Source organism: Hippoglossus hippoglossus, chromosome 22 (genome assembly GCF_009819705.1).
Source record: "Hippoglossus hippoglossus isolate fHipHip1 chromosome 22, fHipHip1.pri, whole genome shotgun sequence".
In the NCBI taxonomy this organism is placed as follows: Eukaryota; Metazoa; Chordata; class Actinopteri; order Pleuronectiformes; family Pleuronectidae; genus Hippoglossus; species Hippoglossus hippoglossus.
The window spans coordinates 3,485,700-3,550,269 of NC_047172.1; the positions used below are offsets into that span (position 1 = coordinate 3,485,700).

The window sequence follows — 64,570 nt, forward strand, 5'->3', positions numbered from 1 at the left end:
TCTGAGATGGTCTGTGAGTCTGAGTTTAATCCACATCATGGAGTCAGGACACAGAGGCACCGCTGAGTTGGACCCTGGGAGGAAGTACATTTAAAGAACCAGCATTTAAGTCTCATTTTAAATGGATCATTGCCCAATAATGTATCATATACTGTGTAAACTGTGGTAAATAATAACCATGTTCCATAAATATCTCATTGAGCTATTTTAAGTTCAGAAATGTCTTCTGTTGCAATGAGAAATGATTTTCTGGGAGGTTTTGTTATTAACCAAATAAAATAGAAATGCTGAGATGCTTTCAGGTAATTTAGAGGAAGATCTGCTTTTTCATTTCTGCAGCGCTTCATTTGAATTTACAGCTCGGTTGTAGTATTTTGATGAGTTTGACCGTGGGGTCGATGCCCGACTGGAGAAGATTCTGCCTGAACATGAGTGAATATATATATATTTATTTCTTTATTTATGCAGAAACGTTCTTGTTATTAATGTGCTGTAATGGCCATTGAGCAAAACTTTGAATCATATTGGTTTTTATTAAATTTAACATTGGTTTTTGGTATTTGTTATTTTAGTGTGTTTGAAGGTGTCCGATGTTAATAATAAAACAATAATAACCTGAACTTATAAAGCGACTTTCAGGGACCGGGTTCCTCACCATCGATGTTCCAGTATCATAGAACATGTGGATATGACAGTGAAAGATGAAAGTTTCTTAATGTTCCATCTGTACAAAAGGACAGTTTTTTTTTTTAGGGTTTCAGGGTTTAACGGTTGTGTTTGGACTCTAGAAGTTTGTTGTAAATTTTCTAACAACATCTAATCAGTGAAATAATGAAGTCTGAATCTCTCTCCTCCCTCATCGCACCAGGGGCCTTGATGGAAACAGAAACCACAGAGGGCAAAGTTTCCCATTGACCTCCACAGCAAAAAAAGCCTCTGAACACGTTCCAGCTCAGTGCAGCCGCTAGGTGGCAGCATTGGCATAGACACAGCACGAGTGTGAATTATGATTCTGTGGAGTTTTGTCTCTTTTACAGGATGAAACCACAGAAATGATTTATTTCACTTTCTAACACCTTGACTCTACTGTTGCACACAGTTTGATCCCGGTTCAGTGTTCGCACAGCAGGTGTTGAAAGAGTTTCTTGCACAGTCACATGCAGGGAACAATATTCACATCATCTGCATCTCATCTCAAACCTGTAACACTTTGCTCAGACAACAACTCCTGATCTCAGCAAAATATTAACACCCACCACGTCAGGAGATTTAACGTATCACAGGGGACGTTAAGGTCATATCGTCCATTGAGTTTAAAATATAAGAGCCTGCATTGTTGTTAAATTAGAGCAATTAGGGCTTCGACTATATTTGTATTCATCAGTCAACACGCCACCACAGGGACACACCGAGGCCACTAGAGGGCAGCACACTGGTCCCTCTGTCGAACATGGAGTCTGTGGAGGTTGGACGGGTTTTATAAACAAAACATCTGTTGGAATATTTTCTTTGGATTGGAGTTATTTTAAATAAAGCCGATTAAAATAAAGTGATCTCTGCTGGACCAGCTCCCCGCAGCTGTTCACAACAAACAGAGACCTGCTCATATATGTATTTGTACATATATATAGTTTTGTATTATATCTGGACCCTGTGTCTGAAATATAAATGTAATTATGATATATTTACTAGAGTAATGTCTGGATATATTTTCACTGTGGCTGAACAGTTTGGCCAAAGTTGACTTTATTCACGTTTGTCAGGAAGTTTGGTTAAAACTTGTGCATGAGCTCAGTTCACGTTGTTTTTTAAAAAGAGACCATGTGCTGACTGAGTTTTAAACTTCTCTACTGCTTCATTTACATTTAGATAATAAAATGTATTTATACATTACTTTTCTTGACAAAGTTACACAGTGTTAGAAAGATGGGGAACTTGGACTCGCCGGAAGGTCAAATAAAGTAAATAAACATCTTATATAAGTGAAAACTTAACATGTTCAGTTTGTTGCTCCTGCTTCATTCGTCAAGTTTAATGACTGGTTTGGTTTTCTGACATATTGCAAATCCTCAGCAGTTTGCTGGAGTTACTGGTTTGAAACGAGTTAAAACTACAAGCTTTTAAAATATATTCGTCATATAGAAAGAGCAGCTCTCTACTGCTATTGTGAAACTACTCAGGGAAGTTTTCCCTCTGCTGCACCTTAAGCCTCATTCCTGTTAAATATTGAATATTCTCTCCTTCAGTTGACTTGATTGGACAATGTGTAACCCGCGTGACCAGTGAACCCAGAATCCCTGATTGAAGCAAAGCTACAATTATAAAATCTGATTACATCTGTGATGTGAACATACAGGAAATAAAATCACCAGAAACCACATTCAAACAACGTCTATTTTACTTCTGTGTCACATCTGTAATTGTCCAACACGAGCAGGACGAAGGTCACAGCTCCAGCTCCGCGTCCCAGTGTAATTAAAATAATAGTTTCACAATAAAAGTGATTTCCTCCGCAGACTATGACGCACGGTTGAGTTCCTCTGCGCTCAGACTCTCCTCCGCAGCCGCGGGGGTAAAAAAAAACAACAGTCGGTTCAGCGGAACAGCGACAAAGCGACTGTGTCCTGCTTTGTTTGTGTTAATGCGCAGCGGTTGGATCATCTATTAACCAGCAGCGATCAGGGTCAGTGCGCACAGGCCCGCACGGTTTCATCATTAAACCCAAAGCAGCAGCACAGTTCCTCTCTGCTGCTGCTAAACTGAGAGGGGGCGTCAGAAAAACAATATGAAACAAGGTTTAGACATGAAATCACAAAATAAAGAAGTGTGTGACAAGAGTCCAGGAAGAGGCGGCCGGGTTAATCCTGGTTTTACGCACGAAAGTGTTAGTTGGTTATTCCCCCGATTTCATGTCTAAACTTCGTAACTGTTGTTCGTAAATGGTCTTTATTTCAGTTAAAACATCTTCATTTCAAACTGAATGTGTAGTTTAAATAAAGAGACGAAATACAGTCAAAGAGCCATATTCAATCCTCCGTGGGTCCACTCGACACAAACAAGGATTCAATAGGAGTGAAATTATTTATTGGCCTGTTAAACTCAACGTGTTGCGTTTTTATGAGCCAAACAGAAGCAAAAAGAAATATTTCCAGGTAAACAGTGTTGAGGAATTCAGTTCTCAGGTCCACCCAGAAAACAAATGTAGATATGTATCTGATCACTCACACACACACACACACACACACACACACACACACACACACACACACACACACACACACACACACACACACACACACACACACACACACACACACACACACACACACACACACACACACACACACACACACACGGTCCATGATGTTGAAAGAGATTCAACTGGATAAGAAATAAATCTGTATAAATGCTCTTTTTGGGGATATAAAGCTACTCACAGGAAGCTACCGCCGTCTTTAGGAGCCTTTAGCTCTAAACGACTAATCAACAACTTGTTTTACCTCATAATTTCCATCGGTAATGATTTTCTAATGCAACCGGCGAGCAAACGAGGGTATTAGGAGGTAAATGATTCACCGGCTGCAGCCGCAGAGGGACGAAGTCAACGTGCACGTTCACACCAGGAGGTTTCCTGCTGCAACGGGCAGATTAAACTCAACTAACTTTATTAGAAAAGAGTCAAATCGGGAGTTTTTTAAACCAATGGTCTTCTTCAGTTAGTCTGTTTATAATGAGTCTTTATCCAGAAACGACAGAAATTTACTCTTTGGGTGAAACATTATCTTTGTTTTGCTCAATTCGTGGGGGAAATAAAACACATTTTGAATAAATAAACTTGACAAAATGATAAGTAAACATGGAAACTGACAGATTCTTATTCAAATTAATTAGATTATATGGGATTCGTTGCAGAATGTATTTTAAATTGCAACGTTAAATAATTAGGGCATATTTATCATTATTATTATTATTATTATCAGTAGTATTAGTAGTATGCTAATATTGGTATTATTATAAGTAGTAGCCTGTTATTATTATGATGATAACATATTAATTCTTATTTGAGGTGCAGGTTACAGACTCCTAAATTAAACACCAAGACAAATTATTGAAAATTGTTTTTTTTTTTCTACGTTTCCCTTTAAACCAAACTATCACTGTATAAAAGTGTGAGAAATATAAAAAATCAAAAATAAGAATTCTACTGTTCTAAAGGCCCAAAATAGGTCCTGCTGCAGTTCTAGATCTGATTCAGCAGAAATAAGGAGGTTGCTCAGATATGTCGGAAACATCTACAAAGACATAAATAACACCAAACACTGGATTTTGGCTGAAATACAAACAAATGGATAGAAAAACTAATCAAGTTTCAGGTCAAATCCATCTGTACCTTTCCTCCACTTCAAGTTTCAATGCACGATTCAAGTAAATAAAGGCTTTATTCATTATTGGCGAAAAGAAGCAGCTGTATACTTGTATAATGGGGGGGAACGGGGGCCTAAGTGTTACACGGCCACTACAGGGTGAACAAGAAGAATCCCATTTCTCTCCACGAGTCATTTTCTTGCGCAAGATTAATTTGTTGTGGCTCCAAACATCGACACCGCAGCAGAAAACGCCTCCGACACAATAAGTGGAACTTTCTCACCCCCAGCGGCGGATTGTTCCCCCTCAGAAACCCAAACATTAGGGCCGAGCGCGGACTCGCAATGAGCCATTAATTGGAGCACACATGTTTTCCCAGCGTGCCCCAGTAACTAAGCTGCCCTTTCTGCGTGTGATCCGAGGAGCGCGCACTTGCGGAGACCTATTGGCAGCTGCTCTGCTCCAATCAGCTCTCCGCCTGCGCTGCGTCAGGATCCATGGAAGCTCCCGGGCGCGTTTCCTCGGTGCGCACTTGTGCACAGAAACGCTCCGAGTGCGCACAGCCTCCATGGATCAGGGCAATTTGCAGCACTGTTGAGTTCTGCAGCAGCTTCTCCACCGGAGCAGCACCTCCACACACCGGCCGTGCGCATCATGCATCACTGACACCGGAGCCACAAGAGGAAGGAGCACCGATTATCTCTCTTTTCTAGTTTCCATTTCTCTCGAGACATGATGTTTTCTTCTGCGGGGAAGCGCTGCTTCACGATAGAGTCTCTGGTGGCCAAGGAGCATCCTCTCGCGGCCGAGGAGCCCATCCGTCCCACGGCTTTGAGTTACTCCAACCCGGCGACAGACGCCCTAATGAACGGGTACCAGGCTCCTCCACCGGCGGCCAGGTCCCTGTACCACAGCCCGGACCTGGTGTTCCCGGATGCGGTGAACCACCCCTCCCTCACCGTGTCCCCCCACCAGCTCGGGGGCCCCCACCTCCAGCATCCGCACTTCTTCGGGACGCAACACCGAGACCCGCTCAACTTCTACCCCTGGGTCCTACGGAACAGGTTCTTCGGACACAGGTTTCAGGGTAAGCGTGGTGGACATTTAAATATAATTCACTAAAAGACGAGACTCCTGGAAAACTGAATTTATCCCTGAAAGGTCACCTTAAAAAGTGTAAGTGTGTGGATTCATAATAATAATAAAACTTTATTTACAGAAGTGCTTCACAAACATAGATATCTAGTTAAAAGCCATATTAACTTTTCATAATTCATAAAGTAAGCCCAAGTCTTTGTATTTTCAAAATAAGAACTTTTAGATAACGTTTAAAATATTTCTTGGTTGAACAGTAAATTGCAGCCACAGATAATATAGAATAGGCGGTTTATATATATGTAAATGATAAGTAAATATAAAGGCTAAGTATACATATACATATATATATATACAGTATAAATAAAGGATATAAGGTCTGGCTGCAGGATGCTCTCACATTTCCACTCTCAGCTCCTCAGGAAACCTCAGCAGCACAAGATAAGCGCGGATGTTGATTTTCTTTTTTTCGTCCCTCACACATGAAAACTCGCCTCAGGTCAAACCACAGTTTCTTTGCCGTGTTATCGCAGAACAACATCCACACAGATAAAACGCACGAGGATCGTCTCAACAGAACGAGAATAAGAAAGGATGGAGAGAAACTAATATCAGGAATCGAATCTGCAGTGATTAACACCAGAACAACCTCAGCGCCATTATTAACCAGTAGAAACATCTCATACAAACTGCACTTTATTTCCAGAAAATGCATTTTTTTAATAATAAAGACGATGCCAACGATGTGAATCTATAACGTTTCCGTAAATTATCAGAATAAACCATTAAACTATATTTACAAATTTGAAGTTGGATGTAATTACAATATTAGTTTACTGATTAACATCCCAAGATGATTCGCAATAATTATAAATTATATTTAAAAAATAATATTTTAATAATATAATAAACGTGGCGTTCTCGAATCTTCACCTTCTCTCTAATATAAAAAGGTTTGAAATGGTATTAAATTACATTTAATATGAAATGTGTTTGATAGATTTTCAAATTAATTACAGAGAATATTTGAGATGATTTGTTCAATATTTTCACAAAAACATTTTCGTCCTAAACTGAACTCAATGTCTCCGAATGCGTTAAAACGTGCGGGTCAGCTCGTTGTGCGTGAAAGGCTTTGAAATACGCGGGTTTACATGAAAAGATGAAAGGTGGAAAATATGTCAGTATTTTTTCGGACATTTTCACCATTTCTATAGCTTTTCATAATCTGTGTGAAATGGGAAGTTAATTATTTATTAATTTTGGTAATTTCGGTAGAGATATTTCGCTGCTGCACGTTGTTTAATATAGGAGACATTTTAGGAACATATCAAAAGACCCACTTTAATATTCATGTACATATTATTATGATTATGATTAATAATGTAAATTATGATTAATGTTATTATTACCTGGTTTATCTTTAATATTGTGCACATAACTGCATGTCAAGTTTCCCACCTGCAGGATAATAAACGTCTGAACAGTACAAATATTTTATGTCTGATAAAGGGCATCATTATGTACTACAATACCATGTCATTTTACTTGTACAAATATAATATTATAACCATACTATTACTACTACGACTAATTTGTTTAATTTGCCTTGGAATTAGAAACGACAGAACAGAACAAATATAAATGCCATCATTATTTACAACTATACCAGGTCATTTTACTAATGCTACTTATAATAATAATAACAATTATTATAATTATTATTATGACCTTTTCTTTCCATTATCCTGGTATAATAACAGCTTCATTCATTTATTAGTTTTTAAACTCAGAGTAGAACTATTAAAAGTCTGATTAAGTCCATAAGAGACAAAGTGCACAGTGTCCACCCTGATTCATGTTTGATGTTTGATTATTGTTTGATTATTGTTTGATTCATGTTTGATTCATGTTTGATTCATGTCTGATTCATGCTGTTGTTGGTGCTGTGTTGTCACCTCCTCCCCCTGATGTGGCTGTTCCGTCCTCCAGGTAACGAGGTGTCCCAGGACAGTCTCCTGCTCCACGGTCCCTTCGCCCGGAAGCCCAAACGCATCCGCACGGCCTTCTCCCCGTCCCAGCTGCTGCGGCTGGAAAGAGCCTTCGAGAAGAACCACTATGTGGTGGGAGCCGAGAGGAAGCAGCTGGCCAACAGCCTGAGTCTGTCTGAAACACAGGTGAGTCTCTGGACATGTTGTTCTTTAACTCAACAGACCATCACAGGCTCGTGAGGTCCCAGTTCACTCCTGGTGACTGGTGAGGGTCTTACTTGGTTTTATTGATGGTTTCACAAGCTCTAGGTTTTCTGTTATGTGATGTATTCCTGTTATTTAAAGTTTGTAGCTTTTTTCTTCTTTCTTTTTTGCGAGGCTGCAAAACAGGGACAACAAAGGTGAAGTTGGAGGCTAGTTAGCATCTTCTCACTTCAACGTCAAATCTCACTGGCTCTTACTAACTGTTAAGAGTTTAAAAGTTGTCTCGCGGCTCCATTACTGACAAGTTCTGTCTTTAACTCAGTTATTTCAGAGAGTTTGTTCCGCTACACTACAGATTGAAAGGTTCGTGTTCACGCTAGTCTCAAATGTCGCAATAACACAACTAAAAGCGTAACTATTAGTCTGATAAAAAAAAAAGTGGCGGGAATATTAACGCTTTGAGAAAAATTAGCTTAATATTTCAACAATTTCCTCATCGTCAAAGGACCATAAGAGTTATGCTGAAAGTAAATAAGGGGTGGAAATGGAAATAATAGATAGTTAATAATTTCAACTTTATTTAGAATTTTTGTCAGTTTAAATATGTCAGAATAGTTTCTGTTGATATTCATCAAGCAAAATGGAAACATCCTTAAAATAATGAAGCTAAAATCTTCTGTAAAAGGATAATAATCATAAAAAATAAAATTATGGTAACTGTGATCATCAAATTACTTCAAAATATAGAAAGCTGATTATTAGTACTGATAACATATGTGTGGCCGGTTTTCAATTCTTACTTAAACGAGAGTGATTTAAATTTATAATATTAAAACAATCATTAATTACAAATAAGGAAACAACTGAATACTTTTGCTCAAATATTAATATTCAGTCTGTTACAATGATAATAAAAGAACATTTTAAATTACCTGTAGAGGTACCTGCATATCTTTTATTATTTATCAGACCCACAGTTTGCAGCACAGTACTTTAAAGATATATTAAATATTCTCTTCCTCTCTCCAAACACAGACGTGGCTGCAGCTCAGTGGGCGAAGTGTCTTGAAGGTGTTCAATCCGTGCTATAGGACGAAGTGTAAATATTATTGATGCTCCAGTTTAATGAGGCCACATTATCTGGGTATCAATTAGGCCTAATGGGCAATAAAACGAGAGGTTTCCCCGACTCAGCAACATGGAGCAATGCAGCTTCAGGTTCTGTGTCAGTCAGTGACGCACAAGCTCAACTGGATATTAACTCGTACAAAGTTATCGCAACAAAACTGCAATGAGTAAAAGAGACCACACAAATATAGATGGTCAGTTATGAGACGATCCCCGTCACACACACAGTCTCCATCAGCTGGTGAAGAAACGGGGAAGAATGCAGCCACGTTAACACAGAGGAGGATCAGTTCAATTCCAAACGGGGATCGAACTCCGCTCCACCTCTGCGGAGGATCGGTTATTAGCCCTCGTGCACTTGGGAAAGTAACTATCAATTTATTTTTCCACAACAAAAAGAACAGCTCCTGGCGTCTGTACATCAGGGCTCTTCAGGAGTAAACATGCTTCTGTCCGGGTGAAGCTTCCCCGAGGCCTGAGAGAGAGAACGGCACCAGCGTGGAAGAAGCTGATCGGACGAAGCCCGGTGCTCGTTGCTATTTAAAAAAAAATAAATCTATCCTGACAAATATAAGTTACTCAGCCGGGGCTCGTGTTCCAAGGTCACAGCGGCAACATGAGCCCGTCAGGACGCTGCTCAGCTCGGTGACCTTTTACCGTAACGCAATTTTCACTCGTGAATTCCACGAGAGGTTAACACTTAAGATTTAAATAGCAGTTTATGAGCTTTTTGCATCCTGCAGGGGAACACGATGAAGAAGGAGAAAATGATAAAAGGCATAAATGAGGGAAGGAGCAGCGAGGGAGGAAAAAGGTTGTGTGGAATTGTTTAAAAGAAAAAAAGATAAATGTTATCAAATGTTCGAGCAAATTATATATACATTCTTCAAATATTTTTGTACAAATGACAATTATCATTTTGTTTAGATTTTAAAGAGTCTGCCATATACCGACAGATATTGTTTAATTTGTCCGAGAAGGAAAATCACAGATAGTTGAAAAAACAAGATAATTCATTGATAAGGTGAATGAAAGAAATGCAGTCGGCAGCTATTTTGATAAAAGATTCATCGTTAATCGTTTTTCAAGAAAAAAATACCAAAGATTTCCTTGTTCCAGGTTCTTGAATATGATGATTCGCTGTTTTTATGTTTAATAACATTGTTTAGAATATTGATCAGAGGGAAAACCTCCCTTTTACATTTGGAGACAACACTTCTTTAGTTTTGTGCTGTTCTGCAATTCTCTTACATGTAGTCAAAGAAATTAAATCAGTTCATTGTCAGACTTTAATTAATTAAATTTAAACTCAATATGCACAGCACCGAATCACAACATGCATCATCTCAAGGCACTTTACATTCTAAAGTCCAGACCTTTAAACCCTGAATGGCATTAGAGTGCATAGCATCATTAAATTCAAATCAAGCTGCACACGCTCACAGATGTCACGACAAATATGATTGATCTCTTTCACCAATCAATCCCTGGGAAAACAGTGATAATGTCAAACAATGCTAAAAAGCTCCTGGATCCTCCCCCTGACCCGTACGACATCGCTCCGTGGGTTTGGGGTAATCCGTCAAGTAGTTTTTGCTTAAACACAAACAAACAAACCAACAAACAAACAAACAAACAAACAGGGGTGTAAACACAAGTGTGAGAAGTCAAAATGTCCCCCTTGTCGGATGATTTTTTTTTTGAGTTGCATCTGGTGAATTAACAGCGTGCGTCGCTCTTCCTCCGTCCAGGTGAAGGTGTGGTTCCAGAACAGACGGACCAAGTACAAGCGACAGAAGCTGGAGGAGGAGGGACCAGACAGCCAGCAGAAGAAGAAGGGAAACCACCACATCAACAGATGGCGCATCGCCACCAAGCAGGCCAGCTCCGAGGACATTGACGTGACCTCAGAGGACTAAAACCCTCTGTCCAACGACGCTGCCCCGAACCCTGCGTCCCCTTCTGACGCACCAGAGGACCAACACTATTTATTATGTAATATTATTAAGTATAATTAGACACATTAGAGAACGACACACACGCACACACACGGACTAAACATCTCTTCTGTGAGATGCTGTAATCTGTGACACTGGGAAAAGCATCATATTTAAAGACTGGACGAGGAGAGATTCTTCCATCGTTTCGAGAAACAACGTCAACCTCTATCATAGTGTTTTGTTTTTTTTGTTTTTTTTTTAAAATTGTACATAGGCCACGTTTAAAAAGGTTGTTTCTGAAAGAGGCTATTTGTTTCATTAAAGCTGTTTCTACCACCTGCTTAGGTCATTAACACCTCATTGCTCACGCCACCTGTGCACCATGTTCATTCAAACATGTTCCCCAAGTGACAAATAACGTGTTGTCGCACACTTCTACTCCACGAGTCGGAGGACAGGCCACGGGAACAAGGAGAGGAAATGAAGCATGTGTCAAAAGAAAAGCACCAACTCTGTCTCTGCGTGATTTGTTTTTGTGACTTGAGAGTCATTCCAGCGATTCACGGCCAGCTGTGCATGACTCTGGGACAGATGAGAAGCCTCTGGAGTCAGGGGGCGAGTCGTGCCATATAATAAAAGCAAGTTCACAGCTATGTGCTTCGTCTGCCGTGCCACATTTGTCACCGACGGATGACATCTCCACGAGTTGAATGTCTGAAGGTTTCATTACTTTTCAAGCAGAACGTGCAACTACAAAAATGATGCTTTAGAAATAAAAAAACATTTCTCTGATGGGAACAAAGGTCTGCAGGTTTTCATTCCAACCAGCTGCAGGTTCCACTCATGAGTTGCTCCTCGCTGGCTGAAGTTGCATGTGCAAATCAGTGTGAAACATGCTGCTGTAGTGTTTGATTGGAAGGACAAACCTGCAGATGCTCCGGGCTACGAACTCCAAGAGGAGGTCAATGAGGGATTTTCCATGTTCAGGGAGTTCGGTGACGCAAAACTAGAGCTGAGCAATCCCTCCATCCAAGAAAATGTGAAAACCAAAAGAGACGTAGGAACAATTTGAAGAGTACGACCCCTCAGGAGGGTTTCTCCTTGTGTTGGGAACCAGTGATTGAGGCTGAGGTGTCAGGAATGCTGCAGGACGGTTGCACAGGTGTCAGGTGTTTTACTTATCAGCCGGTATTTCCTCTGAATTCCTGCAGAAGGGGGGAGGGGGGGGGATTCATGTCCATCCAAAGGGCCCAACTTCGGAAAAAAAAGAGGAGAAGTAGTTGTTGTTGTGTGGCGGCCCTTTCACTAACTGCCTCAGTAATAATCACCTGTCAGGAGGAACGGAAGGAATCTCCTCCTAATGACCCCGAGTCTTTAGAGCTGAGCCCTGACCCTGATGTTTTGAAAGTTAAGAGGCAGAGAGACGATGCTGCAGTGGTCTCACCTGAAGCTGCACACAATACGTCAGACATCTGCAGTTGCAAGAGGGGCCACAGGCCTTGTTTTGAGTTTCCAGGACATCCTATACTCACTGCAGGTGCAAATACACAGCGGAGGGACATTCAGCATTCCTTATTGTGCAAATAAACATCATGAGCAGCTCATTGTGACCCCAAAAGGCCTGAAACCGTCTCCTTGACTTGACGAACACGTGAGGCCAATCGCATCTGGGGCAGTTTAGGTAAAAGGTCCGCACGACTAACGAGAGCTGCGCCCCCTCGGTCGTCTGTTAGGGAAACAGTTAATTGGAAAAATCCTGCCCGTCTCCCTAAACACCGTGTCTCCCGTCGCCTGAGTCAGCAGAGAGGAGGATTCAGGACGAGAGCGGGAATCCGCCGTGAACAACAAGAGTCTCTGTGGAGGGAGCGGCGCGGCGTGAAGGTGGGGGAAGGAGCCGACAGATCCCCGCTGCTGCTGCAGAGGTGTCGGGGAAGTCACGTGAAACACAAAGACTGGTTTCATCTCTGTTGTTTGGTTTGGTTGTTTTTTCTGTAAGAAGACAGAAGCCTTTCGGTTTCCTCAAATAACAGGACAAGTGCGTTTCTGGGCTGGTTATAAAAAAAATAAGCTTGTTGAGTGATAAATCATGCAGTGAGGTCACAGTTGTCACACACACACGTTGCTTCAGTTACTGTAAGGAGGAGTAAACACTCTGAATTACAAATGACACAGACTAATTAGTGACTGACAGACTCGTTTATAATCATTCTGGAAATGACAAAACATGGCTCATTGCTAAAATTAACTAGTTTGAGATATTTACACACAATTCACAGCAATTCAAAGTAGTTTCCTGCAGATCAGGGGAGATTTATTATGCCAAAAGAAAATTAAGTTATACAGAATTAAAAAATGTCTTTAGTGTTGTTTTGTTCAAAGGTTGCAACAAAAAGACACAAATCATCTCCGTTCAACTGTTTAATACTTTTTTGACCTTGAATTAAATTATTCAATAACATGTCTATTACTATTTCAAAACATATCATTGTAAAATTATCACTCTTTGCACAAAAAAACCCCCCTGAGCTAGTTTGAATTATTATTGGAATATGTGAGACTAAACGTTGAAACATAGCGAGGGAACATTTTAAGTTTAAAACTGCTCATAACCGATACCACAGAAAAATATAAAAAAATATTTTTATTGATAATAATGCATCAATAATCACCGGTTTGCTTTGTGAACAGTGTTTAGTTGTTATTTGTCTCACCTGAGTCACGCGCCAGCAGCTTCCAGCCTACATGTGCTTTCTTGTTGAGATCGCAGCCTAGCGTGCTGCGTTCCCCCGGCAACTGTGCAAACATACTAATCACACAGATCCCGACAACAGATACTCCAGGACAAGAACGTTTATATAGACAAAAGTACAGACACACAAAAGGCAGAGCAGCGGGTTTTTTTTTTTTTAAAGACAACGATTTCAAACATTTCTAAAGCAAATCTTCTTTTTGACTTTACGACATCCTCATGATGCATTTGTGTGCACACAGTATTCAAAGGGCAAAGTACTGACCTCTTCAGAACTGCTTTCCATGTGCGACAATAATAACGTTTTAATCTTTAGTGTCTTTTAGTCGTTATTTCAATAAAGTGTCTTTGAGTTCCTCAAAAAGCGCCACATAAATACAATTTATCATCATAATTATCAAGATAAAAATGTGTGTGTAAGTGCACTTTAACACGTTTCACTGCACAAGAGCAACAGAGCCACGTGATTTCAGTTAGAAGAAGCTAAAGCAAATACTGGGATTTGAAGTCACTTAAAAAAAGTCACATTATAATTGGAGGATTTAATACAGTTCCTAAGTTCACAATTTGCTGTATAAACTTTTTTTTTTTGAAATCATAGAACAGTGACAACTATATTGTTACCTGACATCTGACAAAACTAGTTAAACCATTAAAACCGTTTTCCAGCATTTGATTCAGGATCAGTCCTGGAAGTTAAGTTTCTATTCCTGACTTTGCTTTAAGTTTACTTCTTCCTGATGCAACAGTTTTACTTCGCTCAGGCGTCTCAAAATGTTTCCTGTGAAACAATCTGAGAGGTGAAAATCGTTCTCTGACATGTTACATGTAGTCTGACACGTATGAGGTCACAACGAGACCGAGTTTCTTCACGTTAACAGGTCCGGAGCCAAAAAACTGATAAGAAGCCCTGAATTCTAAAGAGTTTCATGTCATTTACCCTTATTTCAGTCACACTGTTTATACACAACCCAAACCACAATTACAATAAATTAGACTTTTCCCATATCCCGTTTTAATCCACCTACTTCCCGTGTTTGTTCAAATGAATCTGTACTTAGTAACGAGAAAGAGAGAAAGACAAAACTGAGCCAGTTCACTGAACTATCCAGCTTCCCTCCAGCTGATCAAACAACACGATGAGCACGCGTCGTCCATAAACATGTTCAGAGCCTCACTTCTATTATTTTCTTTGGCAAGTGTCCATGTTGGAACTTTCTGAGGTGTCATGACTTTCAATAATCACAATTCGCCATCACGTTACTTCTCGGTTAACAAACACTATCTTGCCGTAAATAACACGGGTGAACTTCTGCTCCCGTGGAAACGTGTTTGTTAAAAATCCTCCGTGGCAAACGCAGCCAAATTTTTTACCGTCCTCCGTTCACCGGCAGCTTGAACAATGCTGAGCAGCGGCGGGTTGTCGCGATGTGTCGGGCCGCAGAGATCACTCACAGGCCTTTATTGTATGTCACCATCGGACCATCTGTTGCCATGGCGATCTCCGGCTCTAACCGATTCACGCTGATCTGCGGGAATCAAGCAGAACAAAAAGGTCAACGGCGCAAGAGGAAATGTTTGGCACACGACTGTCAGATATGACAAGTTCACGGTTACGATACGTGCACAGTCGTCTATATGAGCGGCGGCGTAAAGATCTGAAACAGTTTCATTCGTAACTAAAGACTTGAAATGTTCTGTGTTTACTGCTAATGTGCAAAGAGAGACAATTTGGCAGATTACAGTCTAATTTGAGGTTTTGAAGCTCCTAATATTTGAACCAGAGACAGATGGCTGTTGGAGTTGTCGGCAGAATCCTAATCAGACATCTTGGTAGGTGTGAAATGGGGAAGTGGGACAAATTGAGTAGGCGGGGGGTCCAGGGGAGCGGGGCATTCATGCTTTTTGGGGAGTTCATTTTTTCTATCCTCGCGAAAGTGCAAAAAAAGGGACTTGAGAGAAAAACAGGCCCCTCCGTGTTGGTGGCACATATGTCTGAAGTTTTTTGCCATATGGCTGTCTGAGCTATTTCCAGCGGTAATTAAATCCTAAACATTTTAAAGCCAGAGCTGCTTGGCTTGTGTCGGCAAGTGATTTGGCAGAGGGGAGACAAAGAGAGAGAGAGAGAGAGACGGAGGAGAAAAACAATATCGTGCCGCAGCCAGTTAATGAGAAGAGCGACGCAGCCGAGCGAGGCTAAAGTCAGAGCTCAGCCTGGGAGCCTGGACGGCATCGGAAGGCAGGAGAGACGGAGGGCAGATCACAACAGAGCAGGTTACGTCTCAGAGGGCTACGCCTCATTAGGAGGGAGCCGCCGTAAAGCTCGATGGGAAACGTTTAAGAGGTCAGGAGAGTCAATCAGTCACTGAAACCAGAGTCGTGGCAGATCTGAGGCCAAGAATCATCATTTAAAGAGGTAAAGAGAAGAATGAAGAAAAGGAGCGCGGCACACGAGAAGATAAGACGTTAAATAATGATTTAATCCGACTGTTTTTACTCTGAGCATCAGGGAGGTAAAACACACAGGCGGTGTAAATGTGGTGGAAATACAAGACATCTGATATCAGGCCTGTTGTGTTGGTCATGAAACTTGCTGATTGTAAAAGTATCACAGAACAAACTAATTATTTAATATTTAAATAAATGATGAACAATAAATAGAATCCAGACATTTGATTGTTGCCCCGCAGAAGCTCCAAAGGTCCCTTAACACCAAAATATGAATAATAACAATCTCTCCTTATTAAATAATGTTGTGTTGGACCGAAGAGGACAGATGTTTTTGTTAAAGGACGACGTACCTGGGACATCTGCGGGAAGAGGCTGATGGCGAGCGGCAGAGCCAGGCCAAAGGCGGCGAGACACACCAGACTGTGGACGGGCAGGACGAGCCTCCGCTGCCGCTGCAGGAGAGGAAGCCTGGTGGGACACAGACGACGGAGACACACGTTCACTTCACCCACTTTACAGATACACACACATTTCAATACACTGTCCACTCAAACGTCACAGGACCTACAGCGTTAGCAGTTAGCATAGCGCCAGTCATCAGGGAAAATAACCATCTGCAGAGAAAACAACCAATTCAAACAATAATAAAAGAGTGACCGCGGGCAACTCAACCAATTAGGTAGGAATAACAAATATGTGCAAATAAGTTCAGACAAAATGGATGAATGTCAAACCTTCACGACAAATAAAAGTCACGAATGTTTGCAGCTAAAAGTGTTAAACCCACAGTCTGAAATGAGGTAGATAATCGTTTAATAATAAAGATGCAGAGGGACTGATGCATTCCTTGTACATATGTAAGTTCTCAAAATTTGAAAATGCTATAAAACACAAAATGGCTATAACACGACAGATTTAACAGCATCTCTTTATGAACTTTAATTCATAAAGAGCTTTGATTTCCAGATCTTCACCAAATATAACCTGTTCATAAGTATTAACGATCTGCAGGTCTGATATTTTTCCTAAAGATCTCTCAGCGTTATTTCTTGAGAAATTCACCAAAATATCAAAAAACAATGTTAAAGAAAGTGGGGGGAAAAAAATCCTTGGATCTGACCCCTTCATGAAATCGACATAAAAGTGTATTGGTTTCTTCCTTTGCTCGCATCCCATCCTTCCACCAGGTTTCAAGAACACTGGTTCAGTAGTTTTTGCATTATCCCTTTTAACAGACGATTAAAACAACCACACACTGAACTGTTCCCTAAATAACACTGGATGTGTTCCCAGGAAAGAGTTTAGAGAATTTTCACCAATTTTCATTTGGTAAAATAACCCTTTTATCTGTATGGTGCTTCAATCACAAACTCCCTTTCCAAACTGCAAGAAATGTGTTTCCTCTGTTAAGCGACGGGGTTTTAAGGGCGTTTTTTTTTTTTTACGTTTTGCCCGACATCTCCAGAAATACATTTTCTGTTCTCAGCCCGTGTTCCTCCTCCCTCCTCGCTGCCCTTCGTAGGATAATCCCCTCTTCAGTGTGTGGGACAGCGAACGCAGCAGGAGCTTGAGAACGAGCCGCTCCGTCTCTCCTCCACCAGCGACGCCTCTCCCCCTAACGAGGAGAGCTACTGCCTAATGAGGGAGCTCATTAACACATATGGCTGCCATGGTTTAATTAGGCTACACACACACACATTTATACACACACACACACACACACACACACACACGCACACACGCACACGCACACACGCAGATACACATTTTAGGGAACTGGATTAGAGAGAGAAGAGGCAGGTTGTGAGATATGTGAGAAGGTTTGGGCACAAGTGTGAGTTTGAAAAGCTTCAAATCAGGTGAAAATTTTGAGTTGATCTCAAATTAATGATAATTTCATGCAATACTGACTGAATTCACGTGATCTGAATAACATGGGCTGAGGTCTTACTCAGGTTTAACTGTTTACATGCACCAGGAAGAAGCCTGGAGCTTCACCGGTGACGGGTGTTGTCTCAAAGATGGAAACAACAACGTGCCAGTGAATAAAAACCACCATCATGACCTGATAACCGCAGCAGTTGCAGTTCTACTTGCAGAAGTTTGTTTTTTCTGACCAAAACATCTACGAGAAAAACAGAATAGCACCTGTGCCAAGGCCCGAATCAAGAAACCATCTCAGATATCAGTCGCCTGCATATGATCAATGAATTACTTCTTGGGAAATAGGTGAAAATGTAAAAAAACAAAAAAATCCTTTGTCTGGATCTGGAAAACAGGGAAAAAAAGGTGTATTGTGTACATGTGAATTATTTTTAAGAGTCAAGAAACTACACATCCCATAAACCATTGCGGATGATCCATTTCTGACAACTTCCAGCGCTTCTTCGGTAAACGTAACGAAACGCTGAACCATCCGATCGTAGCTGGCGTGATTTTCCGCGATCGTGGCAAACATTTCCATGGTAACAGCGAGCCTCGCCGATCAGAGACGTTACGTGATATCACGCGGACTGTGGAGCAAATATCACCGTTTGGTAGTTTGTGGTGAGTCTGCCTCGGATGGTTATAATATTATGGCTGGTAATCAAAATGTCTGTTCAGGAAACGAATGGGATTTCTAGGCTGTTGAGCTAAATGCTTGTTAATCCACTTGTGGGCCTGCAGCCTCTCACAGCTGCTGAAGCACATAAAGGACAGAACCTGCTCTCAGCGGTGTCATCGATCATTGGGGGGCCGCCCGGGGACCCGGCGCTCTCCCCTTGTTCTCGCTCTATTGAGAGCCAGTGAAGGCGAGCTGACATGGAGGATAACTCAGCACTACTCACCTGCAACCAAAGTCAACCTCACACCCCCCCCATGCTCTCCCTCCCTCCCCAGCCAGGAATCCCAAACACACCTGGGCAGCTGGCCGGAGCCGCCGGAGCCCGCGTACTCGGAGCAGTCGGGACAAGTGCAGTGGGGGGTTCACAAAGATGGCCGCATTCCTCGGCACGGCAAGGCCCTCGATCCCAGGGCGTCCACGTGAACACACGGCATCATTAAGAGATCATTACAGTCGCTTACTTTTTCCACTGTCAATTGTCGTTCAGGACTCATGTGCATGTGGGAATTCATCTGATTGTTATATGAGAACGCCACTTTAATTATGCCATTAAAGCCATTATTAACCTTTTAAAATAAAAAAGCGACTTTATAAAGTTGATAATTACAGACTTCTTGCTGACAAGAAACTGTGGATTAAAGCTAATTTTGCGACACAGGATGGGAAAAGAAATTCATCCGAGCACAGACAACTGCCAAGGCCCAACAGCCCCACAGCAATTAAACAGAACAGCCCAATCAAGCCACATCAAATTACACACGTTCATAGAGATCAGTCCCTTAAATATCAAGATCCATGAATTATTCTCTGGCAATGTTAAAGAAATGTTTCTGTCGACGATTGATGGCCGTGTTCCGGCATGAAATCAAGTTTGCCTGCACAACAACAGGAAAATGTCCTGAAGGTTCAACCGAGAGACCTGACGTTCAAATTCATCTGCAGAAAGCTCAGAGTTTTTCTGAGGCCCCTTATCGTCAAAAACCCTTGAATCTCGTCATCTATTCCAACGTTTGAATGATAAATATCAAGTGATGAAGCGTTTCTTACTTTTCCAGCATTGACATGATCAGTGGAGGGAGCAGCAGGATGGGCATGGGCAGCACCACTCGGGTCAGGGCCGTCTCCATAAGGGCCTGTTGTAAAAAAAAAATCATAAAGCAACATGTTTAAACAAGTCCTACTTAGGTGTGAACTTCATACCTTGTCATTTACACTGTTGTATTTACCAACATGAGAGTGTTAATCACAGGATAATTTTACACCAGATATTTAGAGAGTAAATCAACCCACATGCTTGGCAGCTACTCGGGATGTTCCCACCACGTTCCCCTCGTCGTCGAGCACGCTGATGCCCTCCGACAGCTCCGAGTGCCTCATGAGCACCACGTTACAGACGTTTGCACTCGCTGCAGAGACGTGAGAACGTTTTTTTAAAAAGGGGCAAAGTGAAACGCACGTATTTAGTAGTTTCACCAATGAGCATATTGTCTTTTCACCCTCCAGGCTGGGTGCAACTGGAGATGCGTACTGTGGAGGGTATTTAAAGATTCACCAGACTGACTGAACTGGAGTTTTATGGAAGGATAGAGGATGTAATCTGTGATTTCAATATCATTAAATAACTAGACAAAGATCACAACGATATTTTCAGTTGACAAAATAATCATTTCGTGACAGAACCCATTCAGTTTTTGCCCTGGATCCAAACAAGGGAGCGGATCCAGAAACCTATCATCACACTGAGGAAATATTTTATAACATATTTTCACCAATGTCACAGGAAACAACTCATGGATCTTGATGAAGGGATTCAGGGATATTTCTACTAGCTGATGATTTTCAGCTGCTGTGTGGTAATAAATTTTGTTCTGGGTCCGGCAATTGTTTTATCACTTTCTTTAACATTGTGTCTGTAAAACACTGAACCTGTTTTTCCTCTACTCACAGAAAATGTCTAAATATTGTACATCACAGTGATTTTGTGTCGTTCTTCACAAACCAACTAAGCGTCACGTCGGCTGAGACTCAAATCAGCGACGGACAACGTAACCAAGGTGACTGACGGAGCAACAAACAGCAGCGCCGCTCCCCTGGGATTTATTCACGGGAGCCAAAATGAACACAAATGTATGTTAATATAGATGGTCCTTTCTCCTTGACTCTAATAGGAATAAGAAAAACTCATTTTAGAGTTTAATGTTGGCGCCGCGAGCCTTTTTAATTTAAGACAACAGCGTTCAGACTTATCTTGACTAAGAGCTGCAGGCTGCAGGTCGCTTTGTGAAGCGAATTCAATTGACTGAGCAAATCGCTCTTTTTACCTACAAGGGTTTTTTTTTGTACAATTAATAGAGGGACAGATAGTAGAATTATGGAAAGGAAAAACAAATACCACAATAAACAGGTGAAAAATGTAAAAACCTGTTTGTAATTTAATTATTAAAGCCATCAAAGTAATTATAAAACTGAAGTGATTAAGTCTGTGCAGCTAAATGCTGAAATATGTGGATTTAATTTGTAATTATTTGAAATAATTACATTTCTGTATATTCCAACTGTCACCTAATACCTGGTTGTACACTCACGGAAATCCAAGAACTTTTCACATAATTACTTCCTAAATATCACAAATAATGACGAATAATTTCAGAAGACAAGCAATTAATTGTCCCCATAAATTTATGGCAGCGCGGCTTTTCCTCCCGTTAAGGTCTTCATCATCTAATTGAATGACAGGCCGCTGCTTGATTAGGTTATTACAAATAAATCTAGCCTTAAGTAAGCAAACATAATCAAGCGGGTGAAAATTCAAACAGCACTTTGCTTTCACTCGCTTCAATTAGCCGTTTTAATTACCTTTTATATGGGGCTACCACAACAACGGCAGCAACAACAATGAACAAACAGAAATCAGGTAAATGAGGCCTTGACATAGACGCCACTTTAGGGGTAATTATCCAATTTGTTTGCGGCAGCAGAGTTCTAACAAGCAGCCAATTACCAGGCAAAGGCTGCACTGTAGAAACCTGTTGATTTAATTAGAAGAACCGCCATGGTAAGGAAGGGGGGCAGGCAAACAATTTAATTATGAGCCAGCAGCCTGGGGCATTCTGGGACACGGGTCTATACCCCTGGGTGCGACTGTGTGTTTGCGAGAGAGCGACATGAGGATCAGCTTTGTGGCTCCACACACGTCTGAAAGAGTGAGCTCCCAGAACGAGTCGGAGGAAAAACGGACGGAGGAGCAGAGCGAAACAAGCGGCTCAGCCACAGAGATTAATAAGGATCAGAGCAGGTATAAAAGTACACACTACATTTGTAATATATGAATTTCTTTTAATTTTGTGCATCATGACGAGAATAAGCGCTACGGGAGAAAATAGGTGTCAAAACATCCAATTTAATTAAAATTCAAATCAGTCTCAATACTGTCAATCAAATAACAAACTATACCAAACCTACTGGAGAAATTAACACAAATCTCAGTGTGATAAGAAGTACCTAAAATGACGGAAATCATCTTCGCGAAAATTTGATTTGACGTGTATTTCAACATTTTTGTTTGGTCCATGTCCCATCCCCGAACATGGAGGAGGTGGGGTTTATGACATATACTACAGCCAGCCACCAGGGGTGCTTTGGCTTCACTTTAGGGAGCTGTCATGTCGTCCATCTTTATTTATGAACGATGACACTGACAGTCATCTAGTGCAAACATTAAATTAACATTAAGACTTAAGACTTTTTTTTTTTTTTACACATTACATTACTGACAATATTGCTTAATACATACAAAATGAGACGTTAACACTTAACAGCTCACATGCTAATTTACAAACGAATATTTGCAGCCACTGATCCTCCTACTTTGATCCGTTAGTTCAACACTAGAGCAACTCCACAGGTTTGAACTGACATTATTCAGTGTTGAACTGGTGCAGTGTTTCATGGAGCTTTTTGAACTCACCCACTGCTGGGAAGGGGATGAGCCTCTGCACCAAAAGCCTGGTTGTTGGGCTGAAGCCATTTGCTTTCTGGAGTAGCACGTTCAACCCGACCTTAAAAAAAAAAAAACGCACACAAGTTGCAGACAAATCACAAATTCAAAAACAAAAGGTTTCCCACGTTTGATCATATTTTGAAACCATGAAATCTGTTTTTTTAGCTCAGACGAGCAGGGAAATAAAAGTGTGAGTGTCACAAACGGGAGAAACTGACCATAATGTGTGTTTCTGTGCATAAACAATTAAATGAGTGACTTCCCCCCGTGTATTACCACTAAGGGCTGCGATCGAGGTGCAACGCGTCTTTAATAAAACACCAACTGCAGCCTCCAGCTCTCCGCAGCATGGCAGGGGTCCGTCACCGGAGCGGACGTTTAATTGGAGAGCTCCTGGCCCCCTCCTGGTTTGTCGTTCCGCCCTCCAGACACCCCACGTTTTTTTTTTTCCTCCTTTCTTTCCTCCGGCTATTTCCATTGTCAGGCCTGAGAGCAGCAGCCGGATCAGCCCCCGGCCGGACCAGTAATTGGCTCGGTTTGAGCCCCATGTCAGGCAAGTGTGTGAAGGTGTATTATGCTATTTAAACACGAGTCTTTAATGGAAAAAAGGTCAGAAAATTGTGATATCAACTGGTATTTTCACGACAGGTTGATTCAACGTCTTTAAATTTCTCCCTTTGTCTGTCAAAATAATTGAAGACATTTGATTTTTTTAACCAAGTATTTATAGAAATCCAGATTAATAACATTCAGGAAATGTTGGGAGCAACAATACAATAATAATAATAATAATAATAATAATAACTTAGTTAGACAGGTTAGAAAGTGCAATACAAATGACCATGCATATAAGTACTAATAGATTATACATGCATATAAAAACAGAATATGGCTTAATTTATAATAATAATATTTATAGAGCATTTTTCAACACAAAGTAGAAGTACAAGTATGTAAGTACAATATTATTATTACAAACAATAATAATGTACTTCCCTCTGAATTTAAACATTTGTTTTCTTGTTCAGCATTTTGTACTTAGTGTTAAAAAGTGATCTATAAATGTTATTATTATTATAAATTAACCAATAAGTGTAGATGTAGGTATAATCTATTAGTATTTTTGAATAATAATAATTAGATTATTGATCAATATTACAGAATAATAATAATAAGAACCTGGCAGCCCAAGTTAATTCGGGAATATGCCTTCGGGAAAAACTATGATTTTAGCAGAGACTTAAAAGAAGAATCACTCAATCACTCAATCAATCAATCGATGGATAGATATCGTGTCCATACAGATTTACACGGACACAGATATGACATATTGGTCGACCCCAGCTTTAAAAGATGGACCAGTTGACACAATGGATCAGTAGGTGACTCAGCTGCTGCTGTGTGACGTCACATTGAACTCACAGCGATGGAGACGGCGCTCGTCACGGCTCCCAGGTATCCCTGCACGAACTTGGACGCTGGAGCCGGCTGAAGTGAGAGTGTAAAACAATGTGACAGCAGTTAACGGGGCTCAGCCTCATTCACCCGTTCATACACATGGGATCTGTCCAGGAGTTGTCGTCACCTTGGAGGCGTTGCGGTTGCAGAAGTTGACGCAGGCGTTGTGACTCTGGTTTAACGACTGTGGAAAAGAAGGGAGAGTCAACAGAGGATAAACTTCTCGTGCGCTGATGAAGTTATTAATGTCTATGATGACAGGTGCTACGTCCAGCTTCTTATGTCAGATCACAGGTCGTGTCTTTCGTATAATGAGTTGAACATTCTGGATCTTAGGTAAACACACGTCTTCATTACGAGCTTTAATCGCAAGGATCCCTCGAGGGAGTGGAACCACTGAAAGCTGCAGGAGAAGCTCATAGTTGAGCCTTTTTGTGTTAAACACAAAAATCTAGACAATGACTTCTTCATCTCACACCTGCAGTATAGCTATCAGTTTCTTTACATCAAAACCAGATTTGTGACATTTGATTATCCTTCAAAATGTGTTTAGAGGAAACTGCCAACAAGATATGACATAAACACACCTTTTAACGAATGTGTTAAACTTACAAAATTGTCAAGTGGATCTAACGCGGATGTTATTATTTTATCAAAGCTGACGAATCGCTTCATATTGTGGTACGATATCGTCTGAAAGCTAATTTTGTGGCTTTTGTTTTCACGCTGGCATCTTACTGTCGAATGTTTGTTTTTCTCAAACTGTCACTTCACTGCTTTCAGAGCGTGTTGGCACCGGACGAGTGTTGAAAACTGTCTGGCTGACAAACACTGGAAGATTTACAGGAACATATTGTCCCGATGACTAAATACGTTTAATTCAATCGAGTTAAAGACATTTTCTTTATAATATTACCAGTGCACTGCCCGTTGCAATGCTCAATGCTACCGAGGCTACATTCATCCTACCTGCTTTATCTGCAATGAAGATTTTATAGTCAAGGATTTTGCCTGTTTACTCTAATGTTATTAATATTTAACGTAATGATTTTGCCACAGACAGACAGACGGAGTTTTGTGGAATCAGTAGGTGGACGCTGGTCAAGACCTAAGTGTTTACCTGCCAGAAGATAGTTGATGCCAATGTTTGATTTGGGAGAAGGAGGCCAACAACCTGCACAAAGAAAAAATAGTACACGTAGATTAAAAGAAAAATATACATAATTATATATATATATATATATATTCAGATTCATGTCAGTGTACAACATGTAGCAGTGGGATAAACTTCTTCACAGCCTTATTTTGGTGAAGTTACAATAGATATAAAGATGAACAAAGAAGTCTTACCACTGGGGTGCCAAATGGAATGTAACCTATTAAAAGAGAGCGAGTGTCATCATTGTTTGCTTTTGGGTCACTCTGCTCATTTATGATTTGTAATATTTCTAATCTTTGTAAAGAGATTTTCCTATAAATCACTTTAACATTTAGAAACACATCAGTTCCGTTTCTCTTCGCTAAGTCTGCGATGTTGAGGTCTGACAGATTTTGCGGCCACATACGATCCGTGTTGCACATATAGAACTCCATGTCGGCCGTAACAAGTTAATCGCTCCTGTCTATGACGGTGAGACTTTGAGACCGGACCAAAATGGTCGTGTTTGCTTGCTTATTCAGAACTTCTCCGTCACCGTGGGAGAGAGATTTTAATCAGCGCCCTGCTGAGTTTGACCTTTTACAGGCCAGAGACAACCTGAAGAGCCCCGTGGAGATGTGACAGTTCCCAGGGTGAACGACACCTCCACGTTGGACCATATAACAAGGCCCCGCTTCGCCCAGGGCTTCCACACCGAGCTACTGTACCCGACATCCGAAAGGGCATGAGGATCTTCTCCCCGGTGTCAGGGTGGATGATGGCCTGTAATAAGCACATAATGATCAGAGTCAGACGATAACGAGTGCAGGATGATTTGGGTTAGTTAAGTTCAAACAGACTAAGAAGAAGAGCTTTGATGTTGGGCTAAAAGCTGATGGGAGTTTTTTACGTGTTCTTCAAAACTAAATAATAAGATCTATGTGAAGTTAAAGTGGATTGTTTCAGGTTCCTGAAAATGTGTATGTGCACTGGGACTTTATTTTTTTTTGCTGTGTTGATTTAAGTCAATCATAGACTGAATATAAAGATTCAAAAATTAGGCTACACTTTCTAACTATATCACTAGAGATGTATTTAATACACCATGAGGAGAAAATGATCACTGAGATTTGAGTGTTTTCTAAATGTGAATAAAAAAAAAGTTTAAATTGTTCATCACATGAACATATTAAAGCTGTGGATCAATTCTAGAAAGGCTCAATATCATACAAGTACTAATAATGTTTTTTTTTATCATAAACATCAGATTGATCACGCATGTAATTATGATATTATTGTCTGTCGATATGTTATTGAATAGAATCTTCTGTTGCTTTGACTCCTGCAGTTCATTCACTTGCAGAAATCTTCTCATGCTGCTAATTGGCACTGGAGTCAAATCGACTCTTCTGCTTTACTGTTGGATTTGTTTTTTGTTCTTGCTTCATCGTTTCAGTAATTTTTCAAATCAGCGTCTCCATGTTTCACTCTGCTGCATGTTTGCTGTATAAACAGGTCACCGTTGAGATGAGGTGAAACGAGCGCTGTCAGATTTGTTTGCTCGTTCACTGACACTTCAGATCACTATCTTCACCCTGTCTGCTTGCTGCGGCAGCTTGTGTTTGTCAGTGACTGAGAGGGAAAGTGATCAAACATCTTACCTGCTTTACTTTCTGGGCTTTCCAAAGCTGAAGAGATACAGAAAAACATTGTAAAGAAATTAAAAACATATCTAAAAGCATTTATTGGTCTATTTAAGAAGAAACTTGTAAACTGCTCTGAAGTCATAGAGAGGGTATTTATTTGGTGGAGAGATCCTTTCTTTTCTGACTCGTCAACTAACTTGGACCACAAAGACTCGACTTGTGAGTCTTTACCTGAGCGTCAGTCACTCCGGGAGGCAGAGTTCCTTGTTTGAAACGATCAAGCAGCGCCACACACTCCTGTAGTCGTCTCTGAATTGACCCAAAAAACAAAAGATAGTGTAAAAAATGAAGTCAGGACAGTTTCTCCTTCTGATTTTTTACCGAGCTCAGATGACAACTTCCTGGTATTCTCTGCTGTTTATGCTGCACAGCTCAACTTGCAGTAATTGCGCTTCACTAAAACTTTCATGCTGATTTCCAGTCGACAAATGAGTTTGCTAAAAGGTAATGAGCGGCTTTCTGTGGCGTTATCATTGTCTAATGTTGAGCTGAATACAAGGTCATGTGGCCCAATTTGCTCTAATGAGCTTGTGTGTGTGTGTGTGTGTGAGATCGTTTGCTAAATCACATCCATCCCTGTTCCCCTCTCGTCATTAGGGGCAAGTTGAGGCTACGCCTGGCCCAGTAGGGTGCAAGGTGTGTGTGTGTGTGTCTGTCTGTGTGTGTGTGTGTGTGTGCGCGTACACTCTCTCCACCCATCACAGCTGCCCCACTTGTCCACACCTCATCACATCCTCGGAGCTACTCCCACTATTACTGTCACCAAGGAGCCTGCTAACGGCTTCATTACCCAGAGATCCACAGCGCTGAAGACTCTGTGAGCAAAATTATCACAACACAGCCGAGCCCGGGGGGGGGAGAAATGTCAGGATGTGCAGAGCCGCACAGCGTTTAGAGAGAGAACGGCCTGAAAACCAGACAACATGGGCAGAAAACACAACCCCCTGGGCAGAGGGGATGAATGAGTCTGTGTACCTCGGTCACAAACAGGGTGCTGGGGTCTATCACATCCAGGAAGTGTCTGAAGCGACCAAAAAACGTGTTCTAAAAAGAAACAGAAAGCACACGACGGTGACAAAGAAACCTTGAAACACACATCACCAGCGAGACAGGAGTCACGAGACGCATTAGGTCGTCTTTACAATTTCAATTTCAACGAGTAATCACAGGAATATCTGAGCTGGGACGGAAAAGTTCAGAGAATCTAACAATAATAAGATAAGAAAGTGAATGAGACTGTGGATTGTTGGGTCGGGAGCGAGGCCGAGTTCAGCTGATCCCACAGCTGTTTCCACGCACCAGGTGGAGCCTCCTCATTAATCCTCCGGCTAACTGTTCCTTATCTTCTAAAGGAGCCAAATCGACTCGCACCATTTGCAATTACTTCCTATGATGACTGCACCACAAACACCTTCCCGTCATTTATTCATTACCGAGCATAAGGAATAATTAATAATAATTTGGAAATACAGCAGCGCACCGCTCAGCCTTGAGAGGCCCCCCCCCCCAACTCCAGTTTAATTACACTAACTATTAATTTGGATGAAAATCTGCTCTGTGACTCAAGGCAGCATCTTGTTATTTCCTGAACATATGGATGGAAGGAATAGTTTTACACATCTGTTAAATTATATTTCTCAGTTTGAAAAATGTAAATAAAGATGGACGACGCGCCAGCGCCACAAAAAGTGAAGCCAAAGCTTTTCGACTGCAGTAAAGGTCACGAACCTCATCCATGTTAGTGGATGGAACATGAGAAAAAACTAAAAAGGTTTTTTTCCAAAGATGGTTTCTGTCATTATAGGTAGTTCTTATCACACTCATGTTCGTTCAAGTGTTTGCATTTCTGATAATGATTAGTTATTCGATGATATAAAAACAGGGTGAAACGTAATGATTGACGGCTGACTTCATTTTTGTTCAACAGGAGGAAGTGGAGACGTGTCGTCCCTCCTTATTTAAAGAGGGTCAATTTCTACAGTTTTTATACATTAGTATTGTAGAACATTGGCAGGAGCCAAAAGGTTATTTGAGCCTTTTGTATGAATTACATTCAACAACTTAAACTTTAAACTCATTCACTCAGGTTCATGAACTTTCATGTCCAAACAGATCGAGAAGCTTAAAACACACAGAAAAGCAACATTTCTACAGTTTTAAAATGTGTTATTTACGAACAAAGTATCGTTTGTTTAACTGTAACAATGCATCTTATTATTTTACGTTGGTTTGTTTAATTGTAACAATGTCTCTTGTTCTTTTCTTAACAAACTCTTTCTATGTATAATCATGGAACCAACCATAGTAAAGCTAATGTTGACTTACGGAGTGTAGACTGTTTATAAAAGTTTCTCACCTGAACTACGTTGTTAGACACACACACAGACAGACACACAGTGAGACACACAGACAGACAGTGAGACAGACAGACACACAGACACACAGTGAGACACACAGACAGACAGTGAGACATAGAGACACACAGAGTGAGACAGACAGTGAGACATAGAGACAGAGAGACACACAGAGTGAGACAGATAGATACTTTATTGCTTGTCACTGTTGACAGAAATTCTCCTTTTGAAAGGGTTCAACAATAACTCATTCAAAATGGAGAACACACAGTACATAGTTGAAAACAACATGACATGATTACATTTAAAACCGTAGCACACGTTAAACTCCTGCGGGTGAAACCGTCAGTTTTAGACACATGAGTTCACTTCCTGGTTTGAGACGTGACACGAGTTAGAAACTAAACTGGTACCTGGTTGAAACGAGACTTGCCGAACTGGAAGCTCTGGTGTGCGGACATTTTCTTCAGCGTCTGTGTCTCAAAAGCAAAAACAATACAAAATCCCTCCAACACCTGAGACTGGAGCCCGACGATCAGCTGTTATCCACGACCGCGTTGCATGAAGGGTAATGTCGTTTTCACGTGCTTCTCATGCAGGACGGGAAGTGGTGAAGAGAACTACACTTCCCAGGAGAACACGCGGTGTTTTCAAGCCCTTTTTTAAAGAGGAAACGCGTCCGTGCTGTGCAGCCGAAGCCTGATTTAAAACTAATAAAACAACAAACTGGAAAAAGGCATTTCCTGTTTAAAAAATGCCACGTTAATGCTCAATCAAAGAATGTCAGAGTACAGAATTTGTGATGTCATCACCCTCAAAGCCGCCCATATTCGCCTATTATCAATCCCAAACTATTTATTTACAAAGTATTTCTAAAACCACTAGTCGTTAAAAAAAGGGAAATATGTCCTGAACTCTCTAATTTCTTTTCTTAACTCCTCATACCTTTATAATATTAAAAGCACAAACTGTGGGAGAAACTTCACCTTTTCGCTGATACACCTTCTGCGGTACGTTAATCAGCGATTGTGTGTACCGTAGTTGCCCCAGTAGTTGTCGTTGGTGCTGATGTCATCAAACTCCCGACACCATTTCGGCCTTTGGTAGCGTGTCTTGTCTATTGCTGTATCGTGACCTTTTCCTAGATGGACCAGGCGAGGGTTGTTGAAACGCAGCATCAACAGCTGCGTTCCTAAGTGGACCAGTTCCACCATGGTCAGTATTGATGCTAAGTTCATCAAACTCCCGACACCCTCGTGACTTTTTGTAGCGTGTCTCATCTATTGCTGTATCGTCCTCTCTTGGCCTTTTTCTAGATGGATCAGGAAACACAGCATCAACAGCTGCATCACTGAGTGGACCATTTCCACCATTGTCGGTATTGATGCTGCTGTCATCAAACCCACGACACCGTCTTGACTTTTTGTAGGGTCTCTGTTCTTCTGCTGTGTCAGCCTCTCTTGGCCTTTTTCTAGATGGATCAGGTGGGGGCTCCTCCTCTTCAGGAAACACAGCATCAACAGCTGCGTCACTGAGTGGACCATTTCCACCATTGTCAGTATTGATGCTGCTGTCATCGAACCCACGACACCGTCTTGACTTTTTGTAGGGTCTCTGTTCTTCTGCTGTGTCAGCCTCTCTTGGCCTTTTTCTAGATGGACTGGGCAGGGGCTCCTCCTCTTTGGGAAGCACAGAATCAACAGCTGCATCTCTGAGTGGACCATATTCACAAATGTCAATATTACGGTCACTGGCGTCGCTGTCATAACCGTCAGAGTCGTCACTGTCAGGGTCAGTGTCATCAAATTCATCCCACCATCTGAATTCATTTTCCCGTTCATCCTCCTCTTGTAATCTTCTGCTGGATTCTTCAGGCAGGGGGTATTCAACCTCAACACCAACATCAGGAGCTACAACCTCTACACTGTCATTACCGTCCCCCAGATGTGGAAGGTCTACAGACGGGTGTGGGCTGCCATCAATATAATCCATTCTTATACTGCGGCCATCTAAAGATGATCTTATGCCACGTATCAGAGCAATAATCTGAACTTCATCATCAGCTCGTGGCATATGTCTGCTTAGATGAAGTTCAATCGTCCCAACTGCATATAAGAGAGAGAAATATATTACTTTTGCCATTGATAAGATTAATCTGTAAATAAGTCATCCTTTAATAGCTTTTGGAAAGACTGTACATCAGAGTGATCCATGTCAAATAATGATCAAAGTACTTACCGTTTACAATGTTGCTGTGTAGTCCGTCTCCTTTTTCCATTTTGACTCTAATATTGTGGAAAATTCTCTGAAAACTGTTTAAATTCCAAGTTCAAACTGTACGTGGGTTTATATAGACTTCTGACGTCTTCTTCTTCTTTGTTTGGTTCATTGCCAGGTGTCCTGTTCGGTTTACTGGCGGTAGGCAACCAACGGTCAAGGTACATTACCACTGTTCCTCTGATGGAACCTCTTTGATGTCCTTATCCTTATGATGTAATGTCACATCGACACTATGATACATAGCGTTACAGAGGAACTTCAAAGGTACATTTGAAAGCATATTTTCTTTCCATTGCTTATGTAACAATGAGATAGTTGTTTTTTTATTAATGCCGGCAATGCACCTCGACATTGGTTGCCATCCGCTAATAAACCGAACAAAGAAGAAAAAGATTTTCTATTTGTTTATATATTTTTAAAAACGAATTCTATAAAAAGAGCAAGATGAACATCGAGTTGATCCTAACCAAAGGATACCATCAAAGCATCATCAACATCTAAGTGGCTAATCTCAAATCCTGGCATACTTTGATAAGTCTGGCATATTTAAGTGAGAGATCTGTTCCATGACTCTGGCTTAAACTAATTTCTGCTCAGTAACCATGGTAACTTATGCTTCAAAGCTAGCCGGCTCTTAACAAGGATAGCGGCCAATTCATGCTTCTGCGTTGAAGCTACACCGTAGCCACGCGTGTAGGCGAAGCATGGGCCCCGAGCGTACATAGCTGTGCGTAGGTTGGTTGGTATGTTGGTGTTGAGTGTCTTGTGGTTTCTGGTCTGCAAATTTACAAATTCTCTGGTGTCTGTTTACTTAAGATCAACGGCGGTTGTGTTACTAAGGGGATCGCGTCGGAGCTTGACCAACACGTAAAAACAAGTCTCTAGAACAGCTTTCTAGATCTAGAAGTAGAAGAAACGATTCATGTTACTCCTGTCTTAGCTTCTCTTCATTGGCTCCATGTGAAATTCAGAATGGGATTCAAGATCCTGCTCCTGATTTGAAAAGTGTGAGTATTAATACTTCTTCTTTGTTTGAACGCCAAGGTGCATTACCGCCATCTACTGTGTTGGTGCACCGTTCCTGGAGGCACCGCAATACCAGGTCGATGCCTCGAGTGGAGCAAGCCCCCTATTCCATTCCCTTATTCCGTCTCCCCATGGTGGTTGGGTTCTTCTTCTTCTTTGGTCCGTTTATTGTTGGTTGGCCACCAACATCAAGGTGCACCACCCAAACCACCGCCATTTACTTCCAAGCTCTGCTCATTACTTCACACCCCTGTGGCTTTAAAGAGGATAACATAGCCCCCTAGTGGTGGCTTTAATATTTTCTTTCTGTATTTATTGCCATGCATGCAGGAGTTTGTATAAAATGTTATTGTTTTTGTTTAGTATTGAAAATGCCTACGGATAAATCATCATAAAAAAAAAAAAAATCTGTATTCATTAGTTTGTGTGTGTGTGTGTGGGGGGGTGATTAATAAAAGATCCATTCCTTTTATATTTTAATACAACACACACGTTAATGTCTTTGATTCTCTATGCACTGGAACTGCTGTTTATTTAATCACTATTCTTTTAATCTAACTTAATTTGTTTATTTCTATCTTTTTGTTCCAACCCCCTTTTACAGAACATTTCCTTTACCCCTCTTATGTGCATGCGAGCGTTCATATACAATGTTTTCTTTATTGAAAATGCCCATGGATATAAATCATAATAATAAAAAAATATATCTGTATTCACTTCTGCAGGGGTTGGACAGAAAATAAACAGTGCACATTACATTTCAGTACAACAACATTAATACATGCGATGAATCAACATCATCTCTCCTCAGTAAAGAACTGATTAATAACTGCAGCATTGGTCAGTTCTTCCTGTGACAGCTCAGGTGTCCGAGGCGTCACTGTTAGTGGGGGGTGTATCACTTTAAATGACATGTGGTGGACTATTTATACCAGTTTAACTAAGATGAGTTAGATCAAGCATTTCCACCGTGGAGGAGGGAGGGAAAAGGACAATTAATTAAATATTACTTAAAGGTTCAGTGTGTAGGATTTAGTGACATCAAGTGGTGACGTTGTGTGTTGCAGCTAACCCCCCCTCCCCCTCATCACCTCACCCTCCCCTTCCAAACATGAAAGAGGAAGAAATCAAAAATTCTTACAATTCAGTTGAAAAACATTATTTTATATTTCACTTAAATCTTACACACCGGACCTTTAACCCTTTTTTTCTTTAAAAAAGTCTGTAACAAAAAGTAATTTGTTTTAGATTATAGACCTATATTCCAAAGACTGATATAAAAAATACGTGAAAGTGGATGCATGTTTATTTAAAATATATAAATGTTTTGTTCATGTGTTTAAGTGAAATGGAAGCAGTTGCAAAATTGCCAGAAATACAACCCTGAATGCAAACCTTGAAAACACACACACACACAAAGACACCACCGAAGAAAGATGCACAACCAAACATATAGTGAGCAAGAAACACAAAATATTCTTTATTAAATATACAAAATTTGTGAAACAGAATTGCATCACGAGTTGTAAACTTTCCAATCTTACATACTACCTTACGCACATTCCACTGGCTACACAATCAAGGACAAGGTACAATCAGTTTAAATAAAAACCTTTCTCAAAATGGAAGACGTGGGAGAGGACTGCGCTTCGTAAGTGCCGAGTCACATTGAATATGTCTCTACAGTCGTCTACGCACTTGGTATTGCCGTCGCATAGCGAGAACTGACATGGAAAGACGGTGATGGGCGAGTTTGTAACGCTTCAAGCTCACTGGCTAGTCGTTGTCGTGGTGTCAAAGGCCGAGTGCTAAAATCACAGAGCGATTAGAAAGTGCAGTACGGTGTAAAGTAGATCTAACTATACCGACATAAGACAGACAGGTACAGAAGAGTCATGTTCTGATGGTTGAATAGTGCAAGAACATCCACGAATGCTGTTAAAAGTGGCATCATATCAGAATATCAGAATACTTCATGGTGTATCAATCTGCTCCATGGATTAAGTTTCAAGGCTTTTTTTTGGCATGTCACAGGAAATCACTGTTACGCTCAGTTTCTACTGGTATGCATACAATTTGTTTTTGTGCAGTGATCCAAACAATATCATAACAAAGCATCAGAAGAAGTAAAAAAAACAAAAAAGAAAATTCAGTGAACAGATGGCTTTTCTTTTTCAAAACCTGCCCCGAGCCCCGACGAGCAAAATGAAGTGCTTGATTTTTAATGAGCATCAAAACAAAGCAAAAAATAAGGCAGCGTTTGGCATATATGCTGTAACATGTGGTATATATCCCTTTATAAACACCTGAAAGCTGTAGCGCTATGCGTGCCTGAGGCGAAGCGGATGTGACACACTGACACGGAGGGAGTGGGAATCAAGTACCAGCACATCGGAGTCGTGTCGACCACATGGGCAGAAGGCAGAAGCATGAGATCCGAGGAGCTGCGGTGACACTGAGTGATGCCGTCTTCGCTTGATAACACCGTGAGCCGTGCGACAGTCAGTTTAGCTTATGTGGCTGAGCATTATGGGTAATTTCAAGAGGGAAAAACAAGCATAAACACCACTTATCCTGCGTAGGAAAGGAAAACCATTCACCTGGTGGCTAAGAACACTTTTGAACATTCGTACGCTACAATCGCCTCCCCGTAAACGTGCGGGTGGCGAGGCCGAGCTCTCACGCCGCTCATTTGGTTTGGTCAGAGCACTCGATGCATCTGAATAGAGTCGATCCATAACAACGTATATCTGCAAAAAGGGTCGTGATCAGAAACACACGGATGGTTTTGCACGTTTTGACCCATTAAATAGAAACTGTGCATCAGGGAGATGATTCTCTAAATCACGACAAGAGATATTATGAGACTATTTATTCATATTTGGGAATTATTAAATAAGTTTTTAACATTTTAAAGACTGAATTAAACAATGAATCACTCTCAGCTCGACTCTCCGTCCTTCTAGGCAGCTACTGACTCGACTTCATTTCAGTTAAGCAAGAAAAACCACTTGCGGATATTTGAAACTTATGGCGCTAATTATTTCTTTACTTATTTATAAGTTTGTCAGAGATGTGTTAATCAGATTTTAATCTTTCTACTTGTTCAAGTCAAATTGGTCAATTAACAAACACGTAACTGTTTTCCTCAGCTATCAATTGTTAGAGATATCTTGTTGTTTATTTTTATAGTTGTTCATGTTTCTAAAATTTGGAAATTTGCTCTTTTTTCCAGTAAACTCTTTGTTTTGAAGTTTGACTCGGACAAAAATTACATTGTACACGTCTGACCTTTTGTAGAGCTACTGATTGATCCATTAATTGAAAAAGAACTGCCTGGGGGGGGGGCGGGGGCAGCTCCAGCTCTGAAATCCACTGCGAAGAAAAATAGGCAAAAGCTGAGAAGATGTGACCTGTGATAGATTCTCTTCTCGAGCTGGTTTAAAGTCTCCACACCCGGATTTTCAAGCTGCACTGAAATAAACGGAAACCAATGTCTGCCTCAAAGAAACTGGAACTGATGCATCAATCTGGATTTAATGGTCTTCGTGAGATATCGGTTGCTTACACGTTGTTATGGACTGAAACCTCTGCAGTTCCTCTCTCTTGTGATAAGGTGATAGAAGTGAGACGTGAGGTGAAAAGGAGGAATCCGTGTTTCAACAGTCGGGACCCTCAGAACCCAAGAAGAACCCGGTCCTTAGACCCGCCCACTCCTCTGTGAGCGTAAAAAAAACCAACGCGCCGTGTGAACCTGAAAACAACCTGAGGACCCGCTACATTCAGAACCGCCCCAGCCACCTTCAGACGAGGATGTTTCAGCGCAGTAACGCACGCCGGCCCGAACTCGTGGCCTCGACATCTCTCGGTGCCTAAATATTGGTATCAAAAAGGACAGCGTAGCAGTGAAAAGACTAAAGAGCTGTTGTGGAGGTTAAGAGTGAACAGATGAGGATCGGACTGCAAACCCCCCCCCCCCCCCCCCCCCTCCGCCTTCGTCACTTGAGCTTGGAGCGCACTTGCAGGAGCGTGGGCTTCTGCTCCATGATGCTCACCAGCAGCGTGTCGATGTAGTCCTCCAGATCTCGGACCTGCGGCTTCAGCCTCCTCAGCTCCACCTCCCGCTTGGCCAGCAGGACCCGCTGACGCTCGAACTCCGCCCCCTGCCGCCGCAGATCCGCCTCCCGCTGCCCCAGCAGGGCGACCAGTTCGCTGTGGGTCAGGTGGTAGTACGAGCCCGCCCCCTCCGTCAGAGACTGAGCCGGAGAGAGTGAAAGAGAGAAGCAGCGGTGGATAAGAGCGGTGTGATGGTTATGTTTCCACCCCCGTGTCCATTTGGTTCTTGTTTGTGTATATTTGTCAGCAGGATTACGCAAAACTTGGTTAAAGGATCGAGAAAGAAGATAGAATCTGGACAAAGGGGCAGAATGCAACATTTTTTATGTATTTAAATTGAATCAATATTACAATTTTCTGTTAAATTCAATTAAGATTAAATTGAAATTAATCAACGGGATCTGTGTTTTCTGTGCCAACAGAATAATGTGTTTCGCTCAGTGATGGAATGTTCTTAGTTTTCATTTATCAATCTGTAAGTTATGAAAGTATAGAGCCTCATAACAGAAATGTATGGTTCATTTAACTCCATTAGATTATCTGTGTAAATACATTAAAGTCACTAATCCCATTATGTGTTAAGTGTTATTGTTCAAATTATTATTATTGTTGTTCTGTTATTATTATCATCTTCTGATTTATACATTTTGAATTATTGTATTTACTTTATTTTCACATATTTTTTGAACAAACTTTTCTATTTTATATTCTTACCTATATTCTTTATTCTTGTTTTTTGTTAATGTCTGTTTGTATTTCTGTTTTTCTGATTGAGCTTTTCAGAAATCATATAAATCTAAACATACTGATTTCTGACCCTTAAAATACAAATCAAACATAATAAATATAGAATTTCTTCTATTTTTCTCATTGTATTCAATTGACTAATATGACAGATGTACTGCACCTTCCTCCTGTCCGTCTCCGTCTCGCTGATCTGGCTGCTCCTCCCTGGGTGGATGGTGGACTTGAGCTTCTCCAGGCCGGTGGCCAGCACTGACCGGCCCTCAGTCCGCTTCTCCTCAGCCAGCAAGGCAGTGGTCAGGGGCCTCACTGGGTGGGGGCTGGACGGGACAACAGCCAGAAATGCATACAGTTCATACAGTCAGGTATTACACGTGACACAGCAGCGACACCTTTGTTATACGGGCGACTTTTAAGTGATGTAAGGAACCCGGTCTGGTCACCACACTGCAGGTCTTTGGTTATTTTTATCTGCGTATGACAGATTGACTACAACTTTTTTCTGGAGCTTTTGACCATTTCTCACGGCCTCAAGATGATTAAAATGGAAATTAATTTAAAAAATAAGATGACAAAAGGGATCAAGAACGATGAAGATATTTCTATTACATCTTTTTCTGAGATGGATCAAATGTCGTTTTTTTTACGAAAGACTTCTTAGATCTGAGAATCCTTCAAATCAAATAATGTGAAATTGAAGACATCACTCTTTAGTTAAACTACACTTCAGAGTGAGTCTTCATGTCGAGACTGACGCCACAGCTTTGCTTTATTTTGCAGGGGCTCAGAAGTTAACAAGGTTAAAAACTGAGCTTTTATTCTGAAAATCACAGAGAACACAACCTTGATTTCCTTTGGGAAGCGTCACAACATTGACTTAAACTTAAATCTCTCTTCAGCAAATGAATTTGTCTCTTCTGAAACATTTTACATGGGTTAAAACAGGCCGCCGTCTTACTATTTAAGTTCAGGTCAGCATGAGGGACATTCTCAAACTACAACATTACAATAACACAGGAAAAACAACCTCCTGTGTCGGTGACCTACATTTGGAAGGAGCCTTATTTAACTCCATGCCACGACAGCCCTGGTATTAAATTTACAGGTTCCATCGTTATCTTATCGCAGACTGTTCTGTAGACCTGCAGCGTGACACCAGACATGGATGCAGGTTAGACAGGGTGAGAGTCCTCGCTACAGGAAACGCTGGTGAAAATTGAAATTAAATGAGCTCAAAACTGAAAGACTTAATTGCATGCGTCGGTGCAATCAAACAAGGAGAAGTGTGTTAAATGTGTTATTACCCCGAGGTGAAAAGGAAATGCTATCAGTGACACAACAACACCTTGTTTGCCTCGAATCGAGCCTGGTTTCCTGGTGGAGGTTTTGGCAAATGAGTGTGGCTGCCGGCCCTGTGGGGAGGTGTGTGTGTGTGTGTGTGTGTGTGTGTGTGTGTGTGTGTGTGTGTGTGTGTGTGTGTGTGTAGGAAGGAATCAGGGCAAAATAATAACTGCTAATTGGCCTGAGGCTCCTTTTCCCCTCTTGTTACCACACACAAGACACCTGCAGAGGAGTCCTGTTAACACCAGTGTGTGTGTGTGTGGGAGAGTGATGACAAAGACAAGGTCACACCACAAAAGGAGAAACCCCTTGAGAGCTGGCGACTCAGAAGAAAAGCCGGCAGAAGCGGAGCGGCAGAAGAAGATTGACGAAGACAACAGGATAGAAATTTCTGGAAGCTGGATCCCCTCCACCTTCTCACGGAGCATGTGCAACCTCACCTGTTCTGCTGACTGGCTGCCTGCTGCTGCTGCTGCTGCTCCTGCGTCTCCTCGGGCTCTGGCACAGCAGCTTGTGCCGTGCTGGGTGGTGACCCCGCCAAAGCGCTGGCAAGGGGAGGGAAGGAGCGGAGCACTAGAGAGGAGCTACTAAGAGTTAGAGAGGGAGCTAAGGAGGTCAGAGAGGGGAGAGCGAGGTCTGGTTGAACCGACGAGGACTCCTGTATCGCACCGGGATCGCTCCCGAAGGAGGGCAGGAGGAGTTCGTCAAAGCCGGGCGTCAGGGTTCCCTCGGAGTGGGAGCGGTGTAGCGCAGCAGACTGGGCCTGAGGGTATCTTGAGAACTCGTCATCGAAAACGGCGTTCTGGTTTTCCTCACCGAGCCTCTTTGGACCGCAGCTCTCCTCAGAGTCTTTAATTTCTGCAGGAAGAACTTCGAGACCAAAATCATCCCCTATCATGAAATTTGTCTTGTCATCGTATTCTTCAAATCTGTTGGTTTGGTTGATTTCTCTGTTCGATGACGTGGACGCACTGGTGGACTCTTCTAGGCCCAAAGCACCGTCAGCAGTTGTCTGAATGTCGCTCAGCTCACCGCAGAGCGTTGAGTTTGCAGAAAGCGGCGTCTCGTCGAGCTCCGAGACGCTGGAGGACGGGTGAGACGCACAAGTCTGGTAATCCTGCGAGTCGGTGCTGACATAAAGGCTTTGGAGGAAGCTGCTGGAGCTCTGATCAGACACCTGAGTGTGCAACAGTGTGCTGTCGAAGTCCAGGCCGGGTCTGGTTTCACCGAAAGCCCCAAATGACACCGGACTAGACCGGCTCGCCTCCTGTCGTCCTAAACTGGTGTCCAACAAACGCTGCTTCAGATCAGGGGAGGAGGTCAGGACGTACAACGATGGGAGCTTGGAGGAGAATTCGTCATCTGGAGTCACAAGAATGTTCACATCTGTATTGTTGTTTCCAGAACTATCATTAAACTCCTCAGAGAAATCCCAAATAAGGTTTTTGAACACATCAGACTGTGAAGAGACGTTGGATTCTAGTTGTACTTCAGAGAGGTTCGGCAACAACTCCGGGACCTTGGAAATGTTTAGTGTCTCGGTTCCTGCACCTTCAGTTTCTGTCTCTCTTGCAGTGATCTCAGGCTCCTGATGTGAAATCACCGGGGACTGTGGTGCCTCTGAATTGTCAGGACCTCCATCCCCATCCTGCTGCTGAATAACAGTCTGCTGGGCGACATCAAACACCGTCCAATCATTTGACCTGTCGGTGATGTCATCTTCAGATTCTGAGGGCTTTGGGTTTTCAGACACAGCGGCGTCAGGACGTTGAATGTGGCTCTCAAAGTTCCGTGCCTCAGATTCCTCGGAGGAGGACGCAGAAAGTTTATCGTCATAAGAAGAAAGACAGGAGTGAACCTCGTCCTCGACCGAGCTGCCGAGACCTGATGAAGCAGGATCCGGGGAGCTGCTGATGAGCTGTGTGGATGAAGTGTTACAGGGGGTCTGGTGCATGTTAGTGTTAGTGGTACTGTTAGCTTGATTAGTTTCCGTGCAAGCGTCAAGCTTTGATAAATCAGGAGGAGGATTGAAAGTTGTGTTGCCGCTTTCAGAGTGTATCTGTTCTGGGATTGTTTCAAGGAATTGTGCAAATTTGTCAGTGGCTTCTTGAGCGTCCCACGGGTCTTCTCTGCAGGGTTGATGATGTAGTGCGTCATTTTCACTAGTGTTCCGATCCGTTATGGGCAGTAGAGTTCCTTTATTATTGCAGTTTTCCAGCGGATGGTCACTGGGCGTGTTCTGCTGTGTTTTGCAATCTGTGCTCAGGTCCTCTGGAGACTGCAGCCTGCCAGCTGCAAACGCTTCAAAAGAATCGTCCCACTCTGAATCTGGCTCCAGCTGCCCAGCGGACATTAAAGCGTTGGACAACTCCTTGCTCAAAGGTTTCTCTCCTTCCGTGGGAGCAAGAGGAAGGAGACCTTTCTCAACTTCGGCCCTCCGGTCACTCGTTGCAACATCGGTGCCAACGACGGAGTCCTCTGTGGCTGGGTTGTCGTGGGTCACAGTGTGGTTGTGGTCACTCGCCTGCGGAAAGAGCTGAGCTATGGGGGGCCGGGAGCTGGAGAGATAGGGCAGAGGAGGCAATGGGGGTGTTGGGGGCGGAGTGGTTAGCAAGTCGTCATAGAAAGGGTTGTGCTGGAGGACAGAGAAGAAAGGGTTGCAGGGGGACAGGGGAGGTGGTGAGGTCTGCGAGCGGCAGAAGGGGTTAGTGTGATGCAGCGGAGAAACCAGAGCGGTAAGATCGACAGGGGGACCCGAGGGGGGGTGACTAGAGGGGAGGGGATCATTGTTGGGGTCTAGTTTAGGTGACACCACCAGGCTGTGAAAGGAAACGCACAAAGTCCTCTGGATTAGTGAGGATTGCTCATGCGACCGTACGTCTGCAGGAGGTTTTCTGTCTCATTTCACATCTTTATCCTGTATTCTCACAGACTGCCTGTCTATATAAACAGTTTAGAGCCCGACCAATAGGGATTGCTTTGGGCCAATACCTCGATATATATTCCTATGATCACAAAGAAATGTAACTGAGGCTTGATATATTACAGTTGAACCATAAACTTAAATACAACCAAAGAGAACAGACAAAATATTTTTAAAGTTAAATATGAATACTCAGTAGAGCACATATCTCTCAGAACAGTCCTCTTATGAAGTCACATTTAAATTCACTAGATCCAGATTTTTATTTGAATCGACACCAAATCACACACAATCCTCATAGATGTTAGAAAGATGATCATGAAGACCATGAATTATTCTCTGAGGAATCAACAAAAATGTCAAAGAAATATATATTTGGATTCTTTGCCGTTTTCGTGTGAATCTGTTCCGTAGATTTTGGCCAACAAACAAACAAAAAAAAACGAACAGGGGTGAAAACATAACCTCCTTGGCTGAGATAATAAATGCACTTTGTCTTTTTCTACATCGTTTATTCTGTAAAATAAAATGTTCATATCAACAAACACAATGCTGATATATCTGTGAAAGGCTCATATTGGTATATTATCGACCAACTGATACATTGGTCGGGTTCTAAAACAGTTTTGACCCAAATTTTAAATCTAAAACCAGCTGTCAGAGCAACTGGAAACATTTTATAAATCACATAAAGTCCTCATCCGTAACTGTATTAGTTTTTAAAATGCCTCATACTTCTTTTTGTCCATTTACGCACCTAGAACACGTATTTCTGTGCCTCACCTGTGTTTTCCCTGATATTTTGCAGGAGCTGCAGCTGAGGGTAGTGATTACTTTGTGCTGCCGCTGCCAACTTGGCACTTCTCCCCCTCCGAGGATCCGAGCGTGTGGTTGTGTAAGCGATGAAAACGTAAAGTTACAGCGCCGGCAGAAAGGTATTGAGTGTACTATGGTCCAGAATAGCTGACCTCGCTTCGAGCAGCAGGCGCTTATCAGACCTTTATTCTGCTGCGGATGGAAATATTATGACTCTGTGATTGTATATATTTTTTTCTTGTCTTGGTTCAATGAACTGATAAAAAAATTTGCAAATAATTGTTAGTAAGTGTTTTTGGAGACCTGGTATTAAAGATTTGATTTATATTAGATACCAACACAAAGAACGTACGGAGCAGCAGTGTGTGGAAACAAACACACACACACACACACACACACACACACACACACACACACACACACACACACACACACACACACACACACACACACACACACACACACACACACACACACACACACACACACACACACACACACACACACACACCCAAGAGACCAATACTCCAGCCCACATCCTCATCTTTCCGATGAAACTGAAATTCTCTCTGAACCGTGTTACAGCGTTTGCGACGCTTCAAGCTTGATGGAGCTAATTTCTCGAGAGCAGCGCCCTCCTCCATCTGCATTGCAGATACCTGCTGTAACCAGAGACCGGGGGGGGGGGGGGGGGGCGAGGACAGACGTGCACAGAGCTGGAGGCAGCGTCTCGCCGCCATGCTGGCACGCAGGAAGTGAAAAGTAAACAACCACCATGATACGTGTTCGACGTAGTGACACGATGGGTGTGGAGTTTGAAACTGAACCCTCAGGGAGCAGAGGACGTTTTAAGAATTTACGTCTTTAAGTTTTATCAGAAAACACAACTTTACTTTCTCCTTTGCGCTGAGATAATTTTCCTTTAAATTAACAAAATAGCTGCTAGTTTCTGAGATTTAATGATGTTGGTTGGTTGGTTTCCCTGTTTTCAGTTCTTATGCTAAGCTAGGCTAACCATGGATATAAAGATGGACGACGCGACAGCTCCCCAAAACTCCCCTGGTGGCTGGCTGCAGTACAGGTCATAAACCCTTCTAAAACTCCATGTTAGCAGATGGGACATGAAGCAAACTGAAAAGTCAAAGTTAACATCGGATAGAATTCGTTCAAGTTAGTTCATCGTCAACTTGAGTAAAGTTGTGTTTAGACGTTTGCTGCGAATGTGTCAGCCTGCACATCAAACACATTCCTTCACGGCACACCCACATTTTCTACCAGAACACAACTCAAGTAGAACAGATCACGTGCGATCAGACCCGAGTGGTTGAGCGGAGATGCAGAGAACTCCAACCAGTGCAGGTTCAAACTCTCGACAGGCTCATGAGCACGTGAGCTGCTTTTCACCAAATTGATTTCATTCATATTTATGAATGAAATAAAAGATAATCCATCACCTGTTGGATGCTGTAACAAAGGATCAGTGTGTCATTAGTCTTTCTCTGTGATCACAGTGTGTATCTCACCTTGGTTTGCAGTGTGAATCCTTAGATCCGAACCAGCCCTTGTGTTTCTCCGCAGTGGCAGCGGGGGCCCCCTCCGACCCGTCCTTGGACTGACTCTGCCCTTTCCTCCTCTGCTTCTTCCCCTGGCTTTCTGACAGAGCCGCCCGGCCCAAACGCTCCTCCTCTTCTTCCTCGTCACCCTGCATGGGCCCGCTTTGCTCCAAAGCCGCCGCTATGGCTGCTTTTTCCTCCTCGCCGGGTTTGTCAAAGGACCAGCGGCGCCCGTCGCCCGCGGGAGCTTTGTGAGGGTCGGCGGACGCCTGCGGGCTGAGGTTCTGTAGCGACACCGACACGGGCAAAGACTTCTGCAACAGTCCCAGGCCTAAAGAGTGGACGGGTTTTCCTGAGCCTGGGTCCAGGGGCTGGACTTTGTAAGCATGGCTTCCGTTAACGCACACAGTAAGCTGAGGCACTGCTATGGTGATCTCACCGGCCTCGTCACCGGAGTCACATTTGAGCGAGGACGACTTGGGCGACGTGTCTTCCGTGTGCTCTGCAAAATGAGAAACGGAGATAGTGGGAAAATGGATGCAGGTAATCAATGGCTTTGCTAAATTAAATTTACAGGCAGCTTAGTCGGGTGATAAAACCTGGTAATGGCTTTGACTTCAAAGCTCTTCACAGCAGGGCGGGTCAGTATCTCTGGATTAATTCACCTCCGAGTGATTACTCAGTTCTAGTATAATGGGAACTGTTGCTCTGTGCTTCACTGTGCAGAGTCTCTCTCTCTCTCTCTCTCTCTCTCTCTCTCTCTCTCTCTCTCTCTCTCTCTCTCTCTCTCTCTCTCTCTAACTCTCTAACTCTCTAACTCTGCAATCGGGCGATTTAACAAAGTAGACGACACTCAGAGGAGCTCGAACCTCCGTAAAATCCACACGGCTGTCAAAACACGGCAGCTCCACACAGAGTATTTTCACTCACATTTAATTAAGTCTTTGTGGGTCTGTTGTGAAGTGGAGACGCACACGTTCCCCCAATTCATTCTCACTATAGCAACACTGTGGTCGAATGGCTGGATGATACGGACACAGTATCTTATATTAAACGTTTTAACCAATGTTGCTGATTATATTTCTTTCGTTTTGATCGCTGTTCTTTTAATCTCCAATTTTTCCCTCTGTGAAGCTTTTTGTTCAGGAAAGTGCGATAAAAATAAAGAGTATTATTATTATTAAAATGTCACACTAATAAATGAGCTCAAACAGAATCTGATAAAAAAAAAAAAAAATTCCTCAGACGTTGCATGAATTGTTGAGCTAATGTGATAAGTAAATAAAGAAGTGGTGGAAATGAAACCCACTCGATAAATATAATTAAAGTGGATTATTTGTGGCCTCTTCCTGTTTCACACTCACTATTCCTGTTGCACGTACAAACTGAGAACTTTCCGTTTCACCGTCCGTCCACTCACACGTTTCCTCAACAGCAGTCGCACAAACGCAGCTTCCTTTTCAGAGTAAAACGCGACTGGGCGGCGACCTCGTGAAGAACAAAAACTAAACCCTTACTGTTTCTGAAGTGTTATGCAAGTTCTTACATAGATTGAATGAGTGAGATCTGCTCACCACTGAAAACCTGAAGCTGCAGTATCCGGCTCTTTGTACAACAGAGATTAAGATCTCTTTTGGTTTTTGGACTGTTGGTCGATTATCAAAACAATAAATCAGCAGATTAGAACTGAAACCAATCGTTGAATTGTTGATTATCAGTTGATCAGTTCACTGCTTGCTGCTTCTCATATATCTTTTAATGTTTTTATTTGTCATGAATTGATTGAAAACTGACTTTTAATATATTTGAGTGTTGCAAAAATACAACTTCAGGCTCTCTGAAACTTTAATGGGCAATCTTGGGAGTGTGACACTGAAATCTACCATTGGACTGAATGTGAATCGAAAGCTGGTCTCTCCTCTGGGGATGCTCACCTGGGGAGTTGTCTGCCGTCAGGTTGCTGCTGCTGGGCGAGTTGGAGAGGTCAGAAACCACCACACTGATGCCCGCTGTGGGACTGAGGCTCCCGCCCCGCGACGACTCGCTGCTCTCGGAGCCGAGAGATGTGCTGGAGCGAGTGTCCGACGACTTCCTCAGCTTCCCTCTGAGGAAGAAGGTCCTCATCTTGCTCCGCCGGGCCTCTCCCCCCTCGTCGTCCTCGTAGTCCTCCTCGCCGCCGCCATCGCTCGGCAGCCGGGTCCGCACCCGATCCAGGGACCCGTTTCCACCTGGCACGATGGCCGAGGGGGAGTCTTCCTCACTGGATCTCCTCTTCCCCCTCATGCGTTCTTTGAGCTTATTGAAGGTGGAGGTGCCTTTGTCCTTCATGACGAGGTCGTACATGCTGGCGGTCAGGTTGTTTCTGGTGAACTGGACGCTGACTTGAATGTCTCCTCGTTCCTTCTCCTTCTTCCCGGTTTTGGAGTTGAGTCTGTACCACCTGCAACAGAAAACATTTAAATGGTCTTGAATGTTTCCCTGTAGTCATCTAGCAAGTCGATATAATTAATCAGCAGCAATTCTGATTATTGATTCACTGTATGAGTCATTTATCAAGTAAAATGCTGAGTGATTTCTGGTTTCAGCTTCTGAAACATGAGGATTTGATTCTTTCCTCTGTTTCTATCTTTGTAAAGCTGATATCTTGATATCAAGTGTTTATCCTTCTCTGCTCATAAAAAGATGTTTAATAACCACAACTTTCTCTCTTTAAACTTAAAATAAATGATATATTAAATATATATTTTTTCCCCATAGACAACATGACTCAACAGGTGGAGCTCTTCTCCAGCGTCAATCTTATATGAAAGATGAACAACTAAAAATAGAAAATCTGTAGTTCTTAAAAATGAAAGCCTATATACATAAAAACTAAGAAACATCCAACATCCCTAAGAAATCTGACAGGACGATCAGCAGTTGAAATCAATTAATTGCTGGATTATTTTGTATAAATTCAAAAAACTATGGCTCCAGCCTCCATCTTTTGTTCTCCACCATAATGACAAAGCATTTTTAAATTCAGCACCACCTCTGCTTTGTGAGTGACTTCTTCTCCATGGCAACTGCTGTCGAGGATCATGGGTAATGTAGTGTTTAAACTTTATCAGAGTCAAAGCTCAAATAATATTTTAAAAAAAAGTGATCATGACGTGTTATTAAACAAGAAGATCCAGTGTTTCTGATTGAATAAATATTTAAATAAAAAATAATTGGAGACACCTGCAATAGGAACACACACACACAACACGAGTCATGAGTTAGTTTGGCATTAAGTAACGTGAATGATTGTAATTATGAAATGGGCTAAAATGTCTGAGTGTGAGTGTGAGTGTGTGTGTGTGTGTGTGTGTGTGTGTCCTACTAACCGCACACAGCTGTGTGTGGTCAAACATCCCACAATGCCTTGGGGAGGCCTCTTGTTCTTTAAATCAGACCGCGTTAAACAAGAACAAAGAAGTAAAACAATGGTCATCTCTGGTTTGACGGTGCGTGTCCTACATAGCTACAACAGACCCTCGGTAAAAAACAGATTCTGCCCCTGCTCTAAATTCCTTTACTGGACGGGCACAGAGCAGCAGTTCTTAGAAACCCTGCTCACGCTGCGAGGAACAATGACACCATGACACCTCCCTGTGACTCATGGGAAAGTCTCATCTGGTCTGTTGTGACTGGTTTTAAAAGAAAAAAAGAGGAAAATTCCACCCCCCCCCCCAGCGAATACATGTTTCTGACACTTGGTGCCAACGGGGGGTTTTGCTCTGCAGCGAGGGCGACAAACCGAGAGCTGCTTTTATTTTTTCACTTCCTGTGCTGCCGGGCTATTTTCAAATCGCACCTCGACCACAGAGACTCAGAGTTCCTGCATCGAGAGGCTGACAAATACCTGCAACCAGATTCACAATCGTTCTCTGGTATGGTGCAAGTTTATATACCCTAGTTCCATAATAGTATATAACTACAATGGAGCCAGAGTTATATAAGCGCATACCTCCACCAAGGCTGCGCCAAATTCCACACACTCAAAGATATCAGTTCCCTAAATGTGTATTATTTGTTTGTCCTTAATGATATTAAGTGCAATCACAGGTCATTTTGTAATCACAGTGTGTGTTGGGGGAAACTCTGAACTATATACAGCTTTAATGCATAAATATAAAACAGGATGTCAGAGATATAAGTGTGTGGGGGGGGGGGGGGGGGGGGGGGGGGGAGTAACACCTCAGGAATGACTACAATATCCTGTTCTGTCGAGTCAACAAGAAAACCTAAATGTCATGTTGTGGGACGTCAAATGTGCGACTGCGAAATGTTCCAAGAACAGAGGTTAGAAAGTAAAAGCAGAAGAAATGAAAGCTCCCACGTGAAAGAAAACTGAGTAAAGAGCTGTGACTATGTGTGATTCCACGACATGAATCCAGTCTGCAGTTGAAGTTATGATAAAATCCCTAAAATCCACATTACAGGTTTATTTCTTATACATTTTTCCTGCTGCATAAAGAGTGAAACAACGTTTTTACAACCCTGAGCAGAGATTACTGCTAAAGGTTTGTTCTTCTTTTATAGGAACTTACAGACATTTTCTGAATATTTGAGGTTCCAGGCAGATTTAGACTTTGTTATGACAGAATAAATGATACGTTACACTTGTAGCTTACTTTTGGATGTAAAGGAACAAGGCAAGGACGGTTTAAAAACAAGAAAGAGATTTGATTCAAACCCAAAAGCCTCGTAGTCACATACAAAATCAGTGGCTTTGTTTCCAGGTCCCTTTTTGGTTTTGTTTGATCACAAAGGAAAAGAGACAAGAAAACTCTCTGCTCCAGTAAAAACACTGGCATAAGTGTAGGTTGTCGTATAATCAGCGTCATCCAGCCGCCGACCTCGAGTTCAGCCCTGAAAAACACGGTGACACCCAGGAAACTACGCGGCCGCGGAAAAACAATTAGCAAAACAAACGCCAGAACTTCCAGAGCGACTCAGGAATAACAAGCAGGTGGAGCCGCAGGACGGAGGAGAGGAATGCTGCTGCTGCTTTTTATAGCTGCACGGGAACAAAACATCACGTCACATAAACACACGTTAAGAAACACACTTGTCATTTATACGCGTCAAAAAAGGGAAACGAGAGGAGGAGCGACACTCCCATGTGGATCCAAGCAGTGGAAAAGTTTTTGTATTTGTTAAACTTGACAGAGGCTTAGTATTAATCCAGATGAGTTTTTTTTACATTTCGTCAAATCAAATCCTGGAACCAGATTATCAAGCAATGAGTAAGCAAAGTAAATTCCTGAGCTTTGAACCGGTTTGTTCTCTTCTTTTCTTTTAAATCTGAAGCAGCACAGATTTGTTTGTTTGGTGTCGGCTCTTGCTCCTGCGACTACGCTTGTATTCGCTAACTCAGATGCCGGTTAGGTGTGGACTCGAGTTTCACACCGATGCTCCAACAATAGTATCAGTCCTCCTCCTGACCGGGCGGCCAACTCCCTGCCTCCGAGGTGGGGCTCACATTCCAAACACAGGACCAGGGGAGCTGTGCGAGGCGTTCTGCTGCAAACGTCGAGCTGCTACTACAGCCGCCATCATTGATTCCACCGTCCACACATTGAAATTTACGGCAACTATTCTTAGTCTCAGAAGTCCTAGAAGAACTCGCACAAACTATTTGCATTTATGCTTTAAAGTTTTTATATTTAATTCGACCCACGCAGGCTGAATAACACAAGGAACGCAGGAAATGATTTGCTTCTGCTGACTCGTACAATTCCATTTACTATTTTTCAATCAGCCACAAACTGTCTTTTGTTTGTGAAGACGATGCAAAGGTCTATTTATACACGTGCACCTGGGCTTGTGGGTCACGTGATGCATGAACAAGCCTGCGTGCTCGGGCAGAACAGTCGGTCACAGAAGAGGAGCCAGTTTCCCAAATGCATCATCCCACACAGACGCCTGCACAACTTCCACCAGGCTGTTGACCTGGCACTGTGAAGCATGATGGGTAATAAACAACAATCTGCAAATGTTCAAACAGATTTTTCTTTTTAATTTGTCAGTACGAGTATTTTCTTTTTGTATGCACAATCCCCGTCCAGAGCTGCAGAGCATGACAGCATATCTGCTTCCCCATCTTGCAAAAACAGGAAATCACAACCCTCCACCCCGTCCCAGCGTGACACCATCTCCTCGTCTCGGGCCTGCTCACTGACCCACTGAGGAGTAGAGAGCAGGTTTTGCTTTTCCTCTTCCAGCTGCCGTCTTAGTCTTCAGCTTGCAAATTATACGTCTTCTGTGGAGCAAGTAGATTGCTAGAGAAACAGGACGGGACTGAAATTACGAGACAAGTAGGCTATCAGCTTATTTTATCCAGCGTGTGCTCGGCCTCAGTGGGGATCTGGGAGCCTGGGTGGCATCAGATCCAGACAAAAGAGGCTCTCTGAAGTAAAAGCGGTGCCAAGGGCAAAGGATCTGTGTCAGCTGAGGAATTCTGGGCTTTATTCACCGAATATGTTGGAATTTCAGGTTTGATTGCTCTGAGATACACTCTCCTTCAGCAGAGGAGTCAAAGGGCTCAAGATGTCTCTGCAAAATCTGAGTCAACCACAAATGTGTGAGGTGAGGTGTCGCCATCTTGGACAGCTACTTCCGGTTTGGATTATTACGCAAGTTCGCAAATCCTTGAATATTGTAGGATGTAGGAGATGTCATGTAAATAAGCAGATGACGGAGTCTACAGGGGAAATGTCCATCTCGTGCCAAGTTTGAAATTATCATCATGCAGGAAGATTGACAGGGTTCTGCAGGTTTCTATAAGGTACATTTTAAGATCTTTGTTAAGTGCAACAAATTTGAAGGAATATCAGAGTCCCGGACATTATTTACACTTCACCATGATCGAAGATAAATTGAAGTAGTCAAGTAGAGAACAACCCCTCGAGACGCTACTGCCAGAGACAGTTGGTGTCCATCTTCTTTCAGTTGTCAGTTCCACGTTGGTCTTATTTTTACAGCGTTTAAATATCTGCGTCACTGAGAAAGTTTAAATCTATGCATGCCACTTTTTATAGAGCCTGGATGAGATCCCCAGTTCCTTATATCACTTACAAAACTCTATCATCAACGACTATTCATCAGACTTATAAACACAGTCTCCGTCTGTGGTCACAACAGAAATCCGAGATGTGGAGGAAAGTTCTGAAGCTTCGAACCAGGTTAGAAAGTTGTATCTTTGTCCAAAGTGAGTCCCCAACAGACATTAGATCTTTGATGAATATAAAGTTTTATTCTGTCTGCCAATTAAACAAGCTGACTCAGCAGAAATGTTAGCAGCAAAGTCCAAATAAACCCAACGGTGCTGGACGAACTGTAAAGGCTGCGGCTGACGGGCGGCCAAAAACGCTCGGCGACTCGGCGCAGAAACGCTGTGTCAGAAAAGATGCAAGGCGGGTAATCGGCGCCCCTTGATTTGAGCTTCATTTGACACTTCCTGTTACATGTCTCTCAGAGAATTAGGCCAGCGAACCCTCCAGGAGCACTGTGGGTAACGGCGTGGCCTGGATTCCTGCCTCCTCAGCAGAAGTAGCAGACAGGCTGCGAGTCCCAGAGCACATTCCACATCTGGACGCGATGAGCTCAGACCTCAGCGTTAACTTCCCCTCGTGATAACAACCCAGCATTGTGTCCTCAAACCACACGTCAGGGACCGAGTGACAGAAAGACTGGAAATGTTTAAATTAAGTCATTAGCTGCGTTTCAATTTAAATCCATGTTATAGTTTGAGTAGGGGGACAAGCAGTGCACTCAGGAGTCGAGTGTCACATGTTGGACACTTCTCCCACTCAACAGCTGCCATCTTGGCTCGGTGGCAAAAGAGAATATTTTCAAATTTGCGAAAACGGATATTGAGGGAAGGAGAACACGACAGAGAGCACACGATAGCAAAACATGAACTTCTAAGTGAGGTGAGCAGCCTGCAGATATTTTAGCTATCGTCATTTCCGATGAGTGCACATTGGCCATGTTCTTTGGGACCGCACCACCCTCTTAGTATTGGAATTCGTGCACTACGTTGGTGAGTAGAATCCGTACAACATGAAGCCGACAAATATATCTGAATCGAGACACAGAAATAGTGTCCACCTGTCCATTCTCTACAGCACTTATCCTTTGAGGGTCGTCAGCTGGATATAACAGTGCCAATTAGCAATCACCAATTAGATGGGCGGGACTGGGATCGAACCACCAACGCTCTGGTTAGAGGACGACCCGCTCTATCTCCTGAGCCACAGCCGGCAACCGCACCTTCAACATTCCAACCTGTGGCCGACTCCAAGAACTAATGCTGCAATTTAAATAGTTTGCTGAACATTTGCTGACGTGTTTCCTTGAGATCACAAAACAATTATTTCCTGATGACTGAATGAGAAAACTTTGTGATGTTGTGTCGGAATCTCAGGATAGTTTCTCTGTCAACGTATTAATGAGATTATTTTTGCCCACAATATACCTGACACATCTCCTTTATAAATCATTTCATCTGTTAATGATATGTTGTTGGAAACCTAGTGTTAAAATCCACTGAATACAAACGGGTGTTTTGTGTTATGCAACAGTGAAATGAGTCATTGGGCAAAAAGCAGATCACCAGAAACAGACGCAGGTGCTGCACCTGCAGAAGCATCCAGAGAACAATACATAATAAAGGATAATACGTTTGGACGTCACACTTATTATCTTGTTCACGGCCAATTTCTGCGTCACAGAGTTCAGTGAACATTGTGTTTAAATGCTTCATCAACAAATTCAGGCCGTGTAACACCTATAATGTAGATCTGTGTGAGAATGATCCAGCGCTAAAACACCTTCAAGAAAGTTATAACTTCTTTTCATTATTTTTGAGGTAAAATAAACCAACAGTAAAATAAAACAAAACATACAATGCAGAACAGCCTGTTTCATCTTTCTTCATGTACGACTCCAAGCTTCTTTTATAAAGAGAACTTGTATCTGATTCGTTGAGTTTCACTTCACAGGTTTTATCCTTTAAATGACCTTGGGATCACATCTGATTTGCGCTAAATCTAGAGGAAACCAAAGCTGCTTTCAGACGAGCACTGAACTGCTCCTCAGTGTTTTCTCCGGAGCAGGTGCATGTGTGAACGCAAAACGTCAGAGTGAGACGCTCAGCAGGTTCTAAGAAAACCTCCTGCTGAGTTGTGCATGTGTGAAAAGTGAACTCTGGGTAAACTCAGTAGCCAATTCTACGTTTTTTACAGGTCATGTCTGAAAACAGCTTCATTTTGACTCTAGTTGCCATCATTGCTTTACACTTGCTGCTTTGCTCACATTAGCATGTTGGCTAGTTGGCTAAAGGTGCTTTGACGACCTGCAGGAACAAAAACAAGCCACAGTGACCTAGATTTATCCGTCTGGTTGTTCTGGTCTGATGAACAAACTAAATCTGCATCTCCTCGTCTTCACTGCACAAAACCTCCAAACAGCAGCCGTACATGTATTTGATGGTGGATGACTCGTCAGGTCGTACAGTTATGTAATCTAAAATGTCCATTAGACTGTATTCTCTCTTGGCTGCAGCGACTGAGTCTGTCGGCTCATAGCAGAGGATTTTTCTGGATGTACATCACACACACACACACACACACACACACACACACACACACACACACACACACACACACACACACACACACACACACACACACACACACACACACACACACACACACACACACACACACACACACACACACACACACACACACACACACACACACACACACACAGTCGTTCTGCCTCACTCAGCAGATGGAGGTTCAGTATCACTCAGAGCCTAGAACAACATCAGACATTGGCTTTTCTACAGTGACACATGGAAAGCGTCCTTGGGTCTCTTGAAAGCCTCTGTATAAATTCAAGTTATTATTATCATAGACAGACAATATGACTACAGGACAACTAGAAAGGAGCAGTTTTAAAATGCAGCATCTAAATCGTAATGTAACCACGGACTTTCCAATATGTGATAAATCCCTGATCTGCAACTAAAAGCTGGGAAAAAAACTTGATTATGAAGGAAACTGTGTTTGAAAAAAGTACAAAACTCAAGAAGATTTATATTTAGAGAGTAAAATGTGTTGCTTGCGAAGATCTGGTGACGTTTGGCAGTTGCCCCCCCCCCCCCCCCACACACACAGACCCTTTTGGGGAATTCACTCAACGCCCACCTTTACAGGAATCTGCTCTACTCTGAAAGCTTCACATGCAAAACCATCTCGGCCACTGCTTCCTCTCGTGCCGCCCGTCTGAGGCCGAGCTATTTCAACTTTAACTTCATTACATGCACCAATTGCTGATTAAGATCAGACGTGTTGAGGCATGTTTTGAATAGCGCAGTCATGTGGATGTTTTCCTGTTCTGACCACTTAGGTGTGAAGAAACTGTGCCCGCATTATATGTTCATCATAGTTTGTTCATTACATTAAATATTATAGCATCAAATTAAATTTACAGGATGCAGCAAAGCTTAATTTTTAAGAAAGTCAAACCAGTTTGTCATTTTTGTTGGATAAAGGATTTGAATGATGAATCCAAATTGGTTCCGTTGATAAACAATATATCGACAAATCATTTTCTGCAACGCTCAGAGGAAACGAGTCACAAATCTGAAGTCGTGAAGCTCTTTACTTTGTGTTCGAGTCCCAAACTGATCATTTTGTTCCTTTCAATCCTTGTGGAGCTATTATGGTGAAATTGCATAATCGGTTTTAAGTGTAGCAAGCTAGCTAGTTAAGCTAAAATTAGCTCGGGGTACTTAATTGAGAACAGAATCTTCTAAAGCATAAACCACATCCACATCGAACCTCCTCCTTCATTCCCACTGACTGTGACGGGAACACGCTGATTCAGAAGTACACTGTTTGAAAACTGATGAATCCTGGAGAGAATAAAATAAGTCAGAGGTTCAGGAGAAAGGAGCCACTTCAACCTGAAACGTCTCCATTTGCTGAAATATACGACCCCGAGCACTACATCACCCTGAAGCCTCCACCTCCTCTAAAGGGGCTTTATAAATATTACAAACTGTAAAGTGACAGAGTATTGGCAGAACCAACGGGGACACCTCGGCCCTCGGCCTCTGCAAGAAGAAACGTTGAACGCTGAAAAACCCAGTGATGGCATTTTATTGTGCTTTTGAAAAGACAGATCACAGCAGTCATCTGTAAATGTATCCTGACTTTGTGTTGAGGTGAATCCTCATTAAAAGCTGCTGTATTGTCATTCCTCCACCTGAGCCGCGCACTGACTGCTTGCTGTGTTTGTTTTCATTATCAGATTTGACTGCCGCCATTCATCCCCACGCAAATAAAGCTCACCTTCAGCAAACAGCTGTGAAGAAAGCACTTTAAATTGATGCATTCTGTAAAAACCCGCCAACGTGATAAACCACAAACGTGACACAAATCTGCAGCTTTCAATGTAATAATCCTACAAACGTAATATATTTCTCACAAACGTAATAGCAGTAGCTTTACGTGTTCCTGTCTAACCCAGGTGGCAAGTCCGTTCTCACACTTTAGTCCGTTCTCACACTTTAGTCCGTTCTCACACTTTATGACTCTTCTATAATTGTCCCACTGTCACACTGTGTATTTGTGGGAAATCATCTAATGTCAAACTTCTCCTTTAGCACCACGCAGCAAGAAGACAGGATGCTTTTTTTTTTAAGGATTGAAATATGTGAACAAAGAGTATTGCCTAAAGGGAAATAAAGACACACCGGTACTGGTTGGCAAATACAAAATCTGCCAGTTTGAGCCCTTGCAGACATATTGGACGTTTGCCACATGACACATTTAAGTTTGCCAATATGAAAACTTCTTTTACAGAATAAACAATTAATTCAGGTGCTAGATATTTGATTGTATTTGTGTTTTCTTTTCATATTGTAGTTATTTATACTGAAGTTTAACTGTAAAACACTAACATCTTAGGAAGTTGATAGATCGCCAGCTGAAATGTTTTACTCCCCAATATTGGCCTCGACATCCGTCTCCTAAGATCCATATCGTTCAGGCTCCAGTTGGAAGTGTTCAGCCCGGTTTCATTGAAAACCACCACGTGGCGACCATGACTGTACCAAAGCACCAAACTGCTGACACATCAACATCACAGACTCTAACCTTCAAGCAGAGCGGCTGCGACAGTGACCGACGGGAGAAGACTGGTTCCCCTTTCATCTCGTGTTCACGGGCCCCTCTGAGTGAAAGCTCAGTCGGGTCGGGTGCTAGTCGCGTCTGTCAAGTGCCGTAGAAGGACACAGACACCACGAGAGGGGGAGAGGAACCTTTGTGTTGATCTGTGCTGACAGGATGTCATGAAGGAGGAGGGTGTTGTAAAGAAACAACATTTAGGTCCTGGTTGTGGCAATGACACCTTAAAAGATTATGTCTTAAGCTCCAGTGGTTTCATTCATGGTTTAATTGTTTGTCAGCAGGATTACACAATAACTACCTTACAGATTTTCACGAAACTTGGTGGAAGGTGGTCAGAGAGAGAATCTATCTTTCTACATCCAAGATGGCTGCACGTACGGACGCCTCGCTGTACTACGTCGTACTGTGTACTATGTTTTGAGTACTTATTATGTTGCATACTTATATGTTCTGTTTTTTGGGTACTTGTATGTCCTGTCTACTTGTATGTTTACACCGGGGATCAGAGAGAAACAGCATTTCAATCCCGTCCACGTCCTGCACATTTGACATTTGACTGTGTCCTTTGACTTTGACTATTACATCTTTAACATTGTGAGGTGGGTGTTTTTGGGCATTTTCACCAAATTTCCAGGATATAATTCATGAATCTTGATGAAACTTTAAATCAGGGGAGAAAATCCACACTACTATGTTTTCTTTTGAACACGAATCAACTCTGCAGTTTTAGAGCTGCTAAAACTGAGAAGTTTAGAAAACGCTGCTGGCCCCGTTTTAGTTTGAAAACTCTTTTAGTCTGGACGAGCAGAAACAGAGTCGTTTGGAAACCATGAGACAACCACGTGGTGATTGGGTCTTTTTCGGCCTTCGCTGATTTGTCAGGCTCATATCACATGACCCCCCCCCTTCTGGAAGAAAACAGCCAGCCCCGGCTCCCGGTGTAAAACACAACGTAACAATGATCAATTACCAATCTCACTGATCCGGATGTCTTTGCTAACAGCTGTTGTGCAGTTTTCATGCACAGGAGACAAACTATTGTTCGAGCAATTCCTGTTTCCACATGCGAAGTGTACGTGAGTGCACCGGGCATGGAGCCTATCAGTGTGTGCACGCTAGGAGTGTCAATCTGGTTCATCTGCATTTCAACCACAGTTGGTCAAGTGTCAGGAGCTCAGAGGATCATACACTAAAATAGTAATACTCATTAAATAAGCAGGAAGTCGGATCTCTCCACTGAAAACAAGAAATACACTTAAGACGAGATGTTAAAAGGAATTTTGGGAAATCTGTAGGATATTACAAAAGTTTAAACTAAAGTAGCAGCATCCAAAAGCTGCATAGTTTATCACTTATTGATCCCAAATAATAGTGGAACTGTTTAAGCTGCGTACAAACTTCCCGTCTCTCCTGCACGTCCACGCCTGTGGTGCGGTTGTTGGGCTACTGTGCAAAAAAACAAACATGTTATTCTAAAAATACCCTGGAGCTTAGAGATCATGAAACTGTTAGATAATCCCAGAGAATTGGGACAGGCCATTAATCCAAACCCAGCTCTACGTCACGCCTCGACCACTGGGAGAACAAGATTTTGAGAAGCCACAACAACACAACCAGCCTGGTGTGGGAGGTGGGGATGGGATGGGATGGGGAATGGGGGGTGGGGGGCCTGCAGCCTTACTGGGATGTGTTATGGTCAGAGTTTAGTTTGGTATTTCGGTGGGAGGAGGGAGGGTGTGTCTGCAGGGCCCTGATGCAGCACCACAGATCTGACAGCTGTGTTTATGTCTGGGAACAAACTGGGAAGCAAACTACACAACACAGGCAGACACAGAGGAGGTAGAATGAGGCAGATGAGGCTCGTGCATGCAGCTGCAACCACATCTGCAGGTTGACACCACACACACACACACACACACACACACACACACACACATATGACGTGCACAGGCAGATGAACTCACTGGTTTTTCACCCATCTGCTCTGGTTGAACACCTCATCCAGTTGAACCACAGCCTGGCCCAGGAACACGTCCAGCCCGATGAGCGCCCGGTGCATGACGGTGAGGACCAGCTCGCTGCCCCCGGCCGGGTACCCGCTCCGCCCGCCGCCCTGCAGCACGCCGGGCTGCAGCTCGAAGGAGCACTCCTCCCTCCACTCCGGCTCGGTGGTCTTCTCCACCACGCCGGTCGAGTACTTCTCCTTGCCCAGCTGGATGATGGCGTACACGTCGCTGGTGCCGTGCTTGCCCTTGCCCCGCAAGCCCCTGCCCCTGAGCACCGTCACCTGGACGTGCGTCGGTACCCATGTCTGCTCGTCCTCCACGGTTAGCGAGGACATGTCTGCAGCCGCCTCCAGACGCACCGAGCGAGCTGCCGCGCTCCCCGAGGCCACCGGGGGAGAGGGGGGGTGCCGCTTCCTCCGGTTTGTGCGCTGTCACGTCAGCTCCGAGCTCGGCGGGCGCTGCCGCATTATGGCCGTCTGCTGTGTCCGGTTGTCTGCGGGGGGAAGTTGCCGCGGTTGCCCGGCTGGTTCCGCGCCCTCGCTGCTCTGCTCTGCGGTAGCGGCAGCGTCGGTCCCCGCACGGCGCGTCTCTGGCTGCCTTCCCCCCCCCGCCGCACGGGCCTCTCTGCGGGCAGCGACGTCACGCCTCCACCCTCCTTCTCCTGCAGGAAGTTCAACACATGGCCGCGCGTGCACACGGCTCCGTGCACGCCTCTGCTGGAATGTGGGCTGAAGCGAAGTGTCTGTCAAACATCGGATTCGGCTCCGATACACAAGTTAAAGTGCGAGGTTCGGTTCAAACTGGATGGAATGAGGGAGAATAATCCATCATTCAAACTTTATTCATGTTGCACCTTTCAAACTGATCCAGTTCAAAGTACTTAAATAAGTTCAGAAAGCAAATCATACCTTGTTAAAGATGTCAAAGTAAAAGATGAAGAATAAGAAGAATGAAATCATAGAATAGCATCACAATCCAATCATCTTATAGTTGCTCGGTGAGTTGTTTTATTGACACAAACAAATACAAACATGTGGGTCCAAACAAAAGCATTCATATACACAACAAACTTTTCAAAGATATTCAAAGGTCAAATAATCGTTATTCTCTCACTGATTGTTCCCTGGATATAAAAAGATGGATGGTCTAAAACCTGATGTTGACAAGATCCAGGTAATGACCATCGGCCCCTTGGTTCTCTACCCCGACCTCTATATCCAGTCTATGATCCCGACCCACTGGACCCATGTGAGCCAAAGGTGGGCCGAAAATTTCTTTTGTCATATTTTGGATATATTTGCTGATTGGGCAACATAAGAAGACCAGAAAACCTCAGTGTCAGCTTTAACAAAGACCTCACCTGAAGTCACCAGGGTTTTCTGCAGCTCAGGAAACTGTTTTTTAATCCATAAGAAACCTAGAGATTGTAATTCATGCCTCCATCTTCTCTCGTTTGGATCATTGCATTTCCTTTGAGCTTCTCTTCGTGGCTTCCAATACATTTTAGAACTGGTTTTAAGATTTTGTTGTTGACTTTTTGAGCTTTGATGCCCTATGTGTGCCCGTTCGTGGCCTGAGGCCTTTTTCTGTCAGGGCTCCCACTCTGTGGAACATTCTCGACCCCGACCGAACCGGAATTTGAACCAGCAACCTTCTTGCTGTGAGGCGACAATGCTAAGTCTTTCTGTGTGGAGTTTGCATGTCCTCCCCGTGTCTACGTAGGTTTCCTAGTGTCCAGCTTCCTCGGACATTACAAAAACATGCAGATTGGAGTTAGGCTCATTGGTAAAAGGATGAGTGGTTGTTTGTCCGTGTGCGTTGGGCCTGTGATACACTGGTGACCAGGGAGTAGCCCACCTTTCGCCCAGTGTCAGCTGGGATTGGCTCCAGCCCCCCGACCCTTAAAGGATTCACGGTACAGACAGTGGAAGGATATATGGACTACGTGGTGGTATATAAAGAAGAGTCTGTGACACATATCGTGAAAACCACTGGCTCCATTTCCTTCGTCAGCACCGTGGGCAGGATTTTCCGAAAGCCTCAAAGGTCACGAGGTCGACCATAAGTGTGATTGATAAACATCCTGTTGATGCCTTCACGCGGTGGTTTCCCGATAAGCGTCTGTTGGAGGTTTCCAGAGCGTGACAGTCAAACATCCCGACCACAGATTATCACAACTCGTTTGTAGAATCAACTTTTCCACCTTCATGCAAAGAGCCAGATGAAGTTAAGTGTTCTGCCTCACGTCGGCTGCATGTGTCCGTTCAGGTTTCCACGTCCTGTGTCGAGCTGCGTGCGGATTTTTAATGCCGGCTAAGTGTTTTATATTCTGGTTCCCTCCCCACTCAGACCCAGCATCTCTCTCTCTCTGCAGCTGTCATTGTGAGGAAGACAGAATTTATTCCCAGTTGATTCGTCTGCCTCAGTTTCTCTGAACTCACTTGACCTGCTGCTGAGAAAAGGCCTCATGTGACCCGGGGAGCGTGTGAGGTTATATCTGCCTGAGGGGTGACTGATGTGGGGGGGGGAACTCGGGCAACGTGAGTGCTGTGAGGTGTGCGATCAGAGAACATGTGAGAAAATGGCACCTGTGTCCTTACTATGGATGTGAAGTCAAACAACAGAGGTTTTGAGGCAGATCTGCAGCTCTCACTTGGTTTGAGGTTCAACACCTTTGCCAGAGGGCACTTCAGCAGACACCTTAAATTTGTATTTATCCTATTTAGCCAGGGTTAGGGTTAGAAACAGTTTTCTACTTGCTCGTGCAATCATCCTGTGCCACTTCACTTTATTACATTTCTATATAAACCACTACAGTGACGGGTGTTTATAATGTACTGTACATACATTTATTTTTATTCTATTGCCTTTTCCTTTATATTTGTATTCTCTTGTCTACCCCAGTGTGTGGATCAATAAAGTTTTATCTTATCTTGTATAATCTTATCTTATCTTAAAGCACAATGACAGACTAAAGCACAAAATTGACTCAGAAAACACACGAATAAATTGCAAAACTCAAAACTGAAATTTAATTCCTACTTGAAAATAAAGATTTAAATTGGACCAAAAAGGTGCAAAACATCATTAGAAAAAAAACAACTGCAATAGAATAAATAAATAAAAAAGATGTGACAAATAAATGTAGATAGTTGCGTGATAAGAAGATAGGTTAGCTTAGCTTAGCATAAAGACTGAAAACAAGGGGATACAGCTAGCCTGGTGCGTCTGACGCAGTGAAGCCTACTGAATAAAACACTAATAACATTCAAAGGCTTCATACAGGACTCCGTAGATTCAAGCAGGTGTAGCAGATGCATCTGAAACTCAAAGACTCGTCGGAGTTTGTTAAAAGGTCTGAAGCCGGTTGCTCGTCACCAGATTTGCTCAAACGTTCGGTTTCTGCCGCCCTCATATGAAATATCACTCTATGAGCCAATTTGTGTCCACGGGAGAAACCTCTTTCCTTCTCAGGGGGGGATTTCCTTGTGGGTATTTTGACACGAGCACTTGAGATTTTCCACTCAGGTAAAGACCGACTAAACAGACGGGCTCTGAAGTGGCAAACGTGGAGCGGGGGGGAGGCATCGGGCGGGGGGGCCACTTAACAGATCTCTGTGTCCGTGACATTTGAAGAAGATAAAACAGCAGCCGTGTTCCTCTGGCTGAATTATCCCCTTCTTTTTAAAAACCCATTGAAGCTCCGTCCTGCTTTACTCTCACTCCAGACATTTTACCATCAGAGAGCGATTGCTGAACCAGACCAGACGTAGCTTTTTCAATTTTTCTCATCGTGCTATTAACATTCTGACCCCCGCACAGCCAGGTTATCACGTCTTTTTACGAAAATCAATTTGCCCGTTGTGGTCACATTATTTCAGACACCAGGAATCCGTCCGCACTGTTTTAATAACAAAGTCAACATTAGCGGCGGCGGTAATGAAGGCCTGAGAATAAATGAGTTTTTCGGAGCAGCGACGAATGCAGGTTTTTCTGAGTGAAAAAAAAAGTGTTTGACCTTTTCCACCGGAGAGAAATTAAACGTGCAGAGTAGAAACGTGACGATAAACGCTGCAGCCTGAGTTGTGTGGAATTTCTGCGAGTTGGAAGAAGCCGCTTATACAAGATATTGTTTAGCTTTGCCAAGTTTGAGTTTTGGCTGAAGAGAGAGCTGATTTTGGCAGAAGAAGAAGATGAAGAAGAAGAAGAAGAAGAAGAAGAAGAAGGTTTGGTTGGTAGAAGTCCAGATTCCTGAAACTTGCATCAGGAGTCATTCTATAGATAAATGTTATGTTTGCTCTGAATAATGATTCATCACATTACATTAAATACTTCTTAAAGCAAATCCGGTCTGTGTCTGAAGTGTGTGATTGTCGTAACTAAGCATCTGACCTCAGAACGACTTCAATTACACCATCGAAATCCTCGGGGTATCTACGCAAATGAAAACACAGTGATGTATGTGCAGGAATGAGCAACACACACATGAATTATGAGGTTAACACTTGAATAAAACTCATAAGCATCGTCTTGTTTTCTCTGTTTTTATTCTTCCCGGGTTGAATTCTCATTTCAACACAAATAAACCATAAACATTTTTCTTAATTACTGTATTTTCAATGAGGTGCTTTCATTTCAAATAGTTCTACTTCACTAAATGTTTTAGATTTAAAGTTACTTTAATATATAAACACTGAAATCAGTGGTGGGATGTAACAGAGTACATTTACTTCATTACTCTACATTTTTGTATGTGTTTTTACTTTACTTAAGTAGATTTATTTTTAGGTACTTTTCAAGTATATCAGCAAATATCTGTACTTTCGACACTTACCTTGAAAAAGGGCTGTAACTGATTCTGTTATTCTTTTATATTTTGTAAATAATTGATCTTATATTTTGTCTATTTTTTTATCTTATAGTTTCTACATATTGTTTAGCGTGTTATGTTCCTTGCTGTTGTAAAAACTATACTATCGGTACTTTAACTTACATTTCCAAACGGCTGCCACCACTGCATGTAATGAACTTATAAAATACTGTTAAAGGTCAAAGACTCCAACAATGTAAACAGTTAAATTGTCCAATAATAATACAATAAAATAAAAATGTAACACTCACACTACTATACAACTATATGTTAAAGAAAATACCCACATACTTTCCTTCTACTACTGAAGTACTTCTGGGTTGAACTCTGGTTTTACAGAAACCAGCTGAAGCCTACAGCGCCCCCTGCTGGGCATCACTCAGAGCAGCAGTCCTCCTCTGAGGAGGAGACTCCTTCAGATTTTGTCCAGTGAAGCTGATTCACTTAACGACTGATGATTCATTTCCTGCCGATCGATTTGTCATCGTTGCTCTCGTCACGTCACAGCTGTCGACGACACGTTCTCCACCGGTGTCGTCTTTGTTTCAAAGGTCGAGAATAAACTTTCAAACTCCGACTCCCGCAGAAGATCATGTGATATGACCCCAAGCTCCAGAACAGCCACTAAAGGACCTCGTGAATAGATCCATTTTCACTCCACGACTTCAAATCCAATATTATTTCCCAAACGCAACACAGACCTAAGGGAGGTTTTAACATGCTGCACATCTTCTAATCACACCGGACACAAAACCTGTTCCAGAGCCATAAAGGCGTCTAACAGGCTCTAAACGAGGGCCTGAAACGTTTAGCAGTATTTTTTGACAAACTAATCTGTCTAATTAAGACATTATCTCCGCCAATCAGAGAGACGACAGGGAGATTTCCACGCAAAGCCCCGTGGGGGGATCAGCTCGGAGCTTAGGGCCTCATCAAAGAGAGATTCCTCAGATATTCCTCAGTCTATTCTGGAGCTGTCAATCATCCCCTCATCAGGCCCGAGGACTCACATCGGACCCGGACGCCGACAGCTGTTACATAACCGCCGCTAATCCACATGTAAGATGGAGCGCTGTGATTGAACACACAAATAAACACACACACTATATGAGTAGATATGAGGGGCCAGCAGCTGCCCCACGCACACACACACACACACACACACACACACACACACACACACACACACACACACACACACATACACACACACACAGTTTGGTGGAGCCAAGAGAAACAGATAGACGATGCTGGAGATGGATTCAGTTCAAGCTTCAGAGTGCAAATGGCCCACTTAGAGTTTAAACTGGGTAATTAGAAACCATAATCAGGGCTCACCTCCTCAGCCCAGATGAATGTAATGAAATGCTCGTGTACCGAAGTCGCACCGACGCACATTCACAGCTGTCGTTGGTCCACCTCACAGCAACGCATCTTCACAGACGTTTCAACTACACAACACACACACGTTACTTAAG

The 64,570-nt window shown here is 42.7% G+C and overlaps 3 protein-coding genes and 3 long non-coding RNA genes across 6 annotated transcripts; 4 read left to right on the forward strand and 2 right to left on the reverse strand.

Annotated features, from left to right (window-relative positions):
* Positions 1-4,888: 4,888 nt before the first annotated feature.
* emx1 (empty spiracles homeobox 1) lies at positions 4,889-12,722 on the forward strand. The gene is made up of 3 exons (XM_034575516.1): positions 4,889-5,452; positions 7,453-7,637; positions 10,535-12,722. Exons 1-3 carry the CDS (start codon positions 5,098-5,100, stop codon positions 10,700-10,702), a joined length of 708 nt encoding a protein of 235 aa, XP_034431407.1. The 5' UTR covers positions 4,889-5,097; the 3' UTR covers positions 10,703-12,722.
* A 181-nt stretch (positions 12,723-12,903) lies between these two features.
* LOC117755600 lies at positions 12,904-14,186 on the forward strand. The gene is made up of 3 exons (XR_004612625.1): positions 12,904-13,057; positions 13,799-13,814; positions 14,174-14,186. It is a non-coding gene; the product is annotated as an uncharacterized LOC117755600 (long non-coding RNA).
* Positions 13,320-55,467, reverse strand: sfxn5a (sideroflexin 5a). The gene is made up of 18 exons (XM_034575513.1): positions 55,462-55,467; positions 37,847-37,852; positions 29,598-29,699; positions 27,806-27,874; positions 27,002-27,079; positions 26,786-26,812; positions 25,853-25,907; positions 25,337-25,362; positions 25,107-25,160; positions 24,114-24,170; positions 23,951-24,016; positions 22,496-22,586; positions 19,819-19,934; positions 19,576-19,661; positions 16,274-16,391; positions 14,902-15,001; positions 13,738-13,832; positions 13,320-13,676 (listed from the first exon to the last, which is right to left on the reverse strand). Exons 3-16 carry the CDS (start codon positions 29,643-29,645, stop codon positions 14,924-14,926), a joined length of 969 nt encoding a protein of 322 aa, XP_034431404.1. The 5' UTR covers positions 29,646-29,699; positions 37,847-37,852; positions 55,462-55,467; the 3' UTR covers positions 13,320-13,676; positions 13,738-13,832; positions 14,902-14,923.
* Positions 14,995-29,559, forward strand: LOC117755601. Its single transcript, XR_004612626.1, has 4 exons — positions 14,995-15,636; positions 15,679-16,071; positions 27,126-27,129; positions 29,549-29,559. It is a non-coding gene; the product is annotated as an uncharacterized LOC117755601 (long non-coding RNA).
* Positions 35,716-58,888, reverse strand: rab11fip5a (RAB11 family interacting protein 5a (class I)). The gene is made up of 7 exons (XM_034575511.1): positions 58,181-58,888; positions 45,918-46,423; positions 43,954-44,485; positions 41,094-41,510; positions 39,132-41,057; positions 37,514-37,670; positions 35,716-36,746 (listed from the first exon to the last, which is right to left on the reverse strand). Exons 1-7 carry the CDS (start codon positions 58,555-58,557, stop codon positions 36,489-36,491), a joined length of 4,173 nt encoding a protein of 1,390 aa, XP_034431402.1. The 5' UTR covers positions 58,558-58,888; the 3' UTR covers positions 35,716-36,488.
* LOC117755602 lies at positions 43,057-43,825 on the forward strand. The gene is made up of 2 exons (XR_004612627.1): positions 43,057-43,290; positions 43,342-43,825. It is a non-coding gene; the product is annotated as an uncharacterized LOC117755602 (long non-coding RNA).
* Positions 58,889-64,570: the final 5,682 nt, after the last annotated feature.

Bases quoted from the DNA above. Each gene is read 5' to 3' on its own strand.
- emx1 (XM_034575516.1), top strand. From the start codon at position 5,098: ATGATGTTTTCTTCTGCGGGGAAGCGCTGCTTCACGATAGAGTCTCTG. The intron at 5,453-7,452 runs GTAAGCGTGGTG...TCCGTCCTCCAG, and splicing joins CTTCGGACACAGGTTTCAGG to GTAACGAGGTGTCCCAGGAC. The intron at 7,638-10,534 runs GTGAGTCTCTGG...TCCTCCGTCCAG, and splicing joins TGAGTCTGTCTGAAACACAG to GTGAAGGTGTGGTTCCAGAA.
- sfxn5a (XM_034575513.1), bottom strand. From the start codon at position 29,645: ATGTCCGCACACCAGAGCTTCCAGTTCGGCAAGTCTCGTTTCAACCAG. The intron at 25,363-25,852 runs GTACAGTAGCTC...CTCTTTTAATAG, and splicing joins CATGCCCTTTCGGATGTCGG to GTTACATTCCATTTGGCACC. The intron at 25,161-25,336 runs GTAAGACTTCTT...TTCTTTGTGCAG, and splicing joins TTCCATTTGGCACCCCAGTG to GTTGTTGGCCTCCTTCTCCC.
- rab11fip5a (XM_034575511.1), bottom strand. From the start codon at position 58,557: ATGTCCTCGCTAACCGTGGAGGACGAGCAGACATGGGTACCGACGCAC. The intron at 44,486-45,917 runs GTGAGCATCCCC...CTCATTTTGCAG, and splicing joins GACGGCAGACAACTCCCCAG to AGCACACGGAAGACACGTCG. The intron at 41,511-43,953 runs GTGAGATACACA...TTCCTTTCACAG, and splicing joins GATTCACACTGCAAACCAAG to CCTGGTGGTGTCACCTAAAC.